Source organism: Triticum urartu, chromosome 1A (assembly GCF_056163025.1).
Source record: "Triticum urartu cultivar PI428250 chromosome 1A, HENAU_Tu73, whole genome shotgun sequence".
In the NCBI taxonomy this organism is placed as follows: Eukaryota; Viridiplantae; Streptophyta; class Magnoliopsida; order Poales; family Poaceae; genus Triticum; species Triticum urartu.
The window spans coordinates 579,983,732-580,055,820 of record NC_141873.1 but is presented as its reverse complement, the minus strand read 5'-3'; the positions used below and the strand labels follow the sequence as shown (position 1 = coordinate 580,055,820).

The following is a 72,089-nucleotide window of genomic DNA, read 5'->3' as shown; positions in this document are numbered from 1 at the left end:
TACTGGAAAACACCGGCGGATTCAGCCTAAGAAAACGGGCTAAGTGGTCAACAGGTGGTGGTGGTGGTGGGTTGTTGTTGTTGTTCTGCTGATTCTGGACTAACATCTGCATCAATTGATTCTGCTGCTGGATCAACTGAGTGAGCTCCGGTGGGAATCCATTGTCACGTCTCGGAGGCATCTGAGGGTTTAGAAAAGACGAGAATTAAGAATAGAGGAGGTCTAAAGGGAAAACACTACCCATATGCACATGAGCAAAAGCACACAATTCACTTCAATCAATCAAACAAGGGCTTACAACGATCTAATTATCGCAAAAGTGCTTGACTATATTGTTTACATGGGGGAATACTACTACTATTTGGTGGTCATCTAGAAATTTGAACCGATGGAAGACTCCATGATATCTGCTCCAGCTTCGTCTTCGAAGTCGGGTTCACTTGGATCCGAATCGGTGTCGTCGATGATGATGTAGTTGTCCGGACATGCGACGTACTTGTCTCCCTCCTTGGATCCTAACTTCCTCTTGAGTTCTTCAATCTCCTGCTTAAGATCGCCATTGTGTCTCGCTAGAGCTACGATCTTGTCCATGTAGTCCTTGCGTGTAGACTTCAGTTCTCCTTCTAGCTCGATGATCCTTGCCTTCGCATTCTTCAACTCTATCATATCATTGCACATCTGGTTCTCATGGCGTCGAATGTGCTGGTTTAACTCCTGGATGAAAGATGCAATGGATCTATCCTTCTTGGTGCTGACTAACTCTCATTGTTCATCTCGGCGTCCGCAAATCTGGTAGATAGTGTCCTTCAGGTCTTCTTGATAAACTTCTCCAATGCGTCCTATGGTGATATGAGCTGCCATGCTCCTTCCCAGACTCCAGGTTGGTGCATTGAAAACACTATCTATGGGCTTCGCGATTGGCGCGAATGTCCTTCCCGGAACGTGAGCTTGAATCTTCCAGCGCTCCTCTTCAGGCAGAGTGGCGTTGAAAGTTCCCGTGAAGCTTGGTAATCCAATGTTCAGGTACTTGGTGACTTCCTTCAGGTGAAATCCAAATGGTGTGCCTTCATCCGGTTGAGCGTACTTAATCTTCGCGTGCGTCATCCTAAAAGAGTAGAAAAGATGAGGAGTTAGAAAATGAGAAGAGAAGGGTGATCTATGGCTTTAACTTAGTGGTCGTGTCCTATAGTCAGTGTGTGCTCTGATACCATCTCTGTAGCGACCTGACCCGAATGGATCACGTCTACTGTGCTACGGTGTCATCCCTGGATCAGTAATGCTGACACCACACAATACATCGAGGTTTTATAGCAGAGTTGCAATCACACACTTATTACATCGATGGCTCAAAAAGAACTTATTACAATAAATATGGCTGAAGGCCATCTAGTATCGATAACAGCGGAAGACTCGGAAGATAAATGGGTCCATCAACTCCAGCGGCATCACTGAGTATAGGGCCACGACCTAAAATCACCTCAATCATCGTCTGAAAAGTCTACAACATTAACGTTGCAGCCCGAAACAGGTCAGCACATGGAATATGCTGGCAAAGTAACACATAGAGAGTAATGGAATGCAACAACTATACTATATGCATATTTGGCTGGTGGAAAGCTCTATGGTTACTGTTTTGCGTAAAGCCAATTTTTCCCTACTGCAAAGGAATAAATTTATTTAACTATCATGGTGGTTGTGAAACATTGAGAATGGTTGACATCATTCTCAATCCCAATTAAAAATAATTAAAACCCAACAATATTAATTAGAAGTAACATGTTGAGATTCACATGATATTCAAGTACTAGATACTCAAGTTGTCCATAACCGGGGACACGGCTAATCAAGATTAGTTTGTACACTCTGCAGAGGTTTGCGCACTTTTCCCCACAAGACTCGATCGCCTCCGTTTGGTTTCTCGCACTACATGGTGTTTGAGAAGACGGATGACCGAGACACAGTCTTTCAGAAGCGCTAGCACCATACATGTGGGGTAGACCGTACCACCTACAACCCCTACATCTGCTAGTCCACCCCGTAAGAGTTCGCACAACTTAGTCAACTATGCCAGAGCCCATAATGGCTTGTGGCTGCACACGGAAGTTTCTAGCATGAAAGATCTTATGATCCCTTTGAGCCTGGGTGGCGGTCCGAAAAAAAACAGGCAAGTCCTGATAGACATCAGGTGCCTCAATCCACCCAGATGTGTGTTTAAGTTGCCACCTTAGATAAACCATTAAAATTATCAACTCACATCTGTCATGGATATCACTCACCCAATCCACGTCTACTAGCATAGCATGGCATAATAAGCAAACGTAGAAGTAACTCCCAAAGGTTTCATAATAATAATACAGGTGATAGGTACTACCTCATCTACTTCCCATCCCACAATTTAATTAGATCCTAATCATGCAATGTGTGAAGATTGATCTAATGCAATAAAACATGGGTTGTAGAAAAAGGTATGATCAAAGTGTTACTTGCCTTGCTGATGATCCGCGAGTCCTAGGGTTTCGAAGTAACAAGCGGCGCAATCCGGGTAATCTATCGCAGACAAACAACAAGCATACAATAAGTACTCATCTAATGCACAGGTAAAACTCGAACAAGAGATCGAACCAGATAGTTCAACTTAAGAACTCTGGTTACAAAGAAAGAACGAACCGAACAAACGGCGGAAAACAAACGGCGGAAAAAAAACAACTCGGTACTAGCAAGTTGAAACTAGGTCAAATTTTACCGGGGCAAAAACTTGTTTAAGTTGATTAGACGGAATGGCGGTTTCGAAACGAAACTCCAGGCGCTTGAATCACCTGATTCCGATAAACGAGCGAAAAGAAAGACTAGAAAGAAGATCGGATCTGAGATCGCGATCGCGGAGAAGACGCGGAATAAATCCGACGAAAAGGAAAAGACGAACGGTTAAACGAACGGGCGTCATTAACCTTGATGAATCCGGTGATCACGTTCGTTAGGACGAACGGTCCGAAGGCAACTAAATCGGAGAAGAAAACGAATCCGATCTAGGGTTTCGGAGAAGAAAACCGAACGAAAAACCGATCTAGAAAACCGGAACGGTTTAGAGAAGAAAAGAATCGGAACGATTAGAAGAAAACGATCCAAGAAAAAGAAAAGAGATGAGGCGCGGTACCTCCGGCGAGGTCTCCGGCGAGGGGCTCTGGCGTTGGGCGGTGGCGGCGGTGGCGTGGGTGAGGGGCGGCGGCGGTGCAGGCAAGGCGCGGCGGCGGCGGGTGACGCAGGGTGCGGGCGCCAGCTTAGGGCGGCGAGGTCTCCGGCGAGGGGCTCTGGCGTTGGGCGGTGGCGGCGGTGGCGTGGGTGAGGGGCGGCGGCGGTGCAGGCAAGGCGCGGCGGCGGCGGGTGACGCAGGGTGCGGGCGGCGGCTTAGGGCGGCGCGCGAGTGAGGGCTTGGGGTTGAGAGAGGCTTGGGATTTGATGTGTTTAGAGGGGGGGTGCTTGGGTATTTATATTGGGGAGTGGTGAGGTGACTTGGGGTAGGGGACAAGAATTAGACTAGGATTAGGAAAAAGAGTCCTAGAAGAAAAAAGAAAAGAAAACGGAATAAGGAAAAGGGAGGGGCTAACCTACTAGGATTCGGTCCTAGCAAGAGGCGGCGGCGGCCGGCCGGCTCCTGGCGCTGGCTGCGCGCGCAGGGGCTGGGGCTGGGTGCGGCGGTGGCTGGCCTGGGCCTTGGCCCGGCTGGCCTGCGGTAAGTCTTTTTTTTATAAACGGTTCAGCGCGCAGAAAAAAAAACAAAAGAGATCTAAACGAACTCCGAAAAATCTAAAGTAAATTTTCCCCGACTCCTAAAAATGAGCCGAACAAAATGAACTTTTCTATGGGCCTAAAATGCAATTTTCGAAAACACGCATTTTTCCCTATCCAAATAAAATGCAAATAAAACTCCGGCAAACGGAAATTGATCTATTTATTAAATCTTCATTTTCCTAAATTTTGGGAAAGTCATATTATTCCCTCTCTCATATATTTTGACACCAGAAAATAATTGAAGATAAAATAAATAAATCAAACGATCCTCTTTTCAAAATTTGAGAGAACTCAAATATGAAAATAACGAAATCTCTAACTCTCTCCGAGGGTCCTTGAGTTGCATGAAATTTCTAGGATCAACCAAAAAGCAAGAAAATATGATATGCATGATGATCTAGTGTATAACATTCCAAATTGAAAATTTGGGATGTTACAGTGCGTCTAGACCGGATGGTAACAGGAGGCAAGGAACACGATGTTTTACCCAGGTTCGGGCCCTCTTGATGGAGGTAAAACCCTACGTCCTGCTTGATTAATATTGATGATATGGGTAGTACAAGAGTAGATCTACCACGAGATCAAGGAGGCTAAACCCTAGAAGCTAGCCTATGGTATGATTGTTGTATGATGAAGTTGTCCTACGGACTACAACCCTCCGGTTTATATAGACACCGGAGAGGATTAGGGTTACACAAAGTCAGTTACAATGGTAGGAGATCTTGAATATCCGCATCGCCAAGCTTGCCTTCCACGCCAAGGAAAGTCCCATCCGGACACGGGACGAAGTCTTCAATCTTGTATCTTCACAGTCTGGAGTCCGGCTGAAGGTATAGTCCGGCTACCCGAACACCCCCTAATCCAGGACTCCCTCAGAGGCGCTTGGGGCCGTCATGATAACCTAGATCTGTAAGAAAAACAGCTCGAAACAAGAACAGGAGATTTTTGCGTGATACGAGAGTCAAAACCTTCGGGAGAATATATAATGAATTTTTACCGACCAAAATACGTAACATGCAAGAAGACGGAGTCCGGAGGGCACACGAGGCGCTCACGAGGTAGGGGGCGTGCCCAGGGGGGTAGGGTGCGCCCACCACCCTCGTGAGGCCCTCGTGTCCTTCACGGACTGCTACTTATTTTTCTATTTTTATAAATATTCCAAAACGGAGAAATATTGCCTTAAAAATTGTTTTGGAGTCGGTTTACTTACCGTACCACATACCTATTCCTTTTCGGAGTCTGAAACGTTCCGTAAAGTGTCCGTTATGTATTCCTCCAGGGTTATGGTTTCAATAATATTGGTTTCAACATTTATGGGATTACCTGAGATATAATGTTTAATTCTTTGACCATTTACCACCTTCGGATTTGTGCCCTCGAAGTTGTTGATTTTTATGGCACCGGAACGACAGACCTCTTCGATGACGTAGGGGCCTTCCCATTTAGAGAGAAGTTTTCCTGCAAAAAATCTTAAACGAGAGTTGTATAGCAATACATAATCACCTACATTAAACTCACGCTTTTGTATCCTTTTGTCATGCCATCTTTTAACTTTTTCTTTAAACAACTTGGCATTTTCATAAGCTTGGGTTCTCCATTCATCAAGTGAGCTAATATCAAATAACCTCTTCTCACCGTCAAGTTTAAAATCATAATTGAGCTCTTTAATAGCCCAATATGCCTTATGTTCTAGTTCGAGAGGTAAGTGACATGCTTTTCCATAAACCATTTTATACGGAGACATACCCATAGGATTTTTATATGCAGTTCTATAAGCCCATAATGCATCATCAAGTTTCTTAGACCAATTCTTTCTAGACCTATTAACAGTCTTTTGCAAAATTAATTTGAGCTCTCTATTGCTCAATTCTACTTGACCACTAGACTATGGGTGATAAGGAGATGCAATTCTATGATTAACATCATATTTAGCAAGCATTTTACGGAAGGCACCATGAATAAAGTGTGAACCACCATCAGTCATTAAATATCTAGGGACTCCAAACCTCGAAAAAATAACTTCCTTAAGCATTTTAATAGAAGTGTTATGATCAGCACTACTAGTTGGAATAGCTTCTACCCACTTAGTAACGTAATCAACAGCAACTAGAATATGTGTGTACCCATTAGAGGCAGGAAAAGGTCCCATATAATCAAAGCCCCAAACATCAAACGGTTCAATAACAAGTGAATAATTCATAGGCATTTCTCGTCTACTAATATTACCAATTCTTTGACATTCATCGCAAGACAAGACAAACTTACGGGCATCCTTGAAGAGAGTAGGCCAATAAAAACCAGATTGCAATACCTTATGTGCAGTTCTATCTCCAGCGTGGTGTCCTCCATAAGACTCGGAATGACACTTGTGTAGGATCTGTTCCTGTTCATGCTCAGGTACACAACGTCTAATAACACCATCTACTCCTTCCTTATAAAGATGCGGGTCACCCAAAAGTAATGTCTTAAATCATAGAAAAACTTTTTCTTTTGCTGGTATGTGAAGCTAGGTGGTATAAACTTAGCAACAATATAATTAGCATAATCCGCATACCATGGAGTACTACAAGAAGTACTTATAACATTTAATTGTTCATCAGGAAAGTCATCATTAATAGGTAGTGGGTCATCAAGAATATTTTCTAACCTAGACAGGTTGTCTACAACGGGGTTCTCAGCTCCCTTTCTATCAACAATATTCAAATCAAATTCTTGTAGCAAGAGAACCCATCTAATAAGTCTAGGCTTAGCATCTTTCTTTTCCATAAGATATTTAATAGTAGCATGATCAGTGTGAATAGTTACTTTAGAATCAACAATATAAGATCTGAACTTATCACAAGCAAATACAACTGCTAAAAGTTCCTTTTCAGTAGTAGCATAATTTCTTTGAGCATTGTCTAGAATCTTACTAGCATAATGGATAACATTTAATTTCTTATCAACTCTTTACCCTAGAACAACACCTCAGCATAATCACTAGCATCACACATAATTTCAAAGGGTAAATTCCAATCACGTGGATGAACAATAGGTGCAGAGACTAATGCTTTCTTAAGTATTTCAAATGCTTCTACACAATCATCATCAAAGAAAAATGGTATATCTTTTTGCAATAAATTAGTCAGAGGCCGAGAAATTTTTGAGAAGTCCTTAATGAACCTCCTGTAAAATCCGGCGTGACCAAGGAAACTTCTTATACCTTTGATGTCCTTGGGACATGGCATCTTTTCAATAGCATCAACCTTGGCTTTATGAACTTCAATACCTCTTTCAGAAACTTTGTGCCCCAAGAAAATACCTTCATTAACCATAAAGTGGCACTTTTCCCAATTCAAGACAAGATTAGTTTCTTCACATCTCTGCAAAACTCGATCAAGATTGCCCAAGCAATCATCAAAAGAGGAACCATAGACGGAAAAGTCGTCCATGAAAACCTCACAAATCTTTTCACAAAAGTCAGAGAATATAGCCATCATGCATCTTTGAAAGGTAGCAGGTGCATTACATAAACCAAAAGGCATACGTCTATAAGCAAAAGTACCAAAAGGGCATGTAAAAGTAGTTTGATTGATCTTTAGCCGGCACAGGTATTTGAGAGAAACCAGAATAACCATCTAGAAAGCAATAGTGTGTGTGTTTGCATAATCTTTCTAGCATTTGATCAATAAAAGGTAAGGGGTAATGATCTTTCTTAGTATCTTTATTTAATTTCCGGAAATCAATTACCATCCTATAACCTGTGATAATTCTTTGTGGAATCAATTCATCTTTATCATTAGGAACAACAGTAATACCTCCCTTCTTAGGGACACAATGGACAGGACTTACCCACTCACTATCAGCAACGGGATAGATTATACCTGCCTCCAGAAGCTTTAGTATTTCTTTTCTTACCACTTCTTTCATTTTAGGATTCAGACGTCGTTGAGGATCACGAACTGGTTTGGCATCTTATTCCAAATTTATTTTATGTTGACATAGAGTGGGACTAATGCCCTTAAGATCATCAAGAGTATATCCAATAGCAGCATGATGCTTCTTCAGAGTTTTCAATAATCTTTCTTCTTCATGCTCTGAAAGGGTAGCACTAATAATAACATGATATATCTTATTTTCATCAAGATAAGCATATTTAAGATTATCAGGCAAAGGTTTAAGCTCAAACAAGGGATCACCCTTGGGTGTAGGAGGATCCCCTAGAATTTCAATAGGCAAATTGTGTTTTATAATAGGTTCCTGTTTAAAGAATACTTCATCTATTTCCCTTCTTTCATTCATGAACATATCATTTTCATGGTCTAGCAAATAGTGTTCTAAAGGATCACTAGGAGGTACGACAATAGAAGCAAGACCAATAATTTCATCCTTACTAGGTAATTCTTCCTCACGATGTTGTTTACTAAATTTAGAGAAATTAAAATCATGAACCATATCATCCAAACCAACAGTAACAATATTCTTAGTGCAGTCTATGGTAGCATTGACAGTATTTAAGAAGGGTCTACCAAATATAATGGGACAAAAGCTATCTTGTGGGGAACCAAGAACAAGAAAATCAGCAAGATATTTAGTTTTCCCACACAAGACTTCAACATCTCTAACAATTCCCATTGCTGAAATAGTATCTCTATTGGCAAGTTTGATTGTGACATCAATATCTTCTAACTCAGCAGGTGCAGTTTCATTCTTAATTTCTTCATATAAAGTGTGCGGTATAACACTAGCACTAGCACCCATATCACATAAGCCATGATAACAATGATCTCCTATTTTAACAGAAATAACAGGCATGCCTACCACAGGTCTATGTTTATCTTTAGCACAAGGCTTAGCAATTCTAGCAGTTTCACCTTCGAACTGAATAACATGCCCATCAATATTATCAGACAAGAGATCTTTAACAATAGCAATATTAGGTTCTACTTTAACTTGCTCAGGAGGTGTATAAGTTCTAATATTGCTTTTACGAACAACAGTTGAAGCTTTAGCATGATCCTTTATTCTAACAGGGAAAGGTGGTTTCTCAATATAAGAAGTTGGAACAACAGGATCATTATAAGTGATAGTCTTTTCTTCAACTTTAATAGGTACAGCTACTTTTACTTCTATGGGAGGATTATATTTAAACCACTTCTCCTTAGGGAGATCAACATAAGTAGCAAAAGATTAACAGAAAGAAGCTACTATCTCAGAGTCAAGTCCATATTTAGTGCTAAACTTATGGAAAATATCGGTATCCATAAAAGATTTAACACAATCAAACTTAGGTGTCATACCTGACTCCTTACCTTCGTCGAGGTCCCAATCTTTAGAGTTGCGTTTAATTCTATCCAATAAATTCCATCTGAATTCAATAGTCTTCATCATAAAAGATCCAGCATAAGAAGTATCGAGCATGTTGCGACTGTTTTCAGAAAGCCGAGCATAAAAACTTTGCATAATTATTTCTCTTGAGAGCTCATGATTGGGGCATGAATATAACATTGATTTAAGCCTCCCCCAAGCTTGAGCGATGCTTTCTCCTTCGCGAGGCCAGAAATTATATATATAATTGCGATCACGATGAACAAGATGCATAGGGTAATACTTTTGATGAAATTCCAACTTCAATCTTTTATAGTCCCATGATCTCATATCATCACATTGCCTATACCATACCAATGCGTCTCCCTTCAAAGAAAAAGGTAAGACCTTCTTCTTAGCAACATCATCGGGTATACCTGCAAGCTTAAATAATCCATAAACTTCATCCACATATATTAAGTGCTCATCAGGATGCTTTGTTCCATCTCCTGTAAAAGGGTTATCTAGCAGTTTTTCTATCATACCCGAAGGATACTCATAAGGAATTTCATTTTCAATAGGTTCAGTAGGTTGAGGAGCAACTCTTTGCTCTACTGGACGGGGTGAAGATACCCCAAACAAGCCCCTCAGAGAATTACTTTCCATAGTAACAAGTGACAGTAAATTTCAGCACACTATATAAATTTTTCCTTACCAAATTCCACCTACCAAAGGCGCTACACTCCCCGGCAATGGCGCCAGAAAAGAGTCTTGATGACCCACAAGTATAGGGGATCTATCATAGTCCTTTCGATAAGTAAGAGTGTCAAACCCAACGAGGAGCAGAAGGAAATGATAAGCGGTTTTCAGCAAGGTATTCTCTGCAAGTACTGAAATAAGTGGTAACATATAGTTTTGTGATAGGATAAATTGTAACGAGCAACAAGTAACAAAAGTAAATAAAGTGCAGCAAGGTGGCCCAATCCTTTTGTAGCAAAGGACAAGCCAGAACAAACTCTTATAATAGGAAAAGTGCTCGCGAGGACACATGGGAATATCGTCAAGCTAGTTTTCATCACGTTCATATGATTCGCGTTCGATACTTTGATAATTTGATATGTGGGTGGACCGGTGCTTGGGTGCTGTTCTTACTTGAACAAGCATCCCACTTATGATTAACCTCTATTGCAAGCATCCGCAACTACAACAAAAGTATTAAGGTAAACCTAACCATAGCAGGAAACATGTGGATCCAAAACAGCCCCTTACAAAGCAACGCATAAACTAGGGTTTAAGCTTCTGTCACTCTAGCAACCAATCATCTACTTACTAATTCCCAATGCCTTCCTCTAGGCCCAAATAATGGTGAAGTGTTATGTAGTCGAAGTTCACATAACACCACTAGAGGCTAGACAACATACATCTTATCAAAATATCAAACGAATACGAAATTCACATGACTACTAATAGCAAGACTTCTCCCTTGTCCTCGGGAAAAAACGTAATTACTCACAAAGCATATTCATGTTCATAATCAGAGGGGTAATAATATGCATATAGGATCTGAACATACGATCTTCCACCAAATAAACCAACTAGCATCAACTACAAGGAGTAATCAACACTACTAGCAACCTACTAGCACCAATCCCGGACTTTGAGACAAGAATTGGATACAAGAGATGAACTAGGGTTTGGAGATGAGATGGTGCTGGTGAAGATGTTGATGGAGATTGCCCTCTCCCGATGAGAGGAGCGTTGGTGATGATGATGGTGATGATTTCCCCCTCCGGGAGGGAAGTATCCCCGGAAGAACAGCTCTGCCGGAGCTCTAGATTGGATCCGCCAAGGTTTCGCCTCGTGGCGGCGGAGTCTCGTCCCGAAAAGTTCCTCTCTATTTTTTTCTCATCGAAAGACCATATATAGGAGAAGATGGGCATCGGAGAGCCACCAGGGGGCCCACGAGATAGGGGGCGCGCCCTAGGGGGGGCGCCCCCCACCCTCGTGAGCAGGGTGTGGGCCCCCTGGCCTTCATCTTTGGCGTGGATTTTTCTTTATTTCTTTTAAGATGTTCCGTGGAGTTTCAGGACTTTTGGAGTTGCGCAGAATAGGTCTCTAATATTTGCTCCTTTTCCAGACCAGAATTCCAGCTGCCGGCATTCTCCCTCCTTGTGTAAACCTTGTAAAATAAGAGAGAATAGACATAAGTATTGTGAAATAAAGTGAAATAATAGTCCATAATGCGATAAATATCGATATAAAAGCATGATGCAAAATGGACGTATCATATTCCACACATGCACATGAGTGCAAACCATAGAACCGTTGCAATTATAGCACATAAAATAAAAGTTAATTATAAAATTGAAAATAAATAATAAAATTTATTATTGACTCTAGGGTATATTTCCAACATGCAAGAAAATTATGTCACAAACAGATGGAACACTTTTCCAGGTTTGTAAGTTGACCCGTTGTTGATGCATATGTGTTCAAAAAACCTTTGGGAGTATTTGCTTATTTTTCAAAAGCTAGAAAAGTAACATTGAGTCATCCACAAAGAAAAGACCAGAGATACAGAGGGCACCTCTAGAAATTTTAACTCCTTCCAGACCATCCTCCACAGTTGACTTGTTGATGAGAGAAGAAAGGGCGTCATCAATAAATAGAAATAAAAAGGGACAACGAGTAACCTTGACGAAGATCCCTCGTGGGGGGGGGGGATGGAGCAAGCAGCTTCCCATTATATTTCATCGAATACTTCACCAAGTTCACGCAAGGCATACTTCTCCAAAAAATCATAGTCAACACAATTGCATGCATTCAACAAATCTAGATCAAAAGCACAATAAATCAAGGAGTTATTCTTCAAAGATTGTATATGGTGGATATACTCAACAACAACTATAGAATTATCTAAAATACGCCGCCCAGGAGTAAGAGCACTTTGGTATTCCGAGTTGAGTTCCGCGTGGAACGATCTCAGCCGGTTAACCAAGCATTTAAAAACAATCTTATACACCACATTGCAAAGACTTAATGGTTTGAAATCCTTCATTTCCGTAGGGTGGCAACCTTTCAGATCGTAACTATGATGGTGAAATTAACTCCATCCGGCACAATTCCTATGTGAAAGAATTCCAGAACAACTGCAATTATTTTTTTCTTCATAACAACCTAGTTGCACTGATAGAACCAAGTCGGGGCCTTCAAGGACCCAATCTGAAATAAAGCATTCAGGACCTCCTCTTTCGAAAATGGGGCACATATTTTTGTTCATTCATCAACTCTGTTTCCTTCGGAACTATGCGATCCAAGACCGCATTAGTGTTAAGAGTCGAGTCTTTTGTGAACAACGACAAAAACTACGAAGACACCATACGTTCCATATTGGAGGAGACCTTGCACCAAGAACCGTCATTCTTGCGGAGTCTTTTTATGTAAATTTTCAGAGCTCTCCAAACTGCCTGCCAGATGCTACTTCTTGAGCTTGCGTTGGTTTTTCCCTTGAAGAGGAAATGGTGATGCAACACAGTAGAGTTAAGTATTTCCCTCAGTTAAGAACCAAGGTATAAATCCAGTAGGAGAAGAACGCGCAAATCACCAATACCTGCGCAAACAATCAAACACTTGCACCCAACACAATAAAGGGGTTGTCAATCCCTTGACGGTCACTTGTAAAGGTGAGATCTGATAGAGATAGATAAGTAAAAGATATTTTTTTGGGGTTTTTTGGTTTATAGATCTGAAAATAAAAGACTGCAAAATAGTAGATCGGAAACTAATATGATGGAAAATACACATGGGGCCCATAGGTTTCACTAGAGGCTTCTCTCTTGAAGGCAAATAATATGGTGGGTGAACAAATTACTGTCGAGCAATTGATTGAAAATCGCAAAGTTATGAAGATATCCAAGGCAATGATTATGCAATATAGGCATTATGTCCGTATCAAGTAGACCGACTCATGCCTGCATCTACTACTATTACACCACACATCGACCGCTATCCAACATGCATCTAGAGTATTAAGTTCATAAAGAACGGAGTAAAGCCTTAAGTAAGATGACATGATGTAGAGGAATTAACTCAAGCAATATGATGAAAACCCCATCTTTTTATCCTCGATGGCAACAATACAATACGTGCCTCGCTACCCCTACTGTCACTGGGTGAGGACACCGCAAGATTGAACCCAAAGCTAAGCACTTCTCCGATTATAAGAAAAACCAATCTAGTTGGCCAAACCAAACCGATAATTCGAAGATAAATACAAAGATACCAAATCATGCATAAAAGAATTCAGAGAAGATTCAAATAATATTCATAGATAAGCTGATCATAAATCAACAATTCCTTGGATCTCAACAAACACACAGCAAAAGAAGATTACATCGGATAGATCTCCAAGAACATTGAGGAGAACATGGTATTAATAATCAAAGAGAGAGAATAAGCCATCTAGCTACTAGCTATGGACCCGTAGGTTTGTGGTACACTACTCACGCTTCATCGGAAGGGAAAAAGAGTTGATGTAGATGCCCTCCGTGATGGAATCCCCCTCCGGCAGGATGCCAGAAAAGACCCAAAGATGGGATCTCACAGGAACAGAAGGTTGTGACGGTGGAAAAGTGTTTTTGTGGATGCTTCTGGTGTTTCTGGAACATATGTGAATATATAGGAGGAAGATCTAGGTTAGGGCGTCACAAGGGGCCCACAAGGCAGGGGCGCCCCCTAGGGCGCGCCCTCCACCCTTGCCGCCGCCTCGTGGCTCTTCTGACTTGTACTCCAAGTCCCCTGGGTGTCTTCTAGTCCAAGAAAAATCATCGTGAAGTTTTACTCTGTTTGGACTCCATTTAGTATTCCTTTTCTGCGAAGCTCAAAAACAATGAAAAAACATAAACTGGTACTAGGCTCTAGGTTAATATATAAGTTAGTCCCAAAAATAATATAAAATAGCATATTAATGCATATAAAACATTCAAAATAGATAATATAATAGCATGGAACAAAAAAATTTATAGATACATTGGAGACGTATCAAGCACTCCCAAGCTTAATTCTTGCTCGTCCTTGAGTAGGCAAATGCTAAAAACAGAATTTTTGATGCGGAATGCTACCTAACATATTTATCCATGTAATTTTCTTTATTGTGGCATGAATGTTCAAATCCATAAGATTCAAAGTAAAAGTTTACTATTGACATAAAAACGATAATACTTCAAGCATACTAATAAAGCAATCATGTCTTCTCAAAATAACATGGCCAAAGAAAACTATCCCTACAAAATCATATAGTTTGGCTATGCTCCATCTTCATCACACAATATATTCAAATCATGCACAACCCCGAGGACAAGCCAATCAATTGTTTCATACTTTTGAGTTTCTCAAACCTTTTCAACTTTCACGCAATACATGAGCGTGAGCCATGGACATATCACTATAGGTGGAATAGAATATGGTGGTTGTGAAGAATACAAAAAGAAGGATATAGTCTCACATCAACTAGGCATATCAACAGCCTATGAAGATGCCCATCAACAGATATCAATGTGAGTGAGTAGGGATTGTCATGCACCAGATGCACTAGAGCTATAAGTTTATGAAAGCTAAAAAAGAAACTAAGTGGGTGTGCATCCAACTTGCTTGCTCATGAATACCTAGGGCAATCCGAGGACGCCCATCGTTGGAATATACAAGCCAAGTTCTATAATGAAAAATTCCCACTAGTATATGAAAGTGACAAAATAGGAGACTCTCTATGATGAAGATCATGGTGCTACTTTGAAGCACAAGTGTGGAAAAAGGATAGTAACATTGCCCCTTCTCTCTTTTCTCTCATTTCTTTTGTGGGTTTCTTTGGCCTCTTTTATTTTTATTTTTCGTCTGAAAACGCATCCCGACTTGTGGGGGAATCATATCTTCCATCATCCTTTCCTCACATGGTACAATGCTCTAATAATGATGATCATCACACTTTATTTACTTACAACTCGATACTTAGAACAAAATATGACTCTATATGAATTGCTCCGGCGGTGTACCGGGATGTGCAATGATTCAAGAATGACATGTATAAAAATTATGAATGGTGGCTTTGCCACAAATACTATGTCAACTACATGATCATGCAAAGCAATATGACAATGATGAAGCGTGTCATAATAAACGGAACGGTGGAAGTTGCATGACAATATATCTCGGTATGGCTATGGAAATGCCATGATAGGTAGGTATGGTGGTTGTTTTGAGGAAGGTATATGGTGGCTGTTTTGATGAAGGTATATGGTGGGTGTAATGCACAGGCGAAAGTTGTGCGGTACTAGAGAGGCTAGCAATGGTGGAAGGGTGAGAGTGCGTATAATCCATGGACTCAACATTAGTCATAAAGAACTCACATACTTATTGCAAAATTCTATTAGTCATTGAAATGAAGTACTACGCGCATGCTCCTAGGGGGATAGATTGGTAGGAAAAGACCATCGCTTGTCCCCGACCGCCACTCATATGGAAGACAATCAATAAATAAATCATGCTCCGACTTCATCACATCACGGTTCACCATACGTGCATGCTACGGGAATCACAAACTTTAACACAAGTATTTCTCAAATTCACAACTACTCAACTAGCATGACTCTAATATCACCATCTTCATATCTCAAAACAATCATAAAGAATCAAACTTCTCATAGTATTCAATGCACTTTATATGGAAGTTTTTATTATACCCATCTTGGATGCCCATCATATTAATTAGGACTAATTTAATAGCCAAAGCAAATTACCATGCTGTTCTAAAAGACTCTCAAAATAATATAAGTGAAGCATGAGAGATCAATAATTTCTATAAAATAAAACCACCACCGTGCTCTAAAAAGATATAAGTGAAGCACTAGAGCAAAATTATCTAGCTCAAAAGATATAAGTGAACCACATAGAGTATTCTAATAAATTCTGATTCATGCGTGTATCTCCAAAAGGTGTGTACAGCAAGGATGATTGTGGTAAACTAAAGAGCAAATACTCAAATCATACAAGACGCTCCAGGCAAAACACATATCATGTGGTGAATAAAAATATAGCCTCAAGTAAAGTTACCGATAGACGAAGACGAAAGAGGGGATGCCTTCCGGGGCATCCCCAAGCTTAGGCTTTTGGGTATCCTTGAATATTACCTTGGGGTGCTTTGGGAATCCCCAAGCTTAGGCTCTTGCCACTCCTTATTCCATAGTCCATCAAATCCTTACCCAAAACTTGAAAACTTCACAACACAAAACTCAACAGAAAATCTCGTAAGCTCCGTTAGTATAAGGAGATAAAATCACCACTTTTGGTACTGTTGTGAACTCATTCTTTATTTATATTGGTGTAATATCTACTGTATTCCAACTTCTCCATGGTTCATACCCCTCGATACTACACATAGATTCATCAAAAATAAGCAAACAACACATATAAAACAAAATCTGTCAAAAATAGAACAGTCTGTAGAAATTTGTAAACTTCGAATACTTCTATAACTCAAAATATTCTGAAAAATTAGGAAATTAGAGGAAATTTGTATACAATTCTTGTGCAAAAAGAATGAGTATTTTATCACACTTGTGTTAAAAATGAAAAATATTTTTATGGGCGCAAAAGTTTCTGTTTTTCAGCAAGATCAAATCAACTATCACCGTAAGCCATCCCAAAGGTCTTACTTGGCACAAACACTAATTAAAGCACAAAAAACATCTAACCGGAGGCTAGATGAATTACTTATTGCAAAACAGAACCAAAAATGCAAAAACAAAAATAAATTGGGTTTCCTCCAAACAAGTGCTATTGTTTAACGCCCTAGGTAGGCATAAAACATAGATCTAGGTATTGCCATATTTGGTATGCAATTCTTCGATGGCACACTTATAATCCTTAGAGTATTCTTTGGTTCTATCAATGATTAAACTCCTAGGCAAGAAATCAAGAAATTCACTCGTGGCAATTGGTTCCTTAATAATATCGAGAAGGTTAGGGTGAACACTTATTGTTTTGAGATCTTCATTACCTATACTAGAAGTTTCACCCTTATTCTTAGGAACGTAAATAAACTTTCTAGACTTAGTAGGAGGAAAATCTTGAGTCGTTTAACAGAGGAAAAGGCAGAACCCAAGTTGGTAATAATATCTTCTAGTTTGCTAATTCTAGTAGAGTCTTGATCTATCTTTTCATTAACTATGGGTTCTTTTTCCCTAAGATTCTTTAAAGTAACTCCTATCTTAGATCCATATTGAGTAATTCTATTATGAATCCTTTTATCCAAAATTTCAATCAACTCTATGGTAGCAATTTTATTATCAATAATATCAAGGCTTTGCATCACATGTTCCAAGGTTAAAATAGTTCCATTGATCATAAGAGGTGGTGGGCCTAACAAATCTATCATAGCATTATAAGAATAAAAAGTATGGCTCCCCAAGAAGTTCCCCCCGGTAATGGTATCTAGAACATATCTATTCCAATGAGTAATGCCCACATAAAAAATTGCGAAGGAGAATGGCAGTCGATTGCTTTTGAGTAGATCTATTATGAGCATTGCAAATTCTATACCAAGCATCCTTTAAATTTTCTCCCTCCCTTTGCTTAAAATTAAGGACCTCATTATCGGGAGTGCTAACAATGAAGGGAGGACTAGCCATGAAAGCAAGACAAGCGACCTAACACATGGGAAAACAAAAGGCAAACGAAAAGACGAATGGAAGAAGGGGGAAGAAAAAGGTAAATCTTTTCGAAAATCATTTTAGAAGTGGGGGAGAAGAAAACGAGAGGGAACTGGCGAATAATGTAATGCAAGAGATGAGAGTTTTATGATGGGTACTTGGTAGGCTTGATGTATGTCGGTGTACAAACAAAGGGTGCATCTTTGTACCCCTTTACCTGTGCACGGGTAGTCAGAGCCGCGCCCACGGCCACACAAAGCAGAGCAGGGTAGGTGAACCAAGGTAAAACCGAAGCCCGAGGCAGCCAGAGCAACGCCAAGACCAAGACTACAAAGAAGCAGAGGGGCGGAGCAGTTTACCCCGGCAAGACCCTTGCCGGGGACGGCCTCAGCAGCCCCGGCAAGACCCTTGCCGGGGCAGCACGCCCAAACGCCAATAGAGCGAGCCACCCTTGAGTCCACATCCCCAACACCATCGACCACTTTGGGCCAAGGCTCGGGAGGCACCTCTGTGGTGGCATGCAGATCTTTGTGAAGACAAGGAATACTCAAGATCAGATGAGGATTAGAAGACAAAGACCCTCAGCAAGATCCTTGCCGAGGAAGGCCACTAGATCCCTGGCAAGGTCCTTGCCGGGGACGACAACGCGCCATGGCAAGACCCTTGCCGGGCCACCCGGCAAGGCCCTCACCAAGGACGCCAGCAGGGCCACCGCCAGGCCCGCGCCGACCGAGTTTCCACCGCCGTTCGCATGCAGCTGCCAACTCAACTATCTGAGAAGGCACCTGCATGGCAACATGGAGCTCTCGGGCCAACTCGTCAAGCGCCTGTGTGGTGGCATGCAGATCTTCGTGGAGGCTCCACCACCGCGCCACCTCAGCTGCCTGCCTGCCTACATGGCACCGCATGCCTCACTGGCCAGGGCGCGTGTCGAAATGAGGAGGAGCGGCGACGGACAGGATGAGCCTCGCCCCCGTCCCCGATAAAGCTAGGGGACACCTCAGCAGCGCATTAAATGCGTCTTGTCCTGTAATACGAGCGATAAGCTCGCAATACCATACGCCTTTCCACCTCCTGTATGCCACTGTGGCAGCCCCTTTCGACTATAAAAGGAGGCCCATGGTGTACTGGAGAGGGATTCGGCTCTTTGGGACCGCGCACCCCACCATAGCTAGTTCAAGAGCTCAAGAACTCTCTGAAATACACCCACCAAAGTAGGACTAGGGTTTTACGCATCCTCGCGGCCAGAACCTGGGTAAAGGATCCTTGTGCTGATTACTAATCCTGCCCTTCTCACAACCCCGCACCCCGGCAACCATAGTAGGGATTCTTGTGATCCCATAGGTGTCGTTCCACACCGACATCTTTGGCGCGCCAGGTAGGGGGCGCAATTGTGAGAATCTGGTCTAGTAGCTAGCCTAGCGATTCTTCATCGACATGGCTCCCAAGAAGGAAACGGCCAGGAGGAAAGAGCGCCGCCTGCGAATGCGAAGGACGCCAATGCGGCGACGGAAAATCTAAGTTATTCAGGACCTTGAGTTATTTCCTTTTATACATAAAGTTATTATCCTCAAAGATCTTGCCTATGTATGGGAAACCTGCACACGAAGGGGCCCTCCCGCGATTGGCAACGCCCTTGTTCTGTTTCGAGTCTGCTCAACAGCTCAGAGCGGCCGCCCTGAGAGTGGCGGGGTAGCCTTCTGCACTTGGTAACGCTCCCGACTCTGACTCGAGTCAAGCTCAATAGTTCGGGCGGCCGCGTTATGGGCGGTAAGGTGGTTCGCTCGGCAGCAAGCACACCTGGCAGGCCAATGGGGATCCATACCCAAGACGTCGCCCTGGGTTTACACGCCGGCAGGCCTACCCAGTCACGTAGGTTGGACATACAAGGAAAAATCGAACAGGAAAATAACGCGCATAATGTCAAAAGTGCTGCAGAGTCATACTACATCAAATTGTTGCTGCGGTTCTAACTATAGCAATTGTCTTGGTTGTGAACCTATAGCGGCGATAAGAAATGGGGTGCCTAATCCCGGCCCCGGCCCTCCACCCTCAGAACTCCACCGCCACGGCTGATGATGATCTTGATGCGCTCCCTGAGCAGCGCGAGGTCAGTACCCTCCGGCAAGCTCTCTAGCGCGGCGTCGAAGTCGAGGTCGGGGTGCCAGTGTGCCACCTTGGTGAGAACCTTGGTCACGGCGCCCTGGCAAAGCCTCCGGGCCTCGTCGGCCAGTGAGGCCGCCCGGTTGGCGTGAAGTTGCTCCAGGGCCCTGAGAACACACTCGAAGAACAAGGTCAGCTTGGCGTTGGTGGTCCCACTGCGCTCTGGGGCGTACCTCACGCTTGGCATCCCCATGGTAGCCAGCTGCGCAGTGATCCTGCTGGCGATGTCCTCAAGAAGGCCGATCCAGCGGTTCACGCCCTCCTTGAAATCCTTATGCTCGACGGCCTCATCCTTCCGCAGCTGCTTCTCGGTCTCCAGCTCCTTGGCCAGGGTCCCCTCCCGGGCTTGGGCCTCCGTGAGCATCCCCTCGAGGCCCTCCAGCTTCAGTGTGAGGTCCTTGAGGGACTTATTGGCCTTGGAGAGCTGCCCGGCCTTGCTGATGGCTGTGCCCTGCACCTCCGTCAGGACGTTGTTCAACGTATACTTCTCCTTGGATAGCTTCAGGGCCTGCTCCTTCAGCCCGACTAGCTCCGCCTCCATCTCCTTCACCTTGTCGGCATGAACCTGGGCCTGGGCATCGAGTGCCTCTTTGTGCCTCTGCTCCAGCTCACTGGTCCACTGCAAGACAAGCTTCTACATCTCTTCATCCTTGCCGCAGAGCGTGGCGGCAAGCTTCTCCTCTCGCGCAACGAGGTCCTCCTCCTAGGAGTTCATTGTGGCCTGGTGCTGAGTCTGGGCGGCCTTGTCTGCCACGGCCAAGCCCTCCCCCGTCTCCTGGGCCTTCTCGATGTCGGCCAGCTTCATGGTGAGCTCCACATTGCGCTTGGTCAGCTCGCCCTGGGCGGCTTTCAGCTCGTCGCGGGCCTGGCGGAACCATTCCTGCGTCTCAGCAACGCGCTTCTGGAGGTCCGCCTCCGCCTTCACCACCGCCGTCCTGGACCTGACTTTTTCCAGGCAGGCACGATGGAGTGCCTGGAGCCTCCGGAAGTTGGCGCCCATGGCCTGGATCAACCGCTCCTCCTGGGAGCCGTCGCCGCTGACGCTCGGCTCGACGACGACCTGAAGCCCGGTGGTAGCAAGCACTTCATCGTCGAGCACCTCTCCCTCAACGGGTGTCCTGGTGCTCGACGCACCTGGAAGGTGGACGAACAAGTCGTCACTCACCCTCAGGTACTTGCCGGAGCCGGAAGCAGTGGAGGAGGAAGGCTGGTCATCAGCCACCTCCTCCTCCTCCTCGGCAACGGCCCAGCCGGCCTTCCCGGCAGGCCTCTTGCCGGCCTCCCCGACAGGCCCCTTGGCGGCGTCCTCAGCAGCGCCCTTGGCGGCCTCCTCGGCGGCGATCTTCTCGGCGGCCGCCTCGGCAGCCTTGGCGACGTCCTCGATGACGGCTTCCATGTCCTCTGGGTTCACCAAGGAGGGATCAGAAAGGAAAAGGAACAGGGACGAAAGGCGAGTGACTTACCAGCGCCAGTGCCAGGCTGGGAAAAAGAAGTCCCCTCCCCGCCAACATTTGGCGTCGAGGCAAGGCCACCAGCGCCCAAGTTCTCCTCCTCCTCCATGTGCATGGGCCCGGTGCTTGGCGCCCTTACCGGGGACGCCCCTTGAGGCAGCGCGGTCGATGGGGGCGGCGTGTTGGGGGTAGTCCTTGCGGCTCCTCCTGCTGCCGCTCTCCTTCTACATACCCAGCAAGGTCAGCACCAAAGGATCATACCTCTGACACATGTCGACGAGGGGAGGGTAATGAGCTAACGCTGGGGGCTGGGCTGGGGGCTGCTATCCGGGCAACTCAACACCACCAGTGGCGCCCTTGAAGTACCAGTCGGGGGCTGGCCGCCCGCCGAGGTCTTGGCCCTCTTCACTCTCCGGGCCAGCGTCTCCGCGTCCCTGCCAAGGTGGAAACAAGTCAAGACAAGTGACACAGATTGAAGAGGCAGAAATGGCGGGAAGGAGCCAGATACTTACTCGTCGTCCGCCTCCTCCTCTGCTGTTTTACTCTTCCTCCTCAGGCTGAGGGATCCGTAGTCGAAAGTGATCCCCGCGTCGGCGTCTGCCGGAGGAGGGGAGGAGGGCGGAGTCTGAGGGCGCGTGGACGAAGAAGAAGCAGATGCCTTCTTCCTCGCTGCCGCGGCCTTCACCACCTTCCTCACTGCCGCGGCCCTCGTCTGATGCACGACCTCCTGCGGGGATTTTGGCCGCCGTGCGGTCCTGACGGGCCGCACCGGATCGCCAAAAGCAGCCCGTCGCAGGACTCGCCCTCTCCCCGTGGCCGGAGGGTCAACGGCCCCGGCCTCCTCCTCCTCCGATGACTCGTCGGCCGCATCCTCAATCAGAGGAGCCTCGGTGCCAGCGTTGCTGGTCTCCCCAGCAGCCTCCGCCCACCTGGCGAGCTCTCCTCCTTCGTGGTCGTCGCGTCCTTGTCCTCCACACCACCGGCGCTGCCGGCCTCCTCGGCAAGCTTCGCCTCCATCGCCCTGGCGGCGATGTAGTCCAGCTCCGCTTGGGTGGTGTCGTGGACGAGCAGCCGCTCAGCGTCGGAGAACTGCTGCACCTCGGCGTCATCCGGCTTGGCCCAGCTCGGGTCAGGCCCATGCGCGTTGCAGTTCGGCATCATGGCGATGATGTCGGTCCGGCACGAATTGTTGCACAACGGGACCACTCCCGCCGGCAACTTGAACAAGGGCCCCTTGAAGACCTTAGCGGCCTTCGCGGCGGCCCTCGCGACCTTGCCGGTCCGCTCGACCTCGCCGTCATGGCCCACATCGAGCTGGAAAATTTGCTAGCAGAAATGGGCATGCCCCATCACCGTGAAGTTGTGGTCGAGGCCGGGGCGTAGCCGCATGATGTCGGCGGGGTTGGTAAAGAGCCAGGCTGGCGTCCCCTTGTTATGCAGTGGGGCGATCCGATGGCGGATGAAGTCCACCCGGATCATCTCGAGGGTGAGCCCCGGCCTCAGTGAGCCGAAGGATCCTGGTGGTGGCGACCATGAGCTTCTCGTCATCAGCATTGACGTCACTCCAATCGCTTCTGCGGACCGGCGGCGCCCGGTGAACTTTGCAGAACGCCGGCGGGTCCTTCTCCTCGATCCAGCACCACCGGCCCCGCCATTCTTCCCACCTCTCCTTCATGGCGACCTCCGGATACGCTCCCTTGGACCTTGAGATCCAGGCGATGCAACCGGAGATGGCGCCCCCTGGTTGGATCCGAGGGGAGAAGTAATGGCGAAAGAGCGCCGTGTTGGGGTGCACCCCGGCGAAGCCCTCGCAGAGGTGAGCGAAAAGGGCCATGCACGCCACCGCATTCAGGGTAAAATCCAGGAGGCAGAAGCCAAAGGTGTGCATGATGTCGTTGAAGAAATCGGAGAAGGGAGGACAGAGCCCGTAGGAAAAATAATCGACAAAGAAGGGGTACCGATTTGGGGCAGCCTCTGCGCAGTCAGCGGGGATGACGCGCGTGGCTGGATGCCCCGACTTATCTCCCCCCGTCTTCACCCCCCACAGGGGCCTGAAGGCTTCCCGAAGCTCGGACACGTCAACTGTCGAGGGGAAGAAGGCGGACTGCGTCCGCTGCACCGCCAGCGCACTCTCCGGTGTCCTTAGCCACCCCCTTGCCCTTGACGGATTTTGGCGCCATGGCAGCTGGGGAAGAAGGGCGAGGCAGAGGGCGGCAGAAACGCAACAGCGGCAAGAAGGGGCAAAGCTTGGAGAAGAAGATGAAGACGAGCAGAGGCTTTCGAGATTGGGATTGCGCGAAGGGTAAAAGGAACAGTGCGCTCGCGGTTATCCCTTTTTATGGGGAAGCCGCGGGTCGCGCTGCCCATTTACTACGATGTGACGCATGTGTGCGGGAAATGCGCCACGCATGCCGCCCACGTCACATGCACCCCTCCGCGCCGTGCCACGACGCACGCGGGTTGTGGGAGACGCAGCACGCGAAAAGTTTTACTGCGGTAAAAACCGCCCCGCCTGCCCTCGCACCATTTTGGGCCTGGCCCAACAATGTATCGCGCTTATGTGTGGCCCAGGCCCGGGGGCTCCTATCGGTGTACAAACAAAGGGCACAACTTTGTACCCCTTTACCTGTGCACGGGCAGTCAGAGCCACACCCACGGCCACACCAAGCAGAGCAGGGGAGGTGAACCAAGGTAAAACTGAAGCCTGAGGCAGCCAGAGCAACGCCAAGACCAAGACTACAAAGAAGCGGAGGGGCGGAGCAGTTTCCCCCGACAAGACCCTTGGCGGGGACGGCCTCAGCAGCCCCGGCAAGACCCTTGCCGGGGCAGCACGCCCAAACGCCAATAGAGCGAGCCACCCTTGAGTCCACATCCCCAACACGATCGACCACGTTGGGCCAGGGCTCGGGAGGCACCTCTGTGGTGGCATGCAGATCTTTGTGAAGACAAGGAATACTCAAGATCAGATGAGGATTAGAAGACGATGACCCTCGGCAAGATCCTTGCCGAGGAAGGCCACTAGATCCCCGGCAAGGTCCTTGCCGGGGATGACAGCACGCCACGGCAAGACCCTTTCCGGGCCACCCAACAAGGCCCTCACCAAGGAAGCCAGCAGGGCCACCGCCAGGCCCGCGCCGACCGAGTTTCCACAGCCATTCGCATGCAGTTGCCAGCTCAACCAGCTGAGCAGGCACCTGCATGGCAACATGCAGCTCCCGGGCCAACTCGTCAAGCGCCTGTGTGGCGGCTTGCAGATCTTCGTGGAGGCTCCACCACTGCGCCACCTCAGCTGCCTGCCTGCCTACATGGCACCGCATGCCTCACTGGCCAGGGCGTGTGTCGAAGCGAGGAGGAACGACGACGGACGGGACGGGCCTCGCCCCCGTCCCCGATAAAGCTAGGGGACACCTCAGCAGCGCATTAAATGCGTCTTGTCATGTAATACGAGCGATAAGCTCGCAATACCGTTCGCCTTTCCACCTCCTGTATGCCACTGTGGCAGCCCCTTTCGACTATAAAAGGAGGCCCATGGCGTAATGGAGAGGGATTCGGCTCTTTGGGACCGCGCACCCCACCATAGTTAGTTCGAGAGCTCAAGAACTCTCTGAAATACACCCACCAAAGCAGGACTAGGGTTTTATGCATCCTCGCGGCCCGAACCTGGGTAAACGATCCTTGTGCTGATTACTAATCCTGCCCTTCTCACAACCCTGCGCCCCGGCAACCGTAGTAGGGATTCTTGTGATCCCATAGGTGTTGTTCCACACCGACAATGTAGATCTTGACTTGGCGTAGATCTCCCCGGCAATGCCGACCGAAATTCTTGAGCCTGTGTTGGTTTTCCCTTGAAGAGTAAAGGATGATGCAACACATTAGAGGTGCATATTTCCCTCAGTTAAGAACAAAGGTACCAATCCAGTAGGAGAAGAGTGCACAAATCACCAATATCCAGGTTCAAGGCATGGTACTTGCAATTTGGGTTTGTTGGACCAATGATACAATAGGGGGTTCCCTTACAGTGTTGCTATCAAAAAAATCACCAATACCTGCACAAACAATCAAACACTTGCACCCAACACGATAAAGGGGTTGTTAATCCCTTCATGTCACTTGCAAAGGTGAGATCTGATAGAGATAGATAAGTAAAAGATAAAATATTTTTGGGTTTTTTGGTTTATAGATCTAAAAATAAAATATTACAAAATAGTAGACCAGAAACTAATATGATGGAAAATAGACCTGGGGGCCACAGGTTTCACTAGAGGCTTCTCTCTTGAAGGCAGATAATATGGTGGGTGAACAAATTACTGTCGAGCTATTGATAGAAAAGCGCAAAGTTATGACGATATCCAAGGCAATGATTATGCAATATAGGCATCACGTTCGTGTCAAGTAGACCGACTCCTGCCTGCATCTACTACTATTACTCCACACATCGACTGCTATCCAACATGCATCTAGAGTATTAAGTTCATAAAGAACGGAGTAACGCCTGAAGTAAGATGACATGATGTAGAGGAATTAACTCAAGCAATATGACGAAAACCCCATCTTTTTATCCTGGATGGCAACAATACAATACGTGCATCGCTACCCCTACTATCACTAGGTGAGGACAACGCAAGATTGAACCCAAAGCTAAGCACTTCTCCCATTGCAAGAAAAACCAATCTAGTTGGCCAAACCAAACCGATAATTCGAAGAGAAATACAATGATACCTAATAATGCATAAAAGAATTCAGAGAAGATTCAAATAATATCCATAGATAAGTTAATCATAAATCCAAAATTCATCGGATCTCGACAAACACACTGCAAAAGAAGATTACATCGGATAGATCTCCAAGAACATCAAGGAGAACATGATATTGAGAATCAAAGAGAGAGAAGAGGCCATGTAGCTACTAGCTATGGACCCGTAGGTCTATGGTAAACTACTCACGCTTCATCGGAAGGGAAAAAGAGTTGATGTAGATGCCCTTCGTGATGGAATCCCCCTCCGACAGGTTGCCAAAAAGGCCCAAAGATGGGATCTCACAGGAACAGAAGGTTGTGACGGTGGAAAAGTGTTTTCGTGGATGCTTCTGGTGTTTCTGGAACATATGTGAATATATAGGAGGAAGAGCTAGGTTAGGGCATCACGAGGGGCCCACAAGGCAGGGGCGCCTCCTAGGGCACGCTCTCCACTCTTGCCGCCGCCTCGTGGCTCTTCTCACTTGTACTCCAAGTCCCCTAGGTGTCTTCTGGTCCAGGAAAAATCATCATGAAGTTTTATTTCGTTTGGACTCCGTTTAGTATTCCTTTTCTGCGAAGCTCAAAAACAATGAAAAAATAGAAATTGGCATTGGGCTCCATGTTAATAAGTTAGTCCCAAAAATAATATAAAATAGCATATTAATGCATATAAAACATCTAAAACAGATAATATAATAGCAAGGAACAATAAAAAAATTATAGATATGTTGGAGACGTATCACCAGAATAAGTATGTGGTGTTGTGCTCACCCTCCTTCAACCACGTGGCTCATGAACGCTGCAGCAATGTCGTCTCCTATCTATACAGAAGTTTGTCCAATTAGTTCATTTTTTGCTAGATCGCCGCACAATTGGCATCAGCAAGTTGTAGAGCATCCAACTTGGTCCGTAGCTTCTTAATGTCCTTCATTACATGTCCAAAGTTCTCCCTGATCCATGACCATAAATTATTCATCAATTCCTTAAGTTAATCAGAAACCTAACCAAGGTTCCATCAGGGTCGTTTCCTTGCCCCTAATGCCACAATTATCTCTTGCAAGGTCAGGTCACATTCCCGATAATCTCATAACAAAGAGGTGACCGGCAGCGCTGAGGCCCATCGTCAGCTAAGAAGTGCATCACAACTAGGCAGTGGTCCGAGCATGAGGTGGCATGATGAACCACCCTAGCAAATGGAAACAACTCCCTCTAAGCTTCATCAGCACATGCCCTTGATACGTCCATTTTGCATCAAGCTTTTATATCGATATTTATTGCATTATGGACTGTTATTTCACTTTATGTCACAATACTTATGGCTATTCTCTCTTATTTTACAAGGTTTACATAAGGAGGGAGAATGCCGGCAGCTGGAATTCTGGGCTGGAAAAGGAGCAAATATTAGAGACCTATTCTGCGCAACTCCAAAAGTGCCGAAACTCCACGGAACATCTTAAAATAAATAAAGAAAAATCCTCGCCAAAGATGAAGGCCAGGGGGCCCACACCATGCTCATGAGGGTGGGGGGCGCGCCCTAGGGAGCGCCCCCCTACCTCGTGGGCCCCCTAGTGGCTCTCCGACGTCCATCTTCTCCTATATGAAGTCTTTCGATGAGAAAAAAAATCAGAAGGAACCTTTCTGGACGAGACTCCACCGCCACGAGGCGGAAGCTTGGCGGAACCAATCTAGAGTTCCACAAGAGCTGTTCTGCCGGGGATACTTCCCTCTGGGAGGGGGAAATCATCAGCATCGTCATCACCAACGCTCCTCTCATCGGGAGAGGGCAATCTCCATCAACATCTTCACCAGCACCATCTCATCTCCAAACCCTAGTTCATCTCTTGTATCCAATTCTTGTCTCAAAGTCCGGGATTGGTGCTAGTAGGTTGCTAGTAGTGTTGATTACTCCTTGTAGTTGATGCTAGTTGGTTTATTTGGTGGAAGATCGTATGTTCAGATCCTATATGCATATTATTACCCCTCTGATTATGAACATGAATATGCTTTGTGAGTAATTACGTTTGTTCCCGAGGACAAGGGAGAAGTCTTGCTATTAGTAGTCATGTGAATTTGGTATTCGTTTGATATTTTGATAAGATGTATGTTGTCTAGCCTCTAGTGGTGTTATGTGAACTTCAACTACATAACACTTCACCATTATTTGGGCCTAGAGGAAGGCATTGGGAAGTAATAAGTAGATGATGGGTTGCTAGAGTGACAGAAGCTTAAACCCTAGTTTATGCGTTGCTTCATAAGGGGCTGATTTGGATCCACATGTTTCATGCTATGGTTAGGTTTACCTTAATACTTTTGTTGTAGTTGCGGATGCTTGCAATAGAGGTTAATCATAAGTGGGATGCTTGTTCAAGTAAGAACAGCACCCAAGCACCGGTCCACCCACATATCAAATTATCAAAGTATCGAACGCGAATCATATGAACGTGATGAAAACTAGCTTGACGATATTCCCATGTGTACTCGGGAGTGCTTTTCCTATTATAAGAGTTTGTTCCGGCTTGTCCTTTGCTACAAAAAGGATTGGGCCACCTTGCTGCACTTTATTTACTTTTGTTACTTGATTGCTCGTTACAATTTATCTTATCACAAAACTATCTGTTACCACTTATTTCAGTACTTGCAGAGAATACCTTGCTGAAAACCGCTTATCATTTCCTTCTGCTCCTCGTTGGGTTCGACACTCTTACTTATCGAAAGGACTACGATAGATCCCCTATACTTGTGGGTCATCAGCCCTGTCCAGCCACATGCGGATATTGTGGTCCCTTTGTTGTCCATTATCGTATGTGAATGGATCCCGTGAGAACCCAAGGTCCTCGAGTTCACACACCATCAAGCAATCCCAAAAGGCCCGACCTTTATCACGTAGTGATGTCGAAAAGTGTTCATGTTGCCAAAGTGCTTCATTGTAGCCACCACATACAACTGAAGGGTCCAGTGATACTACCCATAAGTTTACTAGGTGTTTCCACATCAGGTGACGATTCTCAACTCAGGGTTTCCCATAAACAAATGTTGTCCGCCAACTAAGATCATTACCGACATCCAACACATGCACATCAATAAATCTTGCACATTTATCAAGTATACCATGACCTGCAGGGGTTTGCCCCAAAAGAGTGCGAAACCCCCTCTATGGCGTCACTACAAACACCAAAAAGAACTTTCAAACCGAGCCTCCACATCAATTTTATCCATCTTTACTAAACTTTGTCTCATCTCGCAGAGGAAAACATGACTAGGGATATTGGCTTTTGAGAGGGCAAAAACCTCGTCTACTACTCGGCTCAAACCCCCGTAGTTCCAAAATAAGACTCATTGTTTCTGGTGGCACCGCCTCCCCTGAGGGAGTCCACTGAACTAGGTCCACTGGCGTCACCACTATTGTCTGTTTTACCTTGCTTGCTACTCGAGCTGTTACTAGTGGATTCATGCTTAGGAAGATCCTCCCCCTTCCCCTCAATTATTCCAACACAGTCGATTGGGCTCCAACCAAATCAAGAGCAACAATGTTTTCCCACCCTCCATGTTTATATGCTTTCCAATGCCCCTATCAATGTCCATGTTCTCACTCAAAAGTTTGTATAGGCTAGAAGTTGCATCATTGATATCTGGGTTAATCTTCTCCTGACTCTAGCTGCCACCCTTCCTGACAGGAGCATCGCGAGGACTAACGCCTGGAGTTCCACGACTTGTAGAGGGGCCTTTGTTGCCCCATGGGTTGGGTTCAAACTCATATTGAACCCTAGTCGGAGGATCAACATACAACCACTAGAAATTTCATGTCCCTCTCCTCATGAATGCATGCTCCACATTGTTTGTACTCATGGGCAACCGAACAACATACCATGTAGAATCTTGCCAATTTCCCATATCTCACCAAGTAAACTTTGCACACTTTGTCTCAAACAATGCTCAGGAACTTTGTCAGTGGCCGAGGACATCATGAGGTACATGCATACGGATATAGCCTTCGCCCGTATTGTCATTCAGACTCATCTCCAAGATTTTCCTGGCCTTATTCATCAACTTCTCCACCAATTCCCTGTTACAAAATCCATCTGGCAATTGGTGAATTTGACGCCAGATTGGCATAAGAAAGAATTGAATATTCTTTGCCTTGCTAAATCCATCGTTAGGGCACAACAAAACAACCCTCTTTTGAAATAGACATGATCCTTGTTCAGTCATCTGCTCCTAGTCATTGAGGTGGGAAGCTTGGACGACAAACAAGTTGGGGCCAACGGGGCGAAAGCAAATATCTTGTGTCGGGTTCCATGTTGCTCGTGTGTCACGATAGAAGGCAGCTTGGCTAGCAGAATTTTCCGTCTTAACACTAGCCAGGGACAACCATCTCATGCTCTTGTTAATCACTAGGTCATCTTCATCAATCACTAGGTTATCAAAGTCTTCATCACCCAGATCAAGCTGCTCGAAGAAGTCTCCATGATCAGGTTTGGCGATGCCCATAGCGCCCCAGCTTGTTGCCGACTGGGCGTCAGAAGAGGATGCCATAGGGGGCCAAGGGGGGGCCAGCGGAGGCTCTCGACAGTCCTGCCGATGGAAGGTTTGCTATGTGCGTGGAATCAACTGTGGTGGGAAACGCTGAGGAGGAGAGAAACCCTAGTCATTAGCGTAGGGAAAAATATATTCCTATAAGGCTAATGATTCCTATCAGCCAACCGGTCAAAAATCCGGCCAAAGCCCTCACTCGCGAGATGAACATGCTGGTGGAACCAGCCACCGCATCTTTCCTTCTTCCTCTATCTTTTCACTTTTCGCTTTCTTTGTATGTTGCCATGCATGCCCTTGAACTCACTCGCCCTCCTGTCTCCCACACATCCATGCCTTGCGCGTGCTTCTTGATCCCATGATTTGTGCCACCACGTACATCCGCCGCGCCGCGGCGTGACCGTGAGCCGGCATGATCGGAGCATCCTTCTTCCTCCTACTCTTAGGCAACCCTCACCTCTGGGGCACACACCCACTGCATCGGCACCGGGGTCTATGCTGCAATGGCCACAAATGGGTGTCGTGACCAACAACGAGCAGTAGCGCGTGGCTGGCGGAGGCAATGGTGGAACAACCACGTCTGTGTGCTGCAACCACTGACAAAAGGCTTCAACTCTATATGGAAAAATATTAAACTGGCTATAGAGAAATCGTCAACCGGCCACTGCCCATTTGGGAAAAGCTACAACTGTTGACACAAAATGCTTCAACCTGAGATGAAGAAAGCTTCAACTAGACGATAGGGAAAACTTCTAACCTGATGCTGCTAAAAAATGGAAAATCTACAACCGTTGACAGAAAAGCTTCGACCGTAGATGGGAAAATGTTCAACCGGCGAGAGAGAAGTCTCCAACCAGATACTGCACAACCATAAAAGATGCGACCGTTGATAAAGAAATCGTCAATCGTATATGGGAAAAGCTTCAACCGGCGACAGAGAAAAGCTACTATCGGTGATTGGGAGGTGGGCGAGACGAAGATGCTACATGTGATTTTTGCTGCAATAGGCGAGATGAAAAGCCACAACCAGAGAGTTGATTTGCTGGGGCCGGCGCCAGGTGATGGTGGTGAGCTTCGACGGTGGAGAGCTTCACCAACGGCGGTGGCGGAGCTACAACGGTCACCATGGCGAGTTTTGCGATGATCTTGCTACAACCGTGGTCGTGGGGGTTGCCGGGGACCAAGGTCGTGGGTGTTGCTGCAGCCGTGCCCCTCGTTTTTTTTGCTGGAAAGCACGGCTGACCTGGGAGCGAGGACGCGGTTCTACAAGGGCAGCTAGCCGGCAAACGACAGCGATCGTACGAGCTTCGAGACCGGCTGTATAGTTGGTCCATGGCGGGATCAGCGGCGCCCTTTCGTCACGCTCTCGTCCATGCGTCATAATGTGATTTGGGGGCAAAGCAAAAACAGGTGAGTGAGGACGAAGCACGGTCTGATCTGACATATTTGAGGCTACTTTTGGACTCACGTGGAGAAAAAGACTATCTTTGAAACCAATGAAACAAGGTCAAACCACATACGGAGTATTTGGTTTAAGCAGATGATACTGTATGAGTAATTAACCAACTAATGATTGACCCCGCAAAAAAAAAAACTAATGACTGGTCTTTCCCCACAAAGAACTAGTAACTGAAACCTCTTTGGTGGGCCATTGGATCTCCATCCAAAGGCTCGTGTGATCACTTCCCCGCACAAAACCCAACGCAGCCCGATCGAGGCGGCAGACAGATTTGCACGGAGCGCTTGTCTCGGTCACTGACAGTAAACTGACGGAGATAAGCTTCGAGAAGGAAGGTCATGGCTGCCTCCGCCGCCGACGCCACCGCCCCCCCGCCGGAGACGCCGCTCACAGCGCCGCGCGGCCGCGGAAACGACGGCGTGGGTGGGAGGGTGGAGGAGCTGTGCTGCGTCTGCCGCCTCCCCGCCGATCCGGTCCGCAGGCTGGCCCCCCTGAGCGACGGCAATTTCGTCCACTACGACTGCCGCTGCGAGGTATCTCCATCCTTCCCCCCTCCCTCGCCTCCTCCACTAGCTAGGGTTTCCAGCAGCGGCCGTGCAGCGTGGCATGGATACTCCTCCGCCTGGGCTCTGTTCCGCCAGATCCATCTCGTTCACTACCGATTTCAGTCGGATCTAGATTCCAGCTGATGTTGCTGCCATGGATCTCGCTAGAAATTCCCCCTTCTGCGAGGCAACCATTTCGTGCCATCTTTTTCCTGCAGTGGTTGCACTTCATTGCTGCAGTCAGCCTGACTATTCCTTTTCCAGCTGATATGATGCCGATGCTGATCCCTTTCGAAAATTTCAGGTGTGCGAGCGCAAAGCCCTTAGGCTGTCCGTGTGGGAGTTCATGGCGGGCTTGCCAGGCAAGCTCACGAGCCTGCTGCTCCCCCTCTTCTTTGCCGTCTGTGTCCTCGGTGAAACAGTCATGCACCTCATCACCTTACAAACTTGGCGCCTCGTTTTCGCCAGCACCTTTGCTGAAGTGTACCATCTGGTCTCCCTCCGCCTCTCTGCCACCTCCATCATCGCTTTGGTATCGTTCTTTGCTGCATTTGCGAATAGGTTTGCACCGTTTGCCGTGGCTCCATTTGCGCGCTGGGTTAAACGCCTAGAAACCCGGTGTCAGGGATGGTGGGGATGGCTGGCAAGTCTTCCAGCTATTTACTGTTGAAGCCTGCTTGGTGGTATGCTTGTTTCTTCTCAACCAGTGTTCTCCGTCAGCCACTTTGTTTATTTTTTAATTTATATTCTATGGTGGGTGATAGACCATATATATTTGGTGCAATGCTGGGTTTTTATATTGTATTAAAGTGCTAAGTAGTGCAGTTTGTGTTCTGCAATTGGAAAGATTATCACATCTTGGCATGGTTCTCCTGATTGTTTTATAGTTGGTGATGGATCAATATGCCTCCACTTCAAAGTGTATCATCCTCGTTTAGTGCTTTAGTTGTTCTAGTATTTTCTGTTATCTTCTTAGGCTAGTCACTATAATTCATGAATATACAGATGAAAACACAAAAGTTACATGTGTTGGTATGTGTGAGATAGTATATAATAAATGTGAACCACCAAATTGAAACAGAAGTATTTGCTTATTTGGTACAGATTTGTTCAAGGAAGTAAGCATTCGTGAGTTTGATATCTCTTTCACTTGGATTGTATCTTGGGCACTAGTATCTCTTTTATCTCCAAATGTTCCTCAAACTTGAGATCCTTTGACATTGTTAAATGCACACATGCACAAGTTGACTTAACTAAGAAACAAAGCTGCATTCATAAAAGTTGAAAAAAAAATCTTTACGAAATTCGCATCTTCATGGCCAAATGTTTTTGGGGTGACAAATCACAAATATGCACATTATTTTTTTAAATTTGCAAAAGTAGTTGGTAGTTCTTGTTTCTTTTGGTGTGGTATTCATCGTGGTGCCAAACCCACCCTTACTAGATTTTACTATTTTAAACAATATATTTTCCTTATGTTTTTTAATACCCAATCTTATAGGTCTTGGGACCGCCGCTAAGGCTAGTTCTACCCTGGGTGTATCTATAGGGTTATGGCTTAGTTGCATCCTTTTGGGCATGCAGGGAGTACCTCACATTTCTGGCGCTTATCATTTTGTACTTACTTCCAGAAAATTCTGACAATATGCTTCTCTAATCAGGTGTTAATAGCTGACATGGCTGTTGTTTGTATTTTTGGTTTACTCCCATTCTCACTTGGAAGGATAATTTTATGGTGCAAGCCGTCTTTCAATTTTAACAGTGTGGATGAAGTCGACTCCTATACTTCAACTTCAACAACTATTCTGGTTGGATATGGATATATCTTTTCTGTGGGCGTATTTTTTGTTGGGCTGAATACTTTTCGTGAATACTTGACCGGGGAGCGCCTTACGATTGCAATTCTCTTTAGAAAGCTTTCTGGTATATTCTTCAGAGGGATCTTGCGTTCAATCATTGGTGCCAATAGTGGTGTTAATCTTTTATACATATATATACTACACCCATTGTTCATTGATTGGTTGCTTGATATGTGCACTTCAAAATTGTTTGGTGCAACAATGTCTCAGAGGTTCAAATTTCTGATTGTGCCATCATTTTCTTCTATGGCTCTTCACTGGTTTACTGGACGCAACATTTTGAGTCTGCGCAACAGAGTCTTCGTATTTCTCCGCAAGGTATTTAGTATATTATATTATATTTGTCTCATGTCCATGATGTATGCAGTTTACAGTTCAGGGGTACAATGAGTGTTGTACTTTTTTGTGAGTAGGTATTGAAGCCAGGAATTAGGATTCGCTTTATCCGACATAATATTTATGAACCATTCTATATATTCTATTTCAAGAGGCTTCCTGGCCTTTTTGACGACATTACATTCATTGCTCTAGTAATCCTTGTTCCTACTAAAATTGCTGTCCAGTTGGAACCTGAGGAGTTCCCGCTAGACATCAAGTAAGTATATAATATTTGTTCTCCATCTGATGTATCTTCCAGCCTTTTGTAGTTAACCCATCTAATTTATATTTGTGGATCGTAGCTACTTCGATCGTCCTGCTGAGGGCACATCATTCTGGCAAGGGCCACGGTACTACGCAGAGGCACTTTCTGGTATTCTTTATCTCAGGTTTCTCACTGACAATACAGTTTTATACCTCGAGTGGTTAGTCTGGAGGGTAAGATGCTATTGGCTCTTCACTGCTGGAGATGCCCTGTGGAACATTGTCTCACCGAGGGAACATTATGATTGCAGCGATGAAGTTAACAATAGAAGGTAAGCACCAAATGCATAGTTTTGTTCATTCACGGAAAACTGCCGAATCTGCACTTTGAGTTTTACTTCGGTAGTCGGCACCCCCCCCCCCCACCCACCCACCCACCCAAAAAACGTTTACACAAATCTTAAAGTTACTTAAAAAGAGTATTCACGATCAATTAGTTCTAATCCCTATTCGGACTGGATTATATTAACTAGCCGGACTGGCTTGTTCACCAGGGACCGGATGCATGTTTGCAATCCAGTCACCTCTTTTTGGTCACCCCACGACAGGCCCGTCTCTTTCCAGGACACAAGCCGCGTGGGGGGTCCGGATCGGAGCTCGGGGGCCGCGGTCCATTCCGGATCGCGTGGCTCAGTGATGTAGAACCACCCGGATTGCCATCCCTTTAGGGTCTTCACGAAAGATCCCTCGAACCATAGGGCGTTGGCCATCTTGCCTGCCATAGCGCCTCCGCACTCCGCCTGGCTGCCGGGCACCACCTTGGGCTTGACGTTGAAAGTCTTGAGTCAGAGGCTGAAATGGGGGGGGGGGGAACGCGGAGGAAAGCCTCGCACACGACGATAAACGCCAAGATGTTGAGGATGAAGTTCGGAGCCAGATCGTGGAAATCTAGGCCGTAGTAGAACATGAGCCCCCGGACGAATGGGTGGAGTGGAAAACCCAGTCCGCGGAGGAAGTGGAGGAGAAAAACCACCCTCTCATGGGGCCTTGGGGTAGGGATGAGCTGCCCCTCCTCGGGAAGCCGGTACGCGATGTCCTTGGACAGATACCCAGCCTTCCTTAGCTTCTTGATTTTTCCCTCCGTAACGGAGGAGACCATCCATTTGCCTCCCGCTCCGGACATTGCTGGAGAAGGTTGAGGTGGGAAGTGCGGGCTTGGGCGCTGGAGCTCGGGTGCGCGAGAGATGGATAGGCAAGGGAGGAAGAAGGTGTAGGTGAAAAAGGTGGATTCTTATCCCCTTATATAGGCGGATGCGGTTATGCGTCCCCACCTGCCTAATAAAACTCGCTTGCCTCCCGAGCGCCGTGATAAATGGCGCGGTTGGGTTACCCACGTCCGTATTGATGAGAATCCCGTAAAAAGGGTACACGATCTCTGTTTTGACAAGACGTGCCAAGGAAACCGCCTCGCAAAACATGCTGAGGTGGAAAAATAAAAACGATTCGAGTAAAGGACTTGGCTGAGTGTGATGGCGCACTGCAGGTTACGTCAGCAGATTTGATTTGTGCTAATATTATTCTCTTTATGGCAATATGTGGAAACTCATTTTACAGAGCCGGACACTACTCTTGGTGATTACAATCTTCTGTGAAGGACTGGGAGGAGGAACCCGCCTTGCAATGCCGAAGACAATTTGCGCGCCGGACTCGTCGTCATTGAAGTCTGGTTCAGGGGCTACTGAGGGAGTCCTGGATTAGGGGGTGTTCGGGTAGCCGGACTATACCTTCAGCCGGACTCCTGGATTATGAAGATACAAGATTGAAGACTTCGTCCCGTGTCCGGAGGGGACTTTCCTTGACGTGAAAGGCAAGCTTGGCGATGCGGATATTCAAGATCTCCTACCATTGTAACCGACTCTATGTAACCCTAACCCTATCCGGTGTCTATATAAACCGGAGGGTTGTAGTTCGTAGGACAGAATCAACCCCATACACAATCATAACATAGGCTAGCTTCTAGGGTTTACCCTCCTTGATCTCGTGGTAGATCTACTCTTGTACTACCCATATCATCAATATTAATCAAGCAGGAGTAGGGTTTTACCTCCATCAAGAGGGCCTGAACCTGGGTAAAACAAAGTGTCCCCAGTCTCCTGTTACCATCCGGCCTAGAGGCACAGTTCGGGACCCCCTACCCGAGATCCGCCGGTTTTGACACCGACACTCTGTGTCGTCACCTTTAGGCAGATCTTCGTGTTCGGCGGCATTGCACTGCGGGCTAATTCGCTTGGCCATCTGGAGCAGATTGAAAGCTACGCCCCTGGCCGTCATGTCAGATTTGGAAGTTTGAACTACACGGCTGACATCCGCGGAGACTTGATCTTCGATAGATCTGAGCCACAACCAAGCGCGCCGCACTATCATGATGGGCATGACTTAGCTCTACCTCTGAACAGTGCCCTGGAGGCCGCGCCCGCAATAGCTCTGACCCTTAGCTCGGAGCCAACTGCGCCGATCGAGGGCGGGTGGCTAGACACCGCCTCGGGGGTTGCAGTCTCAACGGCGATCGAGCCGAACACCAGCTTTATCCTCTGCGAAGCCTGTGACTCCAAGGTGCCGGACCCTGCTCCGGACTCCAAACCCTCCGCGCCCCGGCCAATTGAATCCGATTGGGCGCCGATTATGGAATTCACCGCCGCAGATATCTTTCAGCACTCTCCCTTCGACGACATTCTGAATTCACTAAGGTCTCTCTCTCTGTCAGAAGAGCTCTGGCCGGGTTATGGCCAACAGGATTGGGATGCGGACAACAAAGAAATTCGATGCCCACCCACCACCCACTTCGTAGCCACTGTTGACGATTTAACCGACATGCTTGACTTCGACTCCGAAGACATCGACGGCATGGACGACGATGTAGGAGGCAAACAGGAACCAGCACCCACAGGGTACTGGACAGCCACCCCATCCTACGATGTATACATGGTGGACACACCCAAAGGAAACGACGAGGATGAATGGGAGGACGCAATGAAGGGTCGTTCCTCCGAAAAGCAGTCAAAGCGGCGGTCATATAGACCCAGCCACAGAGCAGGGTGAGCCGGCGAATGATGAACATGGCATCGAGCAACCGTCCGAACAAGGAAATTTGGATAAACAAACCGCACAACCCGTCCCCAGCGAAGATAACAGTCCGAACGACCTCACGCCGGACAAGTTCCTGGAGCAGAAGAACCTCCACAAAAGGCTCGTCGCCACTGCGCGTAGCCTGAAAAAGCAGAAGTGGAAGCTCAAAACTGCGGAAGATGCACTCAGAATCAGGTGGAGCAAAGTACTCAACACCGCAGACAAATACGGCGACAGTCGCCACACAAAAAGCTATCCGAAGCGAAAGCTCCTGCCTGAATTTGATGAGGAGGCCTTAGAACCTCCGCAATCAACAAATAAGGAAGCCATCCGGTCGGATAAACGACCCCATGGCCAATATAGAGCGGCAAGAGGCGCCGCACACAAGCAGCACGCGACCCACTCAAGGATTCGCATCAAAAAGATGGCCCAGCCAGATCTATCTACGAGCCAAGAAAGAAAGCTTTAGTAAGCAATGCAACACAACAAACATCCGAACACTACGACACACCCAAATACAGGGGTGCCGCACACCCCCTATGTTTCACCGATGAGGTGCTGGACCATGAATTTCCAGCGGGATTCAAGCCCGTAAACATAGAGGCACTTGAGTTTGTTGTAGTAGTCGGCACCCCCCCCCCCCCCCCACCCACCCAAAAAATGTTTACACAAATCTTAAAGTTACTTAAAAAGAGTATTCACGATCAATTAGTTCTAATCCCTATTCTCCCAATGGATCAAACAAGAGATCAGAACAGTCTAATCTTTTTGATTGAAGGTGTAACTTCTAATCTCCACCTTTAATCTGCATTAAAATCTGTAGACTTTTCTAGAGGGGTGTACCGAAGCAAAACACTCTGCACTTATTTTTGGCTTGACTACATATATGCTCGTTTTGTAATGTAATCTATCTTTGACCATTCAATGAACTAAAGCCTTTTGCTTGGCCACACAATTTTCGGTAGATGCTTACCTTTGTTGTACATTGTACCAGGAAATTTGTTGTTGTTCAAACAATGCCACAGGTGGTGCTATCATGGTTGGCAGTTGTGATATTCAAATCTGCTATGCTTTTATCTTCAATATCTATTGGCCGTACATTGGTATTTGCCGTCCCTCAGCTGATAGTACGAGCTCAAATGAGGTCCAATGGTAATTATTATTCATTGATGATTAGTGGGCTTCCTTCGTAAAGAAAAAAATAATTATTTTATTTGAGCTTACTTGTGTGTGCAACCTTTTCTGTTAGATCTGTTTGCTATTGCCACTGGATATGGCATAGTATCAATTGTTATTGCCGCCTCTAGAGATGCATTTGTTCACGTGGCTTATGGGGGTACACACCTTGTAGGTTTGGAGATGCATCTCATTTTCTTCATATGGGTGAGTAATTTAGTGGTCGCGCCTTCATTTGTATTCATCTTTTTGAGTATTTTATGCTACATCTCAGGAACTTCAACTGTCTGTTGCCAGATTGTGTTCATTCCTCTATGGATCGGTTTGCTGGTTGATTTAACACTGCTTTCACCCTTCATCGGGCCTGGTAATGGTGTTCCAGTTCTAGACTTATTGTGCACTTGGGCCCTGGGGTGGATAACACAGATTTATGGGATAAGATTGGTGAGTTACAACTACCATTGTTGCTTTGCAGACCTTGAAACTTAAATTATTACCCTATATGTGTATCTAGGCATAATTAATTGTATTGGGTATAATTTCTCACCATTTGCTAGTTGCAAAAAATAAAAATAAAACCTCCTGAACTCAACTACCAGAATAGATGCATTCATGTTTTCCGTTTATTCAATCTAATTTTCGAAGTTATCATTCTAACCTTGGGGTCTTTTGTATCTAGCTAGTTCCCTTTCCCATTGTTGACTAATATGTTTTCCCTCACCCTTGCAACTGGCACACTTTTATGGCAGAATGCAGCTAATTCACGAATCACTCTACTTAGGTTATATATATATATATATAGTCGGATAAAAGTAGGAAATATTCTAACAGACACATTTTTTTATTGTTGAAGGCTCGTTGGTACAAAGTCAGAGGCGGGCTCCCTTCCCTGGCTGATTCCATTGAGAACTATTGGACCGGAGACAAGCTGGAATCTCTTTCAAAGATGGGACCTTTTGCAACGAAGCTAGTCGTTGCTCTGCGTGTTCCTTATGTGCTCGCCAAGGGTGTCTTCCCAAGACTAGGCTACCCAGCTGCCGTAAACTCCATGGTCTACCATTTCGCGTGGTTGGGCTGCATCACCTTCTATGCGCTCTGCTATCTCACGAAGGTAGCCTTCACTATGCTCCATGATTCTATTAGGGGATCGTTATGGGCCGAGCAGACATACCGAGAGCATATATATCCATGCAGCTGTTAAATTCCTTGATCTGGTTTACTTATATAAATTCCCATTCTAATTAGACAGATGTCAGCCAGCCAGATTAACTTCTGGCCCAAACTTACTGTGGATGCAGCTCTCTAAGACATTGTTGAACTGATGTTTGTAACTTTCTGCTCATTTTACAAGCAAGATGAGCTGTTGGTTGGTTGCCTTGAACATGGTTGGCTTTATTTTTTGTGGTTCTGTGTTGTCTTAATTTTTTGCAATGTTTTCGGTGCCAGTTGTGCTTTGTCACTGTCATAAGGTATGTATACCGATGCTTTTTTATGTCGGTAGAGTAATCTAATGTTGAAGACAATCAACATGGAATTCCATGTGAGTTTGGGGAAATTCATTTTGTATATGCATCTACTTTCCAGGGCAAACTTGTGTGATAAAGTTTACGATTCCACTCTTTCCCTAATCTATAAATAGGCAGACTTTCTTAAAATTGTATAATGAATAGGTAGACGATTCGCTCATGGTGATTAAAATAATATATCTTTTGTGGTGGATGGTGACGGCGTAGCAGGCGGTGGCCATTGGCCGCAGCATGGTCAGCAAAGTGCGCTAGCGCCACGACTGGTGAGTGCGACATCGAAGTGGGAGATAGCAGGTTTGGCGCCTTGTGGTGGTTCTTGGAGGCGGCGACGGAGTGGAAAGGGAGGAAGGACATATACTTGTGCACGAGGAGCAAGAAAACCATTCCGCATGTGTAAAGGCATTCGGTCAGGTGGGAATGCCATTTTAACCTGATTACACATCTTACCCTCTTTTTTTGCGTGAAAGCATTTTATCTATTTTTCAAAGTAATTTGGGTCATTTCAATAATCGCACGATATAGATGGATTCCAGTCCGCATTCTGAATTGCTCCTAGCTTTAGGGAGCAAATGCCCTGGAGCTATCTGATCTAGGTGATCCCCGGGAGAAGAGGAACCGAGAGAAAGGAAGAAGGTGAAGGGAGAGAAGAAAAAAAGAGACATGAAAGAACATCTTAGCTGTGAAAATGACAAGTGATTATGGGACTAATGGCAGTCGTAAATTAGATTTATATGATCGGGTATCAGTCCCATGTATATGAAATAGAGTTCATACATTTAAACAAAAAGAAAGACGAGCCTGGAGTTCGAGACTCATTTGTCTTGGGATTGTGGGGATCCTAAGACGGTTGGGCTTGCCTAGAAGCTTCAAAGGTTGTGGGTTTGCTCTGAGCATAGATTGTTTCTGGTAATCCCAAGTCTGAAGGATGGCTTTGAATCATTTTCATCTATCTATAATAACAATATACAAAGGAATAGTTGTGATCGAAACAATTTTAAACATACGAACTGAATCACTTCAATGTCTGACAAAATAAATTAGAACCTTGCACCTTATAATTGTATAGTTGCTCTCTTAACTTTTAATGTATAACCATCCTATGCATGCATATGTGAGATTCCGGCCTAGTCCTCATAACAAACTATAGCTCTATGGCACTGCACTAGGTATAAGTAGCTACTAGTGGCCCTAGAAGCGTTGTAGGTAAAACCAAGTTAGCAACCAACTAGTACACCAGTACAACACAAGCACATATTTGGATAAATTTTTAGTATAATATTGTGTTTCATAACCATATGGACCAACATAGGGCAGTGCCCGGCTATAATGAGGGATCAAAATTCTTTACATACTCACACCCCTTAGCTAATAAAAGAAACTATGTAAACTACCATTTGAATTTCCAGCCAAAAAGCCTGCCTTTGGAACCAATGAAAACGAAGATCAAACAATGTCCTTGCCACTTCTGTTCCATAACTCAAATCAAATTCGACGGCAAATATAGACCACTCTCCATCCAAGTTCACAGTTGCTCAGATCCAACTGAGTGAAAACACACTCCAACTTCTTTGGAAACATACGAAAACGAAATTCAACAAACCAAGAACCATGAGCAACATTAATGCACACCCCTCACCTCATCGGTCCAACCCAAGCCAAAGGCATATCTAGTCTGTCGAAATCATAGTTTGCCTCCAAGCTTGGCTAGCAAGCCCGTCGATCCACCTGCCCACTGCCTGCTACTCGGGTGGTTGATTCTGTGAAGCGATCTCGATGCCTCGACTCCTGCTAGTAGGTAAAGTTAGTTTTCTTCTTCTTGGAGGGGCAGCGTTCTGGCGGATGGCAGCGCTTCATCTTCGAGCTGGTCTTTCGGGCTCTGATCCTTCTCGAATTCGTCCATTTGGACAGAGTCGATGGAGCTCTGGCATAGATTTTTGTCATCTCCTTGAGGCGGCATGGTTAGGGTTTCTCGCCATATGTGCGCATCGGCGAGATTTCATGTGAGGCGCATTAGATTGATTTAAGGGTTAAATGGCAATGACTGCGGCTCTACGACACTATTCGTAAGAGGCGCGTGCCTGAAGACTTCTGGTTGTCATTAACAAGGTCAAACTGGTTCCGGTAGGGAGCGGCAATCGACGGCTCGTTTTGGCAGCGGTAGTGGTCGTTCAGCGGTTTAGGGTACTTGATGTAATTTGTATTATGCGTGGGGTGCTATATTCTTATGAACGTTTTTAATATATTTGGGTCCTTTTTGAAAAAAAAAACATAGTTCATGTGAGAAAGCTACATCCCGGTTCAATTAATAATCCCTTCCATTTACAGCTCAATTAGAAATCAGCGACAACCCTAGCCGGCAGCATTTGCCACTGCTTCCCTACACGTCTTCGCCTTGGCCCTCCTCTTTTCGGTCCGGCGGCCTCGTCGGCGGCAAAAAGGGTTGAGCGCCCATCCGTCTCGTATTATTTTACTTTGTTTTTTGATTCTAGAGCGACATCAACGAGCTAGTGGAGACAATGTCGTGTTGGAATAACGTCACTTCGCTCTCTCCCTACCTCGACGACGTCCAATTTGGCATAGGCGAAGGGCTTGTGCGTGCTTGTGTCCCCGGATCTATTGGTTCTTTCCAGATCTTGCCACTTCGACTTCATCTTCCATGTTGTTCTGTAGCTTAGCCCGGTTTCTCCAACCCTCTGAACTTTTGGTGAGCCATTGCAAGACTGTTCTGCACGGGGTGATGCTCCAGCCGATGTGGCTTTAAGGATTTATAGATTTCATCTCAAGGGATGAGTGGTTATATATTGCGGTCTTCAAAGTTTGGTATGGTGAGGGCGTTTGTAGGTGTCACTTTCTTTTACTGTTGGTTCAATGCAATTTCCAATCCTCGGTGGGTAGCATATGATTGGAGGAAGAGGAAGACTAGTATGCTTTTCAATGTAATTTTATTTTTTACTAGTCGTTCTAGGTCCAGATGTCTATCCATTGTAGTGGCTTTTATTTTCCTTGAGATTAATCAGATCTAAGATCATCTTTATTTCAAAAAAGAATCTCTTCCATGCTTCAAAAAAATACCCCCTTCCCCTAGCTTAAAAAAATTATCTTCTTTTCCTGATTATAATTAATTAACAGTTGTTCTTTCACCATAAAAACAGTGGAGAATTTCTATTGGTCATGGGATCTCCATTGACGACCGATGATTGCTTAAAATCTTGCAATCATGTAAATTTTGGACCACACAGGAAGTATCTGAAATTTGGAAATTCTTTCAGAATTCAATCTATCAAAATTCACTCAATGTTAATGATTGTTGGGCGAATTTGAGTTATGCTTGAAATTCGTTTGGGCTTGGCCCAAAATTTTGAGATACCCACCGAGATCTCACACACTTCGTTGAACTCGTGAGCACGGGTGTTGCAAACCCTTGGGCCCACATGACACATAACGCACGCGGCCCGAGGCAATAAAACCACGCACGGCGTGTGTCTCGGACAGCAGAGCAGACGCACTCAGACAGCAGACAGCAGACAACAGACAGAGAGTTCGAGTACCGCCTCCAATGGCCACCGCCGCCGCAGATCCCGCTCCGCCGGAGATGGCGCTCCCAGAGGAGGACCACCCTGAAGACATCGGCGACGACGCAGAGGAGGAGCTGTGCCGAATCTGCTTCTGCCCCGGAGTGGTGGGACGGCCGCTGCGCCACCCCTGCGCCTGCCAAGGCACTATGGGGCACGTCCACGACGAGTGCCAGCTCCAGTGGTTCGCCACCAGACACCAACGCCGCTGCCAGGTTTGGATGTATTTTTGGGCCCGGAGCGATGTAAAATAATTTTTTTCATATTAAACTTTTATACTTATTTTAAACTAAGTGTATCAATTATAGTTTTAATTAATATTTTTTATTAATTAGCCATATAATTTTTTCAAATAACATTTATATTATTAATTGGTATGCATCTGTAATGTATATAATTGAAATTTTCAATTCCACGAAATGAAATTTTTATGATGTACCAAAACTTTTCTTTATTGTTAAGACAATCTTTCATATTTATTTTTCTAATATTGCATAAACGATGTAGTGTATACACATTTGCATATACATGCGTGTGTTCATATATCTTTTAATATTATATTGAATATTATAATAGAGATTTGTAAGTTATAGACACACTAACAAATATTTTTATAGCGATTTCTAGTGTATATTAGGCGGTCATATTCATGGAAACTTCTAGGGCATAGAAAATGTGGCATGTTAGGTGTAGTAATTCGAAGAACCAAAAATGTTGTTAATTATACTTTTACGCATGATTCGATTACCTAATATGCTTGTCCAGATTCACTTGGTTTAGTTTGGTGCAAATAAGATGCCTAGACGTTTATCAAATTAAAAATTGTGCATTGCTTTAAACATTGAAATCGAGATATCATACTTTTCATTATGATACTAAGACATGCATCATAAAGAGAGACTAATGTATTTGAACTCAACTCCGCCAGTCGGGTTGGTTTGCCTAAGCGTGGTATAACTTATCAGTATGTGATGTGAACTTATGCTTCTGCAAGTTGAAGCTTTATTTTTTCCATTTAATAATCTTTTAGATGTAATGTATACTTAATAGATCTTACTAGTGTAAGTTTTAGTTGGGCTTCTCCCCTCTCGGGGCCCGGGGCGGTCGCCTCTTTTGCCCAGCCTAGGCCCTGCCCCCCCCCCCCCCCCCCCCCCCCCCCCTTGTCTGCTCCCGTGGCTGCCCACGCCCTGATCCGTCCAGATCCGTCTTGTCTACTGCTGGTTTCAGTCAGATCTATGTGCGGTGTGATGTTTCCTGCCATGATCCCTTCTGAAATGGGAAAATTTCGTGTCATCTTGTTGCTGCAGTGCTTGTGCTTAATTGCTGTAGGTGTGACTATCCTTATTTTTCTTGTTGATGTGATGCCCATGCTGATGGATCGCATAATTGTTGCAGGTCTGCAGATACGAAATGACTACCCTCCCTCTCTTCGCCGAGGACGCCCCCGCAAGGCTGCCCTTGTCGGGGTTCATGGCGGGCTTGCCGGGCAAGCTCATGAGCCTGCTGCTCCCCGTTTTCCTCATCGCATGTGTCTGCCGCGAAACTGCCGACCACCTCACCAACTTCTCGTCATGGCATCTACTGCTCACCAGGAGCTTTCCTCAGCCGCGTGGTCTGCTCTCCATAAGCCTCTCTACCACCTCCATTGTCGCCCGGGCAGTGCTCTCGGTTGTGCTTGCGCAGATGTGTGTGCCATTCGCTGTAGCGCCATTCACGCGCTGGGTTGAACGTCTGGGAAATCGGCCTCAAGGGATTAGGGGGATTGATGCATTGCACACCCTTGCGCTACTTATTGTTCAAGCTTGCTGGGTGGTATGCCTTTTTCTTCTCAACCAATTCCTTTTGCCTGCCACTTTATTTATTTCATTTCTATATATGCTACAATGGATGACTATTAGACCATATTACTGGAGTGGTGCCCCACCAGTTTTGAAAATTGTATGTGCTAGATATATATACTAAACGTGAACCACCAAGTTTTTTACAGAAGGAAGCATTTGCTTAGTTAGTAGATACTTGTTCAAGGAAGAAAGTATTCATGGGTTTGATATCTCTTGCTACAATTCGTTTTCTGTCATTTTGCACCTTTCCCATTTTCTTTCGCTTGCATTATACTTTCTGACACCAGTATTTGTTTTTTCTTTATCATCCTCAACTTTAGATCCTTTCACACTATAAAATGCACGCAAGCACAAGTTCACCTGACTGAGAAACAAAAGTGAATTCATAAAATTTGAAAGAAAAATACAAGTATACGTTTTATAGCTCGTTGTGTACATGCAGTTATTTTTTGTAAGAAAATTGCATCTCCGCGGCCAATTACTTTTGGACAAACCTCAAATATGCCCATTCTTTTATGAAATTTGCAGAAGTCGTAGTTGGAGATTATTTCTTTTAACATGGGCGTGCATGGTGGTGCCAAAACCTGCTCTTTTGAAGATTTTACTCTTTCAAACAATATGTTTGCTTTATTATTTTCGTAATACCAATCTTCAAAATATTGGGCCTGCTACTGAGGCTAGTTCTACCATGGGTGTATCTATAGGGTTGTGGCTTAGTTGAACTTTTAGGCAGCGAGTACCCAGTGGCGGACATGCATATTGTTCTATTAGATCACTGTTTACTTGCTGTTAAAACCTTGTATTTCTATTGTCTGGTCCTCCCCAACATGGATTAACAGCACTCGCCCCCCACTTCCATGTATTTTTCTGGCTCCGCCACTGCGAGTACCTAACATTTCTTGTGCTTGTCTTTTGGTACTTAGTTCCAGAAAATCCTGACTATGTGCTTGTCTAATCAGGTGTTAATAGCTGACATGGCCATTGCTTGCATTTTCGGTTTTCTCCCATTCTCACTTGGAAGGATAAATTTATGGTGCATGTCGCCTTTCAATATTGCCAATGTGGGTGAAGTCAACCCCTATATTTCGACAGCTTCTACTATTTTGGTTGGATATATATTTCTCTTTACTACGGGCGTATCTTATGTTGGGCTGATTACTTTTCAGCAATACTTAGGTGGCAAGCCCCTTATGATCGCAATTTTCTGTAGAAGACTGTCTGGTATATTCTTCAGTGAGATCACAATTTTGTTTCCAAGGTTGCCTCGTATATTCTTCGGAGGGGTATTAAATCTAATCACTGTTGCCAATATTGGTGTTAATCTTTTATACACATTTATACTACACCCACTGTTCATTGGTTGGTTGCTTGATATCTGTACTTCAAAAATGTTTGGTGCAACAATAATGTCTCAGAGGTTAAAACTTCTGATTGCATCATCGTCTGCTACTACTACTGTTCATTGGTTTATTGGACACACCTTTTTGAGTCTGCGCCCCAGATTTTTCACAATTATTCAAAAGGTATTTATTATATTATATCTGTATCATGCCAATAATATGTGCATAATGCAGCTCCACTGTATAATGTGTGTTGTACTTCTTTCTTGAGTAGATGTTGAAGCCAAGAATTATGATTAGCTTCGTCAGACATAATGTTCATGAACCATTCACTACCGGAATCGCCCCCTATGCGGGCCGTCGGCATAGGCCTGAGTCCCGTCGGGATAGGCCTATGCCGACGGCCCCCGTCGGCATAGGGCCATCGGCAACATATGCGTCGGCACAGCCAGGGAGGCCGTCGGCATAGAAAAGCCGTCGGCATATATGATACGCCGATGGGGGCCGTACATCTATGCCGACGGCCCTGGCCGTCGGCAACTATCACGCCTAACGGCGGCCGCCGTCAAGTCTGCCCAACGAACGGTCACCACGTGGCACCACTATGCCGACGGCCTAGCCGTCGGCTTAGTCAAAAACTATGCCGACGGCTCGACTGTCGGCATAGGTGTGCCACGTGGCGACCAGCCGCTGCTCTAGGACCAGGGCTATGCCGACGGCATAATTTGAAACTAAGACGACGGCCAGGCCGTCGACATAGTCCTTCATACAGAGCTCCCAGTAGCTGACACGTGGGGGCCGATGCCGACGGCCTAGCTGTCGGCACAGTTTTTAAACTAAGCCGACGGCTAGGCCGTCGGCATAGGCGCCCACGTGTCAGCTACTGGGAGCTCACGCTAGCCCTATGCCGACGGCCTAGCCGTCGGCATAGTTTGCTTTTGCTTTTTTTTTCTTTTTTCTCTTTGTTTTTAGATCAATTCAATTCAAATAGCAGCACATATCAGCAGATATATATGATGAGATAGACATATAAAACACAACGGGATATCATCCGGCACCATCATAACAATATATGCATAAGCATCATCACACACAAGTCTCTAAATGAACATCATCACAACCAACATAAGCATATAGAGAAGCACACAAGTCATCTAAATGATCATCACCACACACAAGTCATCTCAAGCATCATCACCACACAAGGATCATCGAGCACCACGGAGGTCGTCACCGCCAAGACAGCCAAAGCCCAGGTCGTCACTGCTAGCGGCAGCGCTACCGCCAAGACCGCCTCCGCCTCCATCTCCGCCTCCGCCTCCGTGGATCGGAGTGGTCGGGCTCCGTGTCTCCGGAGTGCTGCGAAGACCACCGCCAATGGTAGATCCACATGTTCCCTGGATGTTGAAAATACATATGCACGGGATATATGACTGTGTTGAAAGGCATGACATGCTTTGGGTGAATAGATTGGGGATGAAATAACCGGCGAGGGGCCAGCGTTCTGTGCCACAAACTCCTCAAAGCTCATCAGCACTGGTTGTGCTGGAGGGCATTGTGCTGGAGGGAACTGAGGACACCTGCCGGCCGCCATATCCTGAAAAGCCTGCTGCATCTGGCTATCCCTCTGCACTTGGTGTTCATAAAGCCTCTGATGCCACGCCATGGTCTCCTGGCGTGTGTACTCCATGTAGGCCTACGGTATGACATGATGGAACTCATAAAACTACTAAATGCGGAAAATGAAGTGAGCAATGTGTTGGAAATATGCCCTAGAGGCAATAATAAAAGCTTTATTATTATATTTCCTTGTCCATGATAATTGTCTTCATTCATGCTATAATTGTATTATCCGGAAATCGTAATACATGTGTGAATAACAGACACCAACATGTCCCTAGTAAGCCTCTAGTTGACTAGCTCGTTGATCAACAGATAGTCATGGTTTCCTGACTATGGACATTGGATGTCATTGATAACGAGATCACATCATTAGGAGAATGATGTGATGGACAAGACCCAATCCTAAACATAGCACAAGATCGTATGGTTGGTTTGCTAGAGTTTTTCCAATGTCAAGTATCTTTTCCTTAGACCATGAGATCATGTAACTCCCGGATACCGTAGGAGTGCTTTGGGTATACCAAACGTCACAACGTAACTGGGTGACTATAAAGGTAGACTACGGGTATCTCCGAAAGTGTCTGTTGGGTTGGCATGGATCAAGACTGGGATTTGTCACTCCGTATGACGGAGAGGTATCACCGGGCCCACTCGGTAGTGCATCATCATAATGAGCTCAAAGTGACCAAGTGTCTAGTCACGGGATCATGCATTACGGTACGAGTAAAGTGACTTGCCGGTAACGAGATTGAATGAGGTATTGGGATACCGACGATCGAATCTCGGGCAAGTAGCATATCGATTGACAAAGGGAATTGCATACGGGGTTGATTGAATCCTCGACATCGTGGTTCATCCGATGAGATCATCGTGGAGCATGTGGGAACCAACATGGGTATCTAGATCCCGCTGTTGGTTATTGACCGGAGAGTCGTCTCGGTCATGTCTGCTTGTCTCCCGAACCCGTAGGGTCTACACACTTAAGGTTCGGTGATGCTAGGGTTGTGAAGATATGTATATGCAGAAACCCGAATGTTGTTCTGAGTCCCGGATGAGATCCCGGACGTCACGAGGAGTTCCGGAATGGTCCGGAGGTAAAGAATTATATATAGGAAATGCTGTTTCGGCCATCGGGACAAGTTTCGGGGTTATCGGTATTGTACCGGGACCACCGGAGGGGTCCCGGGGGCCCACCGGGTGGGGCCACATGTCCCGGGGGCACATGGGCTGTAGGGGGTGCGCCTTGGCCTTCATGGGCCAAGGGCACCAGCCCCACTAGGCCCATGCGCCTAGGGTTTCCAAGGGGGAGGAGTCCAAGTGGTGGAAGGCACCTCTGGGTGCCTTGGGGGGGAGGGAATCCTCCCCCTGGCCGCCGCACCTAGGAGATCAGATCTCCTAGGCTGCGCACCACCCCCCCTTGGCCCTCCTATATATAGTGGGGGAGAGGAGGGACTTGAGTACACAGCCCCTGGCGCCTCCCTCTCTCCCCGTTACGTCTCTCTCGCGTAGTATAGGCGAAGCCCTGCTACTGTGACACCCTGCATCCACCACCACGCCGTCGTGCTGCTGGATCTTCATCAACCTCTCCTTCTCCCTTGCTGGATCAAGAAGGAGGAGACGTCTCCCGTCCCGTACATGTGTTGAACGCGGAGGTGCCGTCCGTTCGGCGCTTGGTCATCGGCAATTTGGATCACGTCGTGTTCGACTACATCATCACCGTTCTTTGAACGCTTCCGTGCGCGATCTACAAAGGTATGTAGATGCATCCAATGACTCGTTGCTAGATGAACTCCTAGATGATCTTGGTGAAACGAGTAGGAAATTTTTTGTTTTCTGCAACGTTCCCCAACAGTGGTTTCAGAGCCAGGTTTATGCGTAGTTCTTCTTGCGCGAGTAGAACACAATTAGTTGTGGGCGTAGATTTGTCAAATTTCTTGCCGTTACTAGTCTTTTCTTGCTTCAGCGGTATTGTGGGATGAAGCGGCCCGGACCAACCTTACACGTACGCTTACGTGGGACCGGTTCCACCGACTAACATGCACTAGTTGCATAAGGTGGCTGGCGGGTGTCTGTCTCTCCCACTTTAGTTGAAGCGGATTCGATGAACAGGGTCCTTATGAAGGGTAAATAGAAGTTGACAAATCACGTTGTGGCTTTAACGTAGGTAAGAAGACGTTCTTGCTAGAACCCTAATTCAGCCACGTAAAACTTGCAACAACAATTAGAGGACGTCTAACTTGTTTTTGCAGCAAGTGGTTTGTGATATGATATGGCCAAAGTTGTGATGAATGATGAATGATCTATATGAGATGTATGAGATGTTCATGCTATTGTAATAGGAATCACGACTTGCATGTCGATGAGTATGACAACCGGCAGGAGCCATAGGAATTGTCTTTATTCTTTTATATGACCTGCGTGTCATTGAGAAACGCCATGTAAATTACTTTACTTTATTGCTAAACGCGTTAGCCATAGTAGTAGAAGTAATAGTTGGCGAGCAACTTCATGGAGACACGATGATGGAGATCATGATGATGGAGATCATGGTGTCAAGCCGGTGACAAGATGATCATGGAGCCCCAAGATGGAGATCAAAGGAGCTATGTGATATTGGCCATATCATGTCATGTTAATTATTTGATTACATGTGATGTTTATCATGTTTTGCATCTTGTTTACTTAGAACGACGGTAGTAAATAAGATGATCCCTCATAACAATTTCAAGAAGTGTTCTCCCCTAACTGTGCACCGTTCCTAAAGTTCGTCGTTTCTAAGCACGCCGTGATGATCGGGTGTGATGGATCCTTACGTTCACATACAACGGGTGTTGACGAGCCTAGCATGTACAGACATGGCCTCGGAACACATGCAAAACACTTAGGGTTAACTTGACGAGCCTAGCATGTACAGACATGGCCTCGGAACACAGAAGACCGAAAGGTCGAGCATGAGTCGTATAGAAGATACGATCAACATGAAGATGTTCACCAACGTTGACTAGTCCGTCTCACGTGATGATCGGACACGGCCTAGTTAACTCGGATCATGTAATACTTAGATGACTAGAGGGATGTCTAATCTAAGTGGGAGTTCATTAATAATTTGATTAGATGAACTTAATTATCATGAACTTAGTCTAAAATATTTTACACTATGTCTTGTAGATCAAATGGCCCACGTAGTCCTCAACTTCAACGCGTTCCTAGAGAAAACCAAGCTGAAAGACGATGGCAGCAACTATACGGACTGGGTCCGGAACTTGAGGATCATCCTCATAGCTGCCAAGAAAGATTATGTCCTACAAGCACCGCTAGGTGATCCACCCGTCCCACAGAACCAAGACGTTATGAACGCTTGGCAGACACGTGTTGACGACTACTCCCTCGTTCAGTGCGGCATGCTTTACAGCTTAGAGCCGGGGCTCCAAAAGCGTTTTGAGAGACATGCAGCATACGAGATGTTCGAAGAGCTGAAAATGGTTTTTCAAGCTCATGCCCGGATCGAGAGATATGAAGTCTCCGATAAGTTCTTCAGCTGTAAGATGGAGGAAAATAGTTCTGTCAGTGAGCACATACTCACTATGTCTGGGTTGCATAACCGCTTGTCTCAGCTGGGAGTTAATCTCCCGGATGATGCGGTCATTGACAGAATCCTCCAGTCGCTTCCACCAAGCTACAAGAGCTTTGTGATGAACTTCAACATGCAGGGGATGCAAAAGACCATTCCTGAGTTGTTCTCAATGCTGAAATCAGCGGAGGTAGAAGTCAAGAAGGAGCATCAAGTGTTGATGGTCAATAAAACCACTAAGTTCAAGAAAGGCAAGGGTAAAAAGAACTTCAAGAAGGACAGCAAGGAAGTTGCCGCGCCCGGCAAGCAAGCTGCCGGGAAGAAGCCAAAGAATGGACCCAAGCCTGAGACGGAGTGCTTTTATTGCAAGGGGAAGGGTCACTGGAAACGGAACTGCCCCAAATACTTAGCGGACAAGAAGGCCGGCAACGCCAAAGGTATATTTGATATACATATAATTGATGTGTACCTTACCAGTTCTCGTAGTGACTCCTGGGTATTTGATACCGGTGCCGTTGCTCATATTTGTAACTCACAGCAGGACCTGCGGAATAAACGGAGACTGGCGAAGGACGAGGTGACGATGCGCGTCGGGAATGGTTCCAAGGTCGATGTGATCGCCATCGGCACGCTGCCTCTGCATTTACCTACGGGATTAGTTTTAAACCTCAATAACTGTTATTTAGTGCCAGCTTTGAGCATGAACATTGTATCGGGATCTCGTTTAATTCGAGATGGCTACTCATTTAAATCTGAGAATAATGGTTGTTCCATTTATATGAGAGATATGTTTTATGGTCATGCTCCTATGGTGAATGGTTTATTCTTAATGAATCTCGGGCGTATTACTACACATGTTCATAATGTGAGTACCAAAAGATGTAAGGTTGATAATGATAGTCCCACATACTTGTGGCACTGCCGCCTTGGTCACATAGGTGTCAAACGCATGAAGAAGCTCCATGCAGATGGACTTTTAGAGTCTCTTGATTATGAATCATTTGACACGTGCGAACCATGCCTCATGGGTAAAATGACCAAGACTCCGTTCTCAGGAACAATGGAGCGAGCAACCAACTTATTGGAAATCATACATACTGATGTGTGCGGTCCAATGAGTGTTGAGGCTCGCGGTGGCTATCGTTATGTTCTCACCCTCACTGATGACTTGAGTAGATATGGATATGTCTACTTAATGAAACACAAGTCTGAAACCTTTGAAAAGTTCAAGGAATTTCAGAGTGAGGTTGAGAATCAACGTGACAGGAAAATCAAGTTTCTACGATCAGATCGTGGAGGAGAATACTTGAGTCATGAATTTGGCACACACTTAAGAAAATGTGGAATAGTTTCACAACTCACGCCGCCTGGAACACCTCAGCGTAACGGTGTGTCCGAACGTCGTAATCGCACTCTATTGGATATGGTGCGGTCTATGATGTCTCTTACCGATTTACCGCTATCTTTTTGGGGCTATGCTTTAGAGACTGCCGCATTCACTTTAAATAGGGCTCCGTCGAAATCCGTTGAGACGACACCGTATGAATTATGGTTTGGGAAGAAACCTAAGCTGTCGTTTCTAAAAGTTTGGGGATGCGATGCTTATGTCAAGAAACTTCAACCTGAAAAGCTCGAACCCAAGTCGGAAAAATGCGTCTTCATAGGATACCCAAAAGAAACTATTGGGTACACCTTCTACCTCAGATCCGAAGGCAAGATCTTTGTTGCCAAGAATGGGTCCTTTCTAGAGAAAGAGTTTCTCTCGAGAGAAGTAAGTGGGAGGAAAGTAGAGCTTGATGAAGTATTACCTCTTGAACCGGAAAATGGCTCAACTCAAGAAAATGTTCCTGAGGTGCCTGCACCGACTAGAGAGGAAGTTAATGATAATGATCAAGATACTTCTGATCAAGCTCCTACTGAAATTCGAAGGTCCACAAGGACACGTTCCGCACCAGAGTGGTACGGCAACCCTGTCTTGGAAATCATGTTGTTAGACAACGGTGAACCTTCGAGCTATGAAGAAGCAATGGCGGGACCGGATTCCGACAAATGGCTAGAAGCCATGAAATCCGAGATAGGATCCATGTATGAAAATGAAGTATGGACTTTGACTGACTTGCCCGTTGAACGGCGAGCCATAGAGAATAAATGGATCTTTAAGAAGAAGACAGACGCGGATGGTAATGTGACCATCTATAAAGCTCGACTTGTCGCTAAGGGTTATCGACAAGTTCAAGGGGTTGACTACGATGAGACTTTCTCACCGGTAGCGAAGCTAAAGTCCGTCCGAATCATGTTAGCAATTGCCGCATTCTACGATTATGAAATATGGCAAATGGACGTCAAAACGACATTCCTTAATGGTTTCCTTAAGGAAGAATTGTATATGATGCAGCCGGAAGGTTTTGTCGATCCTAAGAATGCTGACAAAGTGTGCACGCTCCAACGCTCGATTTATGGGCTGGTGCAAGCATCTCGGAGTTGGAACATTCGCTTTGATGAGATGATCAAAGCGTTTGGGTTTACACAGACTTATGGAGAAGCCTGCATTTACAAGAAAGTGAGTGGGAGCTCTGTAGCATTTCTCATATTATATGTGGATGACATACTTTTGATGGGAAATGATATAGAACTCTTGGACAGCATCAAGGCCTACTTGAATAAGAGTTTTTCAGTGAAGGACCTTGGAGGAGCTGCTTATATATTAGGCATCAAAATCTATAGAGATAGATCAAGACGCCTCATAGGTCTTTCACAAAGCACATACCTTGATAAGATATTGAAGAAGTTCAATATGGATCATTCTAAGAAGGGGTTCTTACCTGTATTACAAGGTGTGAAATTGAGCTCAGCTCAATGTCCGACCACGGCAGAAGAAATAGAAGAGATGAGTGTCATCCCCTATGCCTCAGCCATAGGTTCTATTATGTATGCCATGCTGTGTACCAGACCTGATGTAAACCTTGCCGTAAGTTTGGTAGGAAGGTACCAAAGTAATCCCGGCAAGGAACACCGGACAGCGGTCAAGAATATCCTGAAGTACCTGAAAAGGACTAAGGAAATGTTTCTCATTTATGGAGGTGACGAAGAGCTCGTCATAAAGGGTTACGTCGACGCTAGCTTCGACACAGATCTGGATGACTCTAAGTCACAAACCGGATACGTGTATATGTTGAATGGTGGAGCAGTGAGCTGGTGCAGCTGCAAGCAGAGCGTCGTGGCGGGATCTACATGTGAAGCGGAGTACATGGCAGCCTCGGAGGCAGCACATGAAGCAATATGGGTGAAGGAGTTCATCACCGACCTAGGAGTCATACCCAATGTGTCGGGGCCAATCAAACTCTTTTGTGACAACACTGGAGCTATTGCACTTGCCAAAGAGCCCAGGTTTCACAAGAAGACAAGGCACATCAAGCGTCGCTTCAACTCCATCCGTGAAAATGTTCAAGCTGGAGACATAGAGATTTGTAAAGTACATACGGACCTGAATGTAGCGGATCCGTTGACTAAACCTCTCCCTAGAGCAAAACATGATCAACACCAGAATTCCATGGGTGTTCGATTCATCACAATGTAACTAGATTATTGACTCTAGTGCAAGTGGGAGACTGTTGGAAATATGCCCTAGAGGCAATAATAAAAGCTTTATTATTATATTTCCTTGTCCATGATAATTGTCTTCATTCATGCTATAATTGTATTATCCGGAAATCGTAATACATGTGTGAATAACAGACACCAACATGTCCCTAGTAAGCCTCTAGTTGACTAGCTCGTTGATCAACAGATAGTCATGGTTTCCTGACTATGGACATTGGATGTCATTGATAACGAGATCACATCATTAGGAGAATGATGTGATGGACAAGACCCAATCCTAAACATAGCACAAGATCGTATAGTTCGTTTGCTAGAGTTTTTCCAATGTCAAGTATCTTTTCCTTAGACCATGAGATCATGTAACTCCCGGATACCGTAGGAGTGCTTTGGGTATACCAAACGTCACAACGTAACTGGGTGACTATAAAGGTAGACTACGGGTATCTCCGAAAGTGTCTGTTGGGTTGGCATGGATCAAGACTGGGATTTGTCACTCCGTATGACGGAGAGGTATCACCGGGCCCACTCGGTAGTGCATCATCATAATGAGCTCAAAGTGACCAAGTGTCTGGTCACGGGATCATGCATTACGGTACGAGTAAAGTGACTTGCCGGTAATGAGATTGAACGAGGTATTGGGATACCGACGATCGAATCTCGGGCAAGTAACATATCGATTGACAAAGGGAATTGCATACGGGGTTGATTGAATCCTCGACATCGTGGTTCATCCGATGAGATCATCGTGGAGCATGTGGGAACCAACATGGGTATCCAGATCCCGCTGTTGGTTATTGACCGGAGAGTCGTCTCGGTCATGTCTGCTTGTCTCCCAAACCCGTAGGGTCTACACACTTAAGGTTCGGTGACGCTAGGGTTGTGAAGATATGTATATGCAGAAACCCGAATGTTGTTCGGAGTCCCAAATGAGATCCCGGACATCACGAGGAGTTCCGGAATGGTCCGGAGGTAAAGAATTATATATAGGAAATGCTGTTTCGGCCATCGGGATAAGTTTCGGGGTTATCGGTATTGTACCGGGACCACCGGAGGGGTCCCGGGGGCCCACCGGGTGGGGCCACCTGTACCGGGGGGCCACATGGGCTGTAGGGGGTGCGCCTTGGCCTTCATGGTCCAAGGGCACCAGCCCCACTAGGCCCATGCGCCTAGGGTTTCCAAGGGGGAGGAGTCCAAGTGGTGGAAGGCACCTCTGGGTGCCTTGGGGGGGGAGGGAATCCTCCCCCTGGCCGCCGCACCTAGGAGATCAGATCTCCTAGGCTGCGCACCACCCCCCTTGGCCCTCCTATAATTAGTGGGGGAGAGGAGGGACTTGAGTAAACAGCCCCTGGCGCCTCCCTCTCTCCCCGTTACGTCTCTCTCGCGTAGTATAGGCGAAGCCCTGCTACTGTGACACCCTGCATCCACCACCACGCCGTCGTGCTGCTGGATCTTCATCAACCTCTCCTTCTCCCTTGCTGGATCAAGAAGGAGGAGACGTCTCCCGTCCCGTACGTGTGTTGAACGCGGAGGTGCCGTCCGTTCGGCGCTTGGTCATCGGCGATTTGGATCACGTCGTGTTCGACTACATCATCACCGTTCTTTGAACGCTTCCGTGCGCGATCTACAAAGGTATGTAGATGCATCCAATGACTCGTTGCTAGATGAACTCCTAGATGATCTTGGTGAAACGAGTAGGAAATTTTTTGTTTTCTGCAACGTTCCCCAACACAATGAAGATAAGAGGGAAAATACTTACAGATTGTTGCTCCTGAAAGAGGGACTGTGTACTGGTCACTGGCTGGCTCGTGCGCTGGCTCAGGCTCGGGTCGATCCGACGAAGCTGTGTGTAGGAGATACTAGGAGTGATCACAGCATCGAGAACCGCCTCCCGACCGTGCTCCTTGGGCCCCATGCTCACCACCGCCCTGTCGTCCAGAGGCGCCGCAATGGGGTCAGGTGTGTCAGGATGAAACTTCAGATACGCTTCGGAGTAGGCCTGCTTCCTCCCCGCGGTCTTCTTGCCGTAGTACTGGGGCTCGCCAGGATTGGAGTCCTTCCGCGTATGGGCGTTCTCCCACGCCTACATGTCTGAGAGCGGCCGCTTCAGTTTCTCCTCCTGCACCACCAAACAGAGGTTAGTCATACATAAGAAAGTGATGGTAAATAGAAGAAGAATGTTTAATGGGGTTAGTCATACATTAACTGCCTTGTGGAGATAGTGGTTTCGGTTTCCCTGAGCATGTACTCCCTCCGTCCCTCGGTTAGCCTTATTTTTGGTTCTCATAGCCGCCCAGGCTCCAGCCTCATCACACCAAAGATCCACCAATGCCGCCCAGGACTCGTCTTTTCCATAACACCAATTTGGACACACCTACATAATAAAAGCATAATGGCATGTAGGTGTGTCCAAATTGGTGTTATGGAAGCATAAAGCATAAAGCATAATGTACCACAAGGTAATGAAAGCATAATGAAAGCATAATATATGAAAGCATAATGAAAAATCTTTTATACTTACCGCCAAGAACTCGGGCCTCTCCAAGGTAATGCCCATCCTCCGCGCTTCTTCCTTGGTCATCTTCACACCAAGATAGTCGTGGTAGTATGTGGAGATGGCCACATAGCGCACCTCGTACTGCATCTGGTGGGCCTTCTTCTTGCATTGGCGCAACACGATCTGGTCCGCTCTAGCCCTATGCTCCGGAAGAACTCGATAGAATGTCTACAATCATGCATGAAACAAGAATGGAAGAAGCCATGAGTTAAATCATTCATGAAACTAGAATGGACTTGTGCTTCTGAAGAGAACTCACCCAGAAAGTAGTGATCACGGCCTTGGCATGGGTCTCATGGTCCGCGTGGCGGGCCGCTTCCCAGTGGTTCCAGCTCGTGGCCAAAACCCGACGGTTCGGCTGCCTGACTGGATCAGGACAGTACAACCCCGGCCAATATAACTTCAGCAAGATAATATACTTGTGTAGCTTGGGTAGCCGCAATGAAGAGATCGGCTCCGGCATAGACGGTTAATGGTTTAACTTCGACCAAACCAATGGAAGGCGTATGTTTTACCCCCTCCCGCGGATCGAACCATCGGCATTTGAACACAGGCAGACTTAGGGTCTCACGCCCCTGGCGAAATTTAACCTCGTATATATTTTGTACCCTTCCGTAGTAGTCTAATGAATTTTGACCGGGGGTGTACACTCCAGTATTTATAGTTTTGGGATCGGGGCGGCTGTTTTGGTGCTCCTCTGTATGGAAGCGATACCCATTCACATCATACTTTTTACATGTCATGACGGCAGGGTCAAAACCCATGGAAACCCATCTCAATTCATCATCCATAGATATGTTCGGATCTTTTCCCTACAAGTATAATGGAAATTGTTGCGTGCATTAGTTCGGTTAACTAATAAATGTTGAAGTAGGTATTTAATAGGGGAGTGTGGAAAATTACTTTCTCCATGAACCAAGCAACAAAATTTTTACGTCCAGGGTTTCCATGACGGAGAAGAGTAAGTGCCTCCACCTCAGTAGGAGGATTCACTCCCGTCCATTCCTCTTGAACGAAATCACTAAAAAAAGATAAGCGGTGTTAGACCGGGACTAAGTGAACATGAAACATGATGATGTGGAAGACATAAAGGAATGGTGTAGTGGTATTACCTCATCCACACTTCCTCAACTTCCTTGATGTTGTGCAAGATATAGAACATGAGGTCCTCCCACTCTTGTCGTGGCATGTTATAAGATTTCGAGGCCCCAGCCCTCCCACCTTGCGCGTTGAATAGATCGAGCCTGGGTTGATACTTGGGCTCTTCTATATTGTATCGAGGCACCTTGTTATGCAGATGGGGAACGTGGTCTGGATAGTATGATGTCCTGAGGTCTGACACCTCCTCTAGGATAACTGCCTCAGCTATGGAAGCTTCAATCTTATCTTTGTTTCCACATTTCCGTCGGAGATGCTTGTTCTGCCTCTCAGGGCCGTACTGCCAGCGATTTTGCACAGGGCCCCCCAACAATACCTCGTTCGCGAGGTGCAGAATGAGATGTGTCATCGGAGTAAAGAAGCCTGGCGGAAAGATCTTCTCTAGCTTGACTATCAACTCCGGTGCCTTCTTATGCAATTTTTCAATCACCTCTTTACTTACTTCTTTAGCACAGAGCGTGCGGAAGAAATGGCTAAGCTCGGCAAGCACTCGCCAGACATGCTCGGGGACATAGCCTCGAACCATCACCGGCATTATCCGCTCAATCCATACATGGTAGTCATGACTCTTCAGGCCGGTCACTTTGCCCGTTGAAAGATTGACTCCCTTACTTATATTCGATGCATAACCATCAGTGAACTTCAAAATTTGTTTCAGCCAGATAAGTACTTCTTTTTTTTCTGGCGGTTTAAGGACAAAGTCAGCATCTGGCTTGAACCAGTTTTTTCGACCGCCTGTGGGAGGCTTCATGTTCAGGCGTGTTCTATCACAAATTCTCTGTTGATCGGCTCTAGCTTTTACGTTATCCTTCGTCTTATCAGGAATGTTGAGGATTGTGTGGAAAAGGCACTCTGCCACATTCTTTTCGGTGTGCATCACATCAATATTGTAAGGAAGTTTGAGGTCCTTGAAATAGGGAAGCTGCGAGAAGGGGGTAATGTGCGTCCAGTTGTGCGTCTCACCATATCCCTCGAAGCCTTTGGCTTTGGCTTTGGCTTTGCCTTTGACTTTAGGCTTGAGAGCTTTTAGCTGAGCAAGAACATCTGCCCCCGAAAATGTTGGAATCTCGGTTACTTCATGAACAACCCGGCCTTTCATGAAGTTCTTCTTGTCTTCCCTGTCTGGATGGTCTGGAGGGAGGAACTGTCGATGCAGGTCAAAGGCTACATACTTGCCACCCTTACTCAGCCAAATCATTCGCAGAGCCTGCATGCACATTGGGCATGGCATCTTACCACTTGTACACCATCCGTAGAATAGAGCATAGCCGGGAAAGTCATGCATGCAATAGTGCAACCAAACTTTCACCAAGAAATTTCTCTGCAGATCCCGGTCGTATGTCAACCTCGGAAAGTACCAAGAATGGTGCAAAGCATCCACAAGCGGTTGCATAAACACACCGAATTGCTTCCCCGGGTAGTCAGGCCCCGGAATGATGAGCGACAAGAACATGGTCTTCCGTTGCATTAGGGCACCGGGAGGAAGATTGAGCGGAATTACAGACACAGGCCAGCAGCTGTATGGATTGGACGACATACCATATGGATTCAACCCATCACATGATATGGCTATTCTGACATTCCCAGCATCGGCTGCTTCCTCGGGGTATTCTTCATCGAATGACTTCCATGCTTCCCCTCCCGATGGATGTATGATTTTTTTGGATTATACCTTATACCTTCCTTGTGCCACTTCATCATTCTGGCAGACTCCTTCGTGATGAAAAGGCGCTGCGGTCTTTTTATAAAATCAAGGTACCGAAGAACCTTAACGGAGATGGTTAGCTGCTTTTTCTCACCATCCTCACCGACCACCTCAATGTACCGAGACGAACCGCACTTCCTACAGTACTTGTCATCCGCATACTCATGCCTAAACAAAAGGCAATTCTTCGGGCAAACATCTATTTTCTCATAATCCATAGAGAGTGCCTTCATGATTTTCTTTGTATCGTACATGCTTTTCGGCAGTTCATGACCCTCAGGGAGGCTGTTAGCCCATACTCCCAGGAATGCTTCGAAGCATTTTTGGCTACAGCCGTACTCAGCCTTGACTGCAATCAGTTGCGAGATGGCATCCAGCTGAGATATTTTCGCACCCGCATAAAGAGGTTTCTTCGACGAGGCCAAGACCTCCAAGAAGGCCTTTGCGGTTGCCTCCGGCTCCTCCGGTTCATTCTCTGAAGGTGTCGCATTTGCCGTTTCTGCAACAATGACATCATCTAGCATGTCCCTGACCCCGTCGTCCTCATATCCATCGATGCGTTGTCGCATCACCTCCTCTCTACCACGGTCCTGCTCGGCTATGTTTATCGGCGGCATGTCAAAGTTTGGCATATATCCGTGCGTGCGAAGGTGCTCACTCATGTCCGTCTGATTTCTACGGTGACGTCTGGCACATCTCGCATAGGGGCATGGTGGGATAATTCTCATTGGACGACGGAATATCTCTTTCAAATACACATCGGTTTTCGCGATCCACTCTGGTGTTACTCGATTCTGACGGATAAAACCACTATACATCCACTGATTATCTGCCATCCTCTGCTTTTTTGCAACCCACACAACATAATTAAGGATTCACTTAAATTAATGGCATCAAAATTTCAGTTTCTACCGCGTTTAGTCCACCTACATCTCTAATAGGTAAAGATGGGTCCTAATCCCACCCGAGGATGTGTAGATTGAGTACGTTCTCCATTCTACCCCATTCCGAGACAAAATTTCGGCAGCACCTCCCCGCTGTTCTCCAGATACACGTCTCGGAAAATAGCCAAGAGAATGTGCTCCGGAGAACAATGGGAAGGCGCCGCCGAAATCCTGTCTCGGAACGGGGTAGAACATGGAGAACATACCCAATCTACACATCCTCGGGCTGTCCGTGGAAAACGCTGGACAATTCAAAAGAGCTGCGGTGATAAATATGCAATTGAATGCATATTTATCCATGCAACCCTTTCGGACGGGAGACGCCTAGGTTACGCCAGTTGACTTGAGAATGAAATCTAGTGATATGAAAAAATGGAGGGGATGGACTTGTAGCTCACCCTCGGCTGTAGAGGAAGTAGTCGAACAGCAGAGGGATGCTCAGGGGGACCAACGCGTCGTACAACGGTCACTCCGACGAAATGCGACACCACAAAGCCTGCAAATTCCACCGAAAGAACAACTTAGATCATCACATCTCAGTAAAGTGTCAAACTTTTGTCTTCTATTTTTTTAGCAAGATCATCATGAGTATCATTTTTTAGCAAGATCATCACATCTTAGTAAGTCTCAAAATTTTGTCTTCAATTATTTTATCAAGATCATTATGAGTATCAAAAAAATAACAAGATCATCACATCTCAGTCAAGTGTCAAATTTTGTCCAACATCCATCCATCCATTCATCTATCATTAACTTTACCACATACATTCGTCAACATGACCTAACATTAAATATATGACAAACAAAGTTTCTAAAAAAATTCACCGACATTCCATCCATCCACCATCTATGATTCTAACAACATCCATGAATCCATCTAAGAAAAATTTATCCATACATCCATCCACCTAAAAACAGTAGCAAGAAGAAGAAAAAACATACAAAAAATCTATTTATCTAACTATCTATCCATCCATTCATCTAGCAGCACAGCAGCGGCAGGGGAGCAACGGCAGCAGCGGGGGGAGCGGCAGGATGACGGGGGAGCTCACCGAGGGAGCAGGGGATGTGGTGGCGGAGGTGGTGTCGGAGGGGCCGGCAACGGGTGGCGGAGCGTGGGCGGCTGGGGGCTCCCCGGTGCTCACCAGCAGCAGAGGAGGGCCGGTAAGGGGGCGTTGGAACGCCGGAGCCGTGGCCGCAGCCAGCTCACAACGAGCAGGAGGGTCGGGAAGGGGGCGAGGACGACGGGGCCAGTCCCGGGACGGGGCCGCGCGGTGCGGGGCGGCCGGGAACGACCAGCGGCGATGCGGGGCGGGCGAGGAGCGTGGGGAGGGGTCGGTGCGATGCGGCCAGGACGGGGGCGGCAGCGGTGCAGATAGGGGCGTCGGCGGTGCGGGGCTGGGATGGCCGGTGGCGGGGGGATCGAGTGGCGGAGGGCGGGGATCGAGCGGCGGAGGGCGGGGATCGAGTGGCGGCGGGGCTGGATCGAGCGAGGAGGGTGGATGAGTGGTTGAATGAGTGGTCGGGGCGTGGGGTGCCAGGTTGGATAAGGTGTGAGGTATGCCGATGGTATAGTCGTCGACATAGGTTCTTTCCACCTATGCCGACTGTTGTGCCGTCGGCATACCTGCTTTTTTTGTTTTTTGTTTACATTAAATTCAATTTATTTAAAAAATGTCCTAACAAAATGTAACTATTAATGTCTGGCTCTCAGCACACTGTAAAAAAAAGTTCCACCTCGCCACCCCGTCCCATCTAACCCTGACATAGACGACCGCCGGATCTAGCTCTTTGATTTGCGCCGGACTGGGTCTGACCGGTGGACCTTTTCACCTGATTTTTGTAGCCCAGCCCATAGCTGCACCCCCAACACCATCCCGGCCCAACCCACCCAAAGATACCCTCCGTGTCGGCCCGACGTGGCCGTTTCCCCCCTTCGGGACACGGCGGCAGCCACGCCCGTGAGGTCTACACGGAGGGACGGGGGCCCTGGTGGGGGGTAGCAATGCCACCAGAGCGTCGCACCGGGCCCTCATACATGAGGGGTGGTGTGGTGGCATGTCTGAAGAGGCGGCACGCGTCTCCGGGGTGAGCCCCCCCCTCACGGACGGCGCCGCCGCCGGCACCTGGAGGGGGGGAACGGACGCGTTGGGTCTACACGGAGGGGATCTTCCCGTGGATCTGGCTCGGATGTTGCTCCAAAGTGTTCCTATGGGCTGACCTAACACAACCAAGTGAATACGTCCACTGGTCAAAGCCCGTCCGTGCAAAGTCAAAGGGATTGATCCCGTGGTCAAACACTACAGGGTTAGGCGGGACGGGGTCAAACACTACAGGGTTAGGCAGAATGTCTACTACCGTGTCATCGCCGTCCGTGAGGGGGGGACACGCACCGGAGACGCGTCCCGCCTCTTCGGACATGCCACCACACCACCCCACATGTATGAGGGCCCGGTGCGACGCTCCGGTGGCATTGCTACCCCCAGTGCCCCAGTCCCGCCTAACCCTGTAGCGTTTGACCACGAGATCTAGCCCTTTGACTTTGCACGGACGGGCTTTGACCAGTGGACCTCCCCACCCGGTTGTGTTAGGTCAGCCCATAGGAACACTTTGGAGCAACATCCGGGCCAGACCCATAGCAAGATCCCCTCCGTGTAGACCCCACGCGTCCGTTTCCCCCCTCCAGGTGCCGGCGGCGGTGCCGTCCGTGAGGGGGGCACACCCCGGACACGCGTGCCGGGCGTTTGCAACCGCCACAATACTTCCAGACTTGTGAGAGGCCGCCTACGCAAGATTTGGCGGCATGCTAGCCCCCGGAGGCCACAATGATTTTATTAAATAACACTGGACGCTATGGTTGACGCAAATATGCTTGCGCTGATGCAAAAAATTGGAGGCAGTTGTGTACTAGAAACTGCTTCAGGCGGTACAAACAATGGAGGTAGTTACACAGAGGAAACCACTTGTGCAGAAAAATCATTACAGGCGGATTCTAGGAAACAGGCTTTGAGGCGGAACGAGGAATCGCCTCCGCTCTATGTACCAAAACCACATGCAAGGCCCAATTCTGTACTAGTTCATGCTTATGGCTTGCTTACTTTATACCTTGTTATGCCTTAATACTTCACTGCCACAAGTTATTTTATGATTATGCTCATGTTGTTACTTTTATTAACTATGTATAAATCTTGTGAGTATGAACAGTCCTAATGTTGTTACCATTGTTTGTACTTAACTAGTTGCTCATGTGTAAGAGATGTGTTATGTATCTTCAATACTTCCTTCGGAATTTGTGTTGTGGTATCCAATTTGTTTAAGCATGACATGCACCCTGTGTATGAGATGAATTGCATGGTATGTGATGATGCCCTGGATTAGGGGTCACTCATCACATCATCTCCCAGCCAGGTGGGCCCGGCCGAGGACGCCGGTGGCGGTTCGCTAGTAGGCCATCTCAAGGAGGCCCATGACGATCTATGCTACCTCTTGAGCTTGCGTTGGTTTTTTCCTTGAAGAGAAAATGGTGATGCAGCAAAGTAGAGTAAGTATTTCCCTCAGCTTTTGAGAACCAAGGTATCAATCCAGTAGGAGACAACGTGCAAGCCATCGAATACCTACACAAACAAACACCAACTTGCACCCAACACGATAAAGGGGTTGTCAATCCCTTCACGGTTATTTGCAACGTGAGATCTGATATAGATGGATAAGAGGTAATGTAATATTTTTTGTATTTTTAGTTTATGGAATGGAAAGTAAAAGATTGCAAAGAAAATAAATAGGAAACTGAAATTGTAGATCGGAAACTTATATGATGGAAAATAGACCCGGGGGCCATAGGTTTCACTAGAGACTTCTCTCAAGATAGAAATTATGACAGTGGGTGAACAAATTACTGCCGAGCAATTGATAGAAAAGCGCAAAGTTATGACGATATCTAAGGCAATGATCATGAATAGAGGCATCACGTCTGTGTCATGTAGGCCGAAACGATTCTGCATCTACTACTATTACTCCACACATCGACCACTATTCAGCATGCATCTAGAGTATTAAGTTCATAAAAAACGGAGTAACGCCTTAAGCAAGATGACATCATGTGTAGAGGAATTAACTCAAACATTATGATGAAAACCCCATCTTTTTATTCTCGATGGCAGCAATACAATACATGTCGGTTCCCCTTCTGTCACTAGGATCGAGCACCGCAAGATTGAACCCAAAGCTAAGCACTTCTCCCATTGCAAGAAAAACCAATCTAGTTGGCCAAACCAAATCGATAGTTTGAAGAGACTTGCAAAGATATCAAATCATGCATATAAGAATTCAGAGAAGATTCAAATAATATTCATAGATAAGCTGATCATAAATCCACAATTCATCGGATCTTGGAAAACACACTGCAAAAGAGTATTACATCGAATAGATCTCCAAGAACATCGAGGAGAACTTTGTATCTGAGAATCAAAGAGAGAGAAGAAGCCATCTAGCTACTACCTATGGCCCTGTAGGTCTGTGGTAAACGACTCACGCTTCATCGGAGAGGCAATGGTGTTGATGTAGAAGCCCTCCGAAAAGGCCCCTAGATGGGATCTCACAGGTAAAGAAGGCTACGACGGTGGAAAAGTAGTTTCGTGGCTCCCCTGGAAGTTATTGGGATATTTGAGAATATATAGGAGGAAGATCTAGGGCAGGGGATCACCGAGGGGCCCACAAGGTTGGGGGGCGCGCCCTCCACCCTTGTGGCCACCTCATGGCTCTTCTGACTTGCACTCCAAGTCTCCTGGGTGTCTTCTGGTCCAAGAAAAATCATCGCGAAAGTTCTATTCCATTTGGACTCTGTTTGGTATTCCTTTTCTGTGAAACTCTAAAACAAGGAAAAACCAGGAACTGGCACTGAGCTCTAGGTTAATAGGTTAGTCCCCAAAATCATATAAAATAGCATATTAATGCATATAAACATCCAAAACAAATAATATAATAGCATGGAACAATAAAAAATTATAGATACGTTGGAGACGTATCAAGTATCCCCAAGCTTAATTCCTGCTCGTCCTCGAGTAGGTAAATGATTAAAACATAATTTTTGATGTGGAATCTTACCTAACATATTTATTCATGTAATTCTATTTATTGTGGCATGAATGTTCAGATCCGAGTGATTCAAAACAAAAGTTTATTATTGACATAAAAAATACTTCAAGCATACTAACAAAATAATTATGTCTTCTTAAAATAACATGGCCAAAGAAAGCTTATCCCTACAAAATCATATAGTCTGGCTATGCTCCATCTTCATCACATAAAACATTTAAATCATGCACAACCCCGATGACAAGCCAATCAATTGTTTCATACTTTTGATGTTCTCAAACCTTTTCAACTTTCACGCAACACATGAACGTGAGCCATGGACATAGCACTATACGTGGAATAGAAAGTGGTTGTGGAGAAGACAAAAAGAAGAAGATAGTCTGTAACATCCCGAATTTTCAATTTGGAATGTTATACATTAGATCATCATTCCATATCATATTTTATTTTGCTTTTGGTTGATCCTAGAAATTCTATGCAACTCAATGACCCACGGAGAGAGTTAGAGATTTCATTATTTTCATATTTGAGTTTTCTCAAATTTTGAGAATAGGTTCATTTGATTTTATTTATTTTATCATCAATTATTTCTATTACAAAAATATGAAAGAGGGAATAAAATGACTTTCCCAAAATAAAGAAATATTAACGATTTAATAATAAAATCAAATAAGATTTTATTTAGGAGTTTTTCGGTGTTTTATTTGAATTTAGGAAAAATGTGCATTTTTAAAAATTGCATTTAGGTCCCAAATAAATATTCACCTTGTGCGGCTTGATTTTAGAAACCCGTGAAAAATTATTTCGGAATTTTTGGAGTCCGTTTAGTATTTCTTTTTATTTTTCTTCTGAGCGGAATAATTAAAAAAAAACGAACCGACCTACGGGCTGTGTCCGACTAGGACTCCGGCCCGAGGGGGGGCCTTTATAAGCCGGGGCAGCCCACCCGGGGAAACCCTAGCCCAGCCGCCGCCCCAGCCGCCTCTTCCGCCGCCGTCGCCGCGCGCCGCCGTCGCTCGCCGCCGCCGCCGCCCCGCGCCGCCGTCGCCGGAGGCCGCCGCCAAAGTCGGTTTTCGTCGGTTTTTTAGATTCGGTTTTTTAAATAGATCGGTTTTTCCGGTTTATTTAAATAGCAAGCGTTCGTCCGTTCGTTCGTGCTAGCGAGCGTTCGTCGTTTTTCTTTTTCTCGGATTAAATCCGCGATTTTTCTGATCGCGATTCCTGATCCGATTTTCGTTTTAGTATAACTTTTCGCTCGTTTATCGGAATCAGGCGATTCAAACGCCTAGAGATTCGTCTCGAAACCCTCTATCCGTTTAACCAACTTAAACAAGATTTTGATACTGTAAAATTTGCCTTAGATCCAGATTACTAGAACGAAGTTGTTTTCTTTCGCCGTTTGACTTTCGTTGCTTCGTTCGATTTGATTCTTTTTGCTAACCGGAGTTCTTAGGATGAACCTTCTGGTTAGATCTTTTATTTGAGTTTTACCTGTGCATTAGATGAGTACTTATTGTATGCTTTTTTGTTTGCCTGTGATAGAATACCCGGAGTGCGCCGCCTGTTACTTCGAATCGTTAGGTTTCGCGGATCATCAGCAAGGCAAGTAACACTTTGATCATACCTTTCTACTACCCAGTTTTATTGCATTAGATCAATCCTCACACATTGCATGATTAGGATCTAATTAAATTGTGGGATGGGAAGTAGATGAGGTAGTACCTATTACCTGTTATTATCAAATCTTTGGGAGTTACTTCTACGTTTGCTTATTATGCCATGCTATGCTAGTAGACGTGGATTGGGTGAGTGATATCCATGACAGATGTGAGATTGTTAATTAATGGTTTATCTAAGGTGGCAACTTAAACACACATCTGGGTGGATTGAGGCACCTGGGTATTCCAGGACTTGCCTGTTTTCTTTTGGACAGCCACCCAGGCTCAAAGGGATCATGAGACTATTCAAACTAGAAACTTCTGTGTGCGGCCACAAGCTATTATGGGCTCTAGCATAGTTGAATAAGTCGTGCGAACTCTTACAGTGGTAGACTAGCAGATGTAGGAGATGTAGGTGGTACGGTCTACCCGATCCTAAGGTGCTAGCGCTTCTGAAAGACTATGTCTCGGTCATCCGTCTTCTCAAACATCATGTAGTGCGAGAAACCAAACGGAGGCGATCGAATCTTGTGGAGAAAAATGCGCAAACCTCTGCAGAGTGTAATAAACTAATCATGCTTAGCCGTGTCCCCGGTTATGGACATCTTGAGTATCTAGTACTTGGATTATCATGTGAATCTCAACATGTTACTCTAAATTAATTTTGTTGGGTTATGTTTAATGATGATGTTTAATTGGGATTGAGGATGCTGTCAACCATTCTCAATGTTTAACAACTACCATGATAGTAAAATAAATTTATTCCTTTGAAGTAGGGAAAAATTGGCTTTATGCAAAACTGTAACCATAGAGCTTTGCACCAGCCAAATATGCATATAGTATAGCTATTTCATTCCATTACTCTCTATGTGTTACCTTGCCAGCATATTCCATGCGCTGACCCGTTTCGGGCTGCAACGTTAATGTTGCAGACTTGTCAGACGACGATTAAGGAGTTTTTAGGTCGTGGTTTTATACTCAGTGATGCCGTTGTAGTTGATGGACTCACTTATCTTCCAAGCCTTCCGCTATTATCGTTATTAGATGGCCTTAAGCCATATTTTTTGTGATAAGTTCTCCTTTGAGACACTCGATGTAATAAGTGTGTGATTGCTACTCTGCTATAAATCCTCCGAGTACTGTGTGGTGTCAGCATTACTGATCCAGGGATGACACCGGAGCACAGATATCAGACCGTTTGAGGTCTGGTCGCTACAGAGATGGTATCAGAGAACACGCTCACTGTAGGACACGACCACTAAGTTAGAGACCTAGATCACTACTCACTCTCTTCTCTTCTGACCTCTCATCTTTTCTACTCTTTAGGATGGCGGATGCAAGGAATAAGTTCACACAACCGGATGAAGATACACCCTTTGGACGACACTTGAAGGAAGTCACTAGATACCTGAACATAGGAGTACCAAGCTTCACGGGAACCTACAACGCCACTTTACCTGAAGAAGAGCGCTGGATGATTCAAGTTCAAGTTCCAGGAAGGACGTTCATGCCAGTCACTGAGCCCATAGAGTTTTCTTTCGATGCACCAACTTGGAGTCTAGGAAAGAGCATGGCAGCACACATCGCCATGGGACACATTGGAGAAGTCTACCGCAAGGATCTCAAGGATACTATCTACCAGATTTGTGGGCACCGAGATGAGCACTGGGAGATGATCAGCACCAGGAAGGATACGTCAATCGCAACTTTTATCTAGGAGTTAAATCAGCACATTCGATGACAGGAGAACCAGATGTGCGCCGACAGGATAGATCTGAAGAAGGCTAAGACTAGAATCAAGGAACTGGAGGAAGAACTCAAGGCTACACGTGAAGATTATGAAGAAGAAATTGAAGTATTGGTGGAGAAGAATGACGACCTGATCAAGAAGATTGGAATATTTATCGGAGACCCTACGCCAGTAGATGAAGACGAAGAACCCCAGGAGATTAGCCCGGAAGACTACATCATCATCGACGGCACCGACCCGGAAGCAAATAGTAGCGATGATGACTATGTTGATGAAGCTGGAGCAGATATCATGGAGTCTGCAACCGAAGAATATTTCTAGTAGACCACCTCATCAGTAGTAGTAGTCCACCATGTAAATATAGTCCGAGCACTTTTGCGATAGATAGATCGATTGTATGCCTTTGTTTGATTGATTGAAGTGAATTGTTTGCTTTTGCCTCATGTGCATATGGGTAGTGTTTTCTCTTTAGACCCCCTCTATTCTTATATCTCATCTTTTCTAAACCCTCAGATGCCTCCGAGACGTGACCCCGGATTTGCCTTTCCACCGGAGCTCACCCAGTTGATCCAGCAACAGAACACATTGATGCAGTTGCTAGTCCAGAATCAGAATCAGGGGAACAACAACAACAACCCACCACCACCACCACCACCTGTTGACCACTTAGCCCGTTTTCTTAGGCTGAATCTGCCGGTGTTTTCCAGTAGCACCGAGCCGATAGTAGCAGATGATTGGCTCCGCAAAACA

At 46.1% G+C, this 72,089-nt stretch overlaps 1 protein-coding gene and 2 pseudogenes across 2 annotated transcripts; all 3 read left to right on the top strand.

Annotated features, from left to right (window-relative positions):
- The first annotated feature begins 32,398 nt into the window (after positions 1-32,398).
- LOC147993010 (putative E3 ubiquitin ligase SUD1) lies at positions 32,399-40,874 on the top strand (annotated as a pseudogene). The gene is made up of 9 exons (XR_015615437.1): positions 32,399-32,648; positions 32,965-33,343; positions 34,322-34,837; positions 34,933-35,114; positions 35,200-35,433; positions 39,222-39,379; positions 39,477-39,610; positions 39,701-39,847; positions 40,257-40,874. The product of XR_015615437.1 is annotated as a putative E3 ubiquitin ligase SUD1 (transcript).
- A 740-nt stretch (positions 40,875-41,614) lies between these two features.
- Positions 41,615-43,952, top strand: LOC147993009 (uncharacterized; annotated as a pseudogene).
- A 363-nt stretch (positions 43,953-44,315) lies between these two features.
- LOC147993008 (putative E3 ubiquitin ligase SUD1) lies at positions 44,316-48,151 on the top strand. The gene is made up of 4 exons (XM_087539196.1): positions 44,316-44,716; positions 45,897-46,313; positions 47,302-47,865; positions 47,957-48,151. The coding sequence occupies exons 1-4, from the start codon at positions 44,486-44,488 to the stop codon at positions 48,149-48,151; spliced, it is 1,407 nt and encodes a 468-aa protein (XP_087395322.1). The 5' UTR covers positions 44,316-44,485.
- Positions 48,152-72,089: the final 23,938 nt, after the last annotated feature.

Coding starts and splice junctions, on each gene's coding strand:
- LOC147993008 (XM_087539196.1), top strand. CDS start 44,486: ATGGCCACCGCCGCCGCAGATCCCGCTCCGCCGGAGATGGCGCTCCCA. Junction 46,314..47,301: donor TTGTTCAAGCTTGCTGGGTG/GTATGCCTTTTT, acceptor TTGTCTAATCAG/GTGTTAATAGCTGACATGGC. Junction 47,866..47,956: donor TTTTCACAATTATTCAAAAG/GTATTTATTATA, acceptor TTTCTTGAGTAG/ATGTTGAAGCCAAGAATTAT.